At 58.0% G+C, this 68,632-nt stretch overlaps 3 protein-coding genes across 11 annotated transcripts in view; all 3 read right to left on the reverse strand.

Annotated features, from left to right (window-relative positions):
• Positions 1–327, reverse strand: part of SPEGNB (SPEG neighbor) — a 1,942-nt gene extending 1,615 nt beyond the window's left edge. The window contains exon 1 of the mRNA XM_027114525.1: positions 200–327. Within this exon, the coding sequence (XP_026970326.1) occupies positions 200–327 (128 nt within the window). The remainder of the gene's footprint in view (positions 1–199) is intronic.
• Positions 328–2,783: 2,456 nt separating this feature from the next.
• On the reverse strand, positions 2,784–52,067 carry SPEG (striated muscle enriched protein kinase). 9 transcript variants are annotated; one of them, XM_027120621.1, is made up of 43 exons: positions 52,023–52,067; positions 51,024–51,066; positions 50,070–50,099; positions 49,382–49,471; positions 48,963–49,299; positions 44,554–45,854; positions 42,587–42,730; positions 42,062–42,244; positions 32,950–33,125; positions 32,627–32,715; positions 31,529–31,704; positions 28,803–29,063; positions 27,525–27,683; positions 27,240–27,429; positions 26,910–27,133; positions 24,406–24,525; positions 24,054–24,158; positions 23,318–23,524; positions 22,811–22,934; positions 22,521–22,696; positions 19,878–19,990; positions 19,361–19,529; positions 19,018–19,114; positions 18,715–18,915; positions 17,619–17,676; positions 16,951–17,028; positions 16,665–16,843; positions 16,114–16,140; positions 15,327–15,479; positions 15,099–15,141; positions 13,774–13,842; positions 11,591–13,532; positions 11,156–11,287; positions 8,360–8,476; positions 8,076–8,243; positions 7,860–7,982; positions 7,523–7,690; positions 6,779–7,394; positions 6,048–6,287; positions 5,737–5,960; positions 4,824–4,899; positions 4,434–4,583; positions 2,784–3,847 (listed from the first exon to the last, which is right to left on the reverse strand). In XM_027120621.1, exons 1-43 carry the CDS (start codon positions 52,053–52,055, stop codon positions 3,655–3,657), a joined length of 9,504 nt encoding a protein of 3,167 aa, XP_026976422.1. In that variant the 5' UTR covers positions 52,056–52,067; the 3' UTR covers positions 2,784–3,654. The 9 variants fall into 9 exon arrangements, with proteins under 9 accessions (XP_026976422.1, XP_026976412.1, XP_026976437.1 ...); XM_027120611.1 differs by having other exon boundaries at positions 11,156–11,290; XM_027120636.1 differs by lacking the exon at positions 42,062–42,244 and having other exon boundaries at positions 11,156–11,290.
• Positions 52,068–67,413: 15,346 nt separating this feature from the next.
• The window catches only part of DES (desmin), a 7,566-nt gene continuing 6,347 nt past the window's right edge, over positions 67,414–68,632 (reverse strand). Inside the window, exons 8-9 of the mRNA XM_027114535.1 lie at positions 68,427–68,509; positions 67,414–68,213 (exon numbers count right to left, since the gene is read on the reverse strand). Of these exons, the coding sequence (XP_026970336.1) occupies positions 68,172–68,213; positions 68,427–68,509 (125 nt within the window). The 3' untranslated portion in view covers positions 67,414–68,171. The remainder of the gene's footprint in view (positions 68,214–68,426; positions 68,510–68,632) is intronic.

Genomic DNA, 68,632 nt, shown 5'->3' on the forward strand with positions numbered 1-68,632 from the left:
ACTGAATTGTTACCCTAATAAAATTGTCTACTCTGTGTCAGCCACCCTTCCGCACCTCAGTAACTGCTCTCCCCTAAGTCCAGTGACCCTAGTGGTCCATGACACTGTGCTCAGCCCCCATCCATCCCCCAAATGCAGTCATGAGCGTTCTGCAGCTCCAGCTCCCTTCCTCCAGAGGTTCTCCAGGGCTCCCCCTCACCTGTGGCCCCGGTAAGAGGCCTGGATGCGAATGGCCGCCCTCTGGACCTGGGGGTCCTTGATATCCAGGGTACATCCTGGAGGCGGGGCTGCAGCCACTCGTTTTTTGGCAGGAGCTGCTTTGGACATCTGGAGAACAGAAAACAAAGGGGTCTAGGCTGACAGAGACTCCAAACTTCAGCCCTTTCCCTGCAGATTCAGAACATCTCCTGACGTGGGAGTGTCTAGGGCTGACTTGAGGATCTGAACTCACCGTAAGGGGTTGACTTCGGGACTCGGGTCCACTGGCTGTGTAGCAGGAGGCTCGGAGCCCTTCCAGATGGCACAGCAAGGGCACGGGCAGGTGCTCAGCCCCAGGCCCAGGTTTTATACATCTCTCCTCTCCTTGCCTTGTTTGGCGTGGTTGCCCCAAGCCCCTGGGGACCCCAGCCCCCGCCCCCTGACCCAGACAGGCTCCTTATTTAGCCTGAGAATGCCTGGGATGCTAACTCAGCCACAGGGGCAGCCCCGGGGGGAAACCTGAGCGGCTCTGGGGTGCCTCACACGTCAGCGCCCTGACAGCTGGGCAGCTGGATGTGGCCCCATGCCCTCCCAGAGCAGGAGGTAGCCATCCCACTCCCAGGAGGAACAGACAAGGCCTCAGGTCGACAAGAGACTCAGCTCCTTGCTGGGGTAGTTTATACTCAGGTCAGTCCCTGGACAGTGGGACAACGTGTCCTTCCTGGACACAGTCAGTGAAGGGGTGCGAGTGTTTGTGGAGGTGCCCTTGACTGAAGCCAGAATAGCGATGGACTTCACTGTCCATCTAGCCAATTATGAGAGGGTCACGTGGCAGTCAGAACCAATCCGGAAGCGCCTTACTCCCCCCACCCCAGGAGTCTAGGGTTGTCGTTTCCACACTGTGCTTCCTGGTGGTAAACTGAGATAAACCTAGAGGGGACCTTAAAGACTTTGGGGAACAGCATCCTCTCCTGCCACCCCATTCCCACTCACTCCCCTCCATGTGACATGGTCGGTCAGGCTGGGCTACACTGTCCCTGGAGATTGGCACTAATACTGACTCTAAAACTCTAGGTCTGCCCAAGCCAAGCTCCCTCTCTGGGCATCAGCTGGTGCATAGGGGCATCAGAGCACCTGGGATGAAGGGGTTAATCCCTCTGAGACTTGCCTGGAGTCCAGTCTGCCCAGACCAGGACACCAGGTAAGCCTTGCTTCTATTCCTTGTAACTGCCTGCCCAGGTCTGGAGCGCTGTCACCTTTTGATCAGAGCAATTTTGACATGGCTCTGCTGACATAAATTACTTTTGCTCCTCCGGGTTTGGAACAAGCAGTTCACATGCCATTTCCAATGGAGATGAGAAGGAAGCTCAACATCAGAGAGGGGAGGAGAATTTTACCATTTATCAAGATATGAGTTCAGGCACCTGATTTTTATATGAAAACATTTGCAGTGTGTAGGGGATTAGAGCTTCTCACAGGCAAACTGCATATCTTCATCGCTAAAATGGCAGGTGGGAAAGGTGTCCCTCTGGCCTCTCCAGCTGGCTTTAATATCCTCTTATTTTATGATGGTGGGCCTTGCCTCTTCCCTGGGGTCCTGGGAAGCCAGAGAGACTGGGGTGGGCTGGGCAAAGGGTTGCTTGGGCTACATCCAAGAGGCCCTCAACCTCAATCAGCAACACACCAGCACCAGGTCCCTCTGCTCATGGTGAAAGCCTTTATTCCTTTTACATTGCCAAGAGCAGAGTTGCAATGGGAGGAGGGGCGTGGGGAAAAGTCCCTCTGGACACAAGAACTGGCTTCCCCTCCCCCCACCTCAGGGCAGGGCAGCTCAGTTATAGGGCCCAGTGACCCTTCCGTGGCACCGCAGGGGGCGCTTAGAGTCAAGGCCCCTTAGCCCCAGCGGAACCCTGGCTTGCCATGGGACTAAGAAGGTCCAGACTGAGTGTCCCTGGGCCCTAGGAAAATGCTCGTCTACAGCCCCATCACAGCAGACACGCCAACCAGAGCGCTCACAGCTGCCCTGTGCTGCTGGTACCCCATGTGTCCAGATCGGTGCTCCAACACTGAGAGCGTGGGCACGTGGGCCTGTCCTGGTTTCCTCTAGAGCTCTTTACACATCCTGCTCTGACCAATCATCATGATGAAACCCCCTCTGCCCCAGGGGTCAGGACCAGGGCTGCCCTGTCTCCTGGGCAGAGTGCAGAAGGCTGAGCCTGGATTGGGGTGTGGGGTGGTCTATTCCAGAGCCCAGCGTCCTCCCAGTTGTGATGATGGAACATGTGAGAAGAGGTGGGGGCCGCCAGTCTGGTTAGAGGGCGGTGGTGGGGATTCAGTGGTCCTGCCAGGATTCCAGAAACTTTAGATGGAGATACAGACCTACATCTTTCCTCCCTCTAGGAATAAGGGAGACGTGAGGGGCCAGGAGGGTCAAGGGGTGGGGTAGGAAGGTCCCAAGTGCTATAGCTAGTATACCTTGGCTCTCACTGGCCCGGAGAAGGCTGGAATGCCCCTGTCCCCGTACCCCCAGCATCGTGCACCCCCCGTACCCCTAGCCATCCCTCCCCATAGACCACACACATAGGTCCTGCTGCTTGCCATTTTTATTTTCCTTGTGACAGACAGACAGACAGACAGCTGCACAGACAGCTGAATGGCTTCGGGGATGGTCAGGACAACATAGGCGGTAGGGATTGGATGGCAGAGAGACTTCATAAAAGTCAATAAATAAATAAATATTAATGGGCAGAGGGGCGAAGGCCACGGAGAGGTGATGAGAACATCCTCGGGCCAGCACAGTGCCCAGAGCTGCATCCACTGGGACAGGAGGAGAGCGCTGGCTCAAGAGACCACCACTTCCAGCCTCCAGCCCTCCATGCTTCTCCTTCTGGGGGTGCTGGCAGCTGGCCACCCCAGCCCCACCTGAGTCGGCTCTCCTCTCCCTCCCCCACCTCACTGCCCTCTCTCACATACTGGCTCTGGCTTCCTGGCACCATCTACATGTTCTGTTCCTGCTTCACTGACACTCCCAGCCCATGGCCTGTAGACAGCCTGGTCTCCCGCTTTTCCTCCTCTTCAGCCACTCCCACCCTCCTGGGTTGGTTCTCCCGCAGATGCACTGTCTCCCTCCCCAAGAACCTTCCGAGAGTCTCCCATTCCCTATTCCTCATCTTCTTTTCCTCGTCACTTGCCCATTCCCTTCTTGCCCCTCTTCCTGTTCCTGACCCCACCAGGCCTGGACAACGGGTCTCCCACTCTGGCTCTGGCCGGGTGGCATTGGCCAAAGCCCGGGGTCTCTGTCCCCGCAGGTCCATGAGGTAATAGCCCGGCCGGATGTTGCTGCTGCTGGTGTCCAAAGCCCCGGGCCCACCCGGCTCAGCGTGGGCCCTGGAATGTCCAGGGGGCGTCAGCAGGAACCCCGAGTCGAAGCCCGAGGCCGGGCTGTGGTCCGAGCCACTAGGGGCTGCCTGGGTAGGAGCGGAGCAGCACCTTGTGACGGGTGGCAGCCTCGGCCCGGCGGCGTAGCTGCTCGCCCAGGAACTCCTTGAGCCGGCTGGTGGTGAAGGTGAGCGTCTGGCGGCGCAGCTTCATCAGGTAGGCGTCCTGCAGCCATGGGTGGGCTAGGCAGTCCTGCAGGGAGGGCCGGCTCCTGCCAGGGGAAGCCAGGGACAGTGAGCCTGCAGGCACGGCTCCCAGAGCAGGGAGGGGGCCCCACCCTCCCAGAGGGCTTTGCCCCTAGTGAGTGAGCTTAGACAACTCTGGGACTCAGCTTCCCAGTCTCTGAAATGGGGACAGTGATTCTGCCTACATCATAGGGCTGTTATGGGCTTTTTTTTTGTTTGTTTTTTTTGCAGTACGCGGGCCTCTCACTGTTGTGGCCTCTCCCATTGCGGAGCACAGGCTCTGGACACGCAGGCTTAGTGGCCATGGCTCACAGGCCCAGCCGCTCCGTGGCATGTGGGATCTTCCCAGACCGGGGCACGAACCCGTGTCCCCTGCATCGGCAGGCAGACTCTCAACCACTGAGCCACCAGGGAAGCCCCTGTTACGGGCTTTAAATGGTGGTAGTGCAGCCACTTAGGAGGAGTAGGAGTAGGAAAAGTAGTAGCAGCAGCAGCAGCAGTGTATTACTGGGGCGGGGGAGGAGGTGGGGACTTAGGCATGGGCTGGGCCAGGGCAGCCTGAGGCCAGAGGCACGTAATGCTGGGAGGTTGGCAGGTGTGGGACCCACTCACCAGGGATGTACTGAGAGGACCTTTCGCAAGAAAAGGGTGGCGCTCTGGGACGTGTTGGGGTACAGCTGGAAGGCATCAAAGCGGCCCCCCACAATGCGAGACTCCGTTTCCTGGGGGTCTGGCTCATAGAACGGGGAGCGTCCACTGAGCCTGTGGAGGAGACAGTTCAGTTGACAGATGCAGACTGAGGGTCAACTCACAGGTCCAGGGGGACGTTAGTGTGGAGGTTCTTAGGGGCACAGCGCTCGGACACAAGGCTACCCGCACCTGGGTACTCGTGTGTGTATGTGCGTGTGTGTGTGTGTGCGTGCACGAGTGTGCACATGCATGTGTGGCTGGGGAGGTGGGGGGGGAGGGTACAGGCAGAGGGTGGGTCCTGGGGGCACTCACATGATGTAAGTGAGCACACCCACTCCCCAGATGTCCGTGGCAGAGCCGATGGGGTCTCCCTTTACCATCTCAGGAGCTGACAGAAGACAAGAGGCCAAGTTGAACGAGCTTCCTGGTGGCAAGGGACCAGGGAGAGGCAGAGGAGGCCCCTGGGGGCTTGAGGAGCAGGACAGTGCCCAGGTCACCAGACCATGGGTACATTAGAGCAGCAGGCCCTGGATGCCAGTGGGCAGAGCGGCCCCCAGGGGAGATGTGGGGCACCTGAGGAATCAGCCCAGGCACTGAATGGTGGGCTGTCCCCAGAACTGCAGAGGAGCTAAGAACCAGGGTCACAAGTTCTCCTGGATCAGCTCCGAAGGTGGGCGCCCATTCACAAAGGGTGTGGCCCACACCAAGATTAAGCACCTTTGAAATCAGCCTGGCTGGCTCTAATCCCAGCCTGCCCCTTCTAGCGACAGGACCCTGGGCAATGTACGAAACCTGTCTGGCTCTCCATCTTCTCATCTGTAAAGTGTGGCTTGCAGAATTACTCGAATGGAGATGACAAACAGAAAGTATCTAGCAGGTAGCTAAATGGTAGCTGGTTTCCCTTTTTTACGTAAATTAATCATTGATTCTCCTGTTTTTCTAGCTTTATCGAGTCCTGGCACTACCATTTATAACTGTCTGATATTGAACAAATACCTCACGGCGCCTCTGTTTCCTCATCTGTAAAATAGGGGTAATATTATGCCAATCGCCAGGGCTGTTACAAAGAGAAACTGAAAAATGTCCATGGAAAGGACTTAATTCATTGTTTGCATACAGTAAGCACTCAATAAATGGCACACAGGTGAGTGAAGTGGGGTGAGCCCTGGCTGCTGCCCCTTTGGCAGTACCCCACCTCCCCCCCCGGCTGGCATGGTGCCCTCACCCATGAACTCCAGCGTGCCCGTGCGGTGGCCAAGGGGCCGCAGAGCCTGGGGGTTGTAGGGCTGGGCGCTGCCAAAGTCCACGATCTTAAGGGCGTTGTCAGGGGCCAGGAGCAGGTTGTCTGGTTTGATGTCCAGATGCAGCACGTGGCGGCCATGGAGATAGTCCAGGCCTTGTAGCAGCTGCACCACGTAGGTGGCCACGTCGTCCTCTGAATACCGGAACCTAGAGGGGTGGCGGGGGTGGGTCAGGTGATATCCCAGCTCAGCTCCCCCCATCCTCGATTCCTGCTCCCCCAGAATGCCCAGCTACCTGTCGCTGAGCCCACAGAGGAGTTCCCGGTTGCCACAGCTCTCAGCGATGAGCACGAGGTAACGTGGAGTGATGTAGGCCTCGTGCAGGGACATGAGCCGCTCGTGATGCAGCGTCCGCAGCACTTCGTACTCCTGCAGGACCCGCCGCTTGCCCTCGGCCACATAGGGCACGATCTTGGCCACGAACGTCCGCCCGGTGGCGTTCTCCCGGCAGGCGCGCACTACACCAAAGCGGCCCCTGTGTGTTGGGGGCACATCACAGGCTCAGAGGAGAGAGGGGAACGCTTGCATTCTGCGGGCAAAGCAGGGAGTAGCAGCGACTGCTGGGGGCAAGAATGCTGTGTTTCCCAGGATGGGCTCTGGAGTTCAATCCCAGGAACCTGGGTTTCAGCCCCAGCTCTGCCACTAACTGGCTCAGTACCTCAGGCAAATCCCATAACCTCTCCAACCTCAGTGTTCCCATCTGTGGAATGGAATAATGCAGTGTCTCCCTCTCAGTTGTAAATATTAAATGAGATCATATGGCCAAAGCGCTTAGCGCAGGGCCTGGCACAGAGAAAATCTGAACTCAATCATGCTAAGGACCCAGATCCCGTCCCCTGTCCCGGCTCCCTGCCCCCTCCCCAGGCCCCAGCAGGCTGGTCTCCTCTCCAAATCCCTGTGCTGCCAAAGTTCCACACGCTCCCCGCCTCTGTCCTCCTTCCCTTCCCCAGCCCTGGCCCTGCTTGCCTGGCCTTCTCCTCCAGGAAGGTGTAGGGTTTCTGAGGGGGGCCCTTTCGAAGAGTGGTGCTCTCTGGCCTGGGAGCACTGGAGGGACCACCCCCAGGGGAGCTGACCACGTCCTTGGCCAGGCTGAGGCTCTGCACAGTCACCTTGGTGGGCTCAGGAGGGGGCTCGGGGGCTGGGGGCTCGGGGGCTGGTGGTGCAGACACAAAGGAGGTCACCATATACAGGGGAGTTGAGGAAGATGCTGTTTTCACCCCTTGAGAGGTGGAAGCTGTGGTCGGGGTCCCAGTGTCGGGGACGGAAGACTTGGGCTCACTCGGGGAGACCTGGGCACTGGGTGGGGTAGCTTCTACTTGCTGGGCAGCCTGCAGGCCCCTGTGCTTTCGTGGGGGGGTTTGGGGTGGTGGACCCACAGCCTTGAGTGAGGACAAGGCCTGGCTGGGGGGTGCCGGGGAAGATGAGGGGCTGAGAAGGGCTGACTGGGGGCCTGGGGGAGCAGGAGCTGGGGAGGGGCTCAGTGAAGGGGCCAGTGAGGTAGGAGAGTCAGGAGGCGGGGCCCTGGCTGGCCCTGAGGTAACAGGGGCGTCTCTGTGAGCAGCAGATGGCAGAGCTGAGGCGTCTAAGTGGAGACAGAGAAAATCATCACCGTGGTGCCCCAAGGGCAAAACCGGGTGTTCCAAGGAGGGGGTGGACCCTGGACTCAGGGTCCCCTGCCCTCTCTGGACACCCCCACCCTGTCCCACTGACCTCGCATGCCCCTGACGAGGACCTTGTCAGAAGGGCCGCTGAAAGGCCCTTGCCCAGCGCGGTTGGCACAGGCCACACGGAACCTCACAGTAATGCCAACTGGTAGGTGGGTCACGTTGTAGTAACAGTCAGGGATGCCCGAGCTCACGGGATGCCAGGAAGACTCGCCTACAGCAGCATGGGGGAGGGGCTGAGGCCACAGAAGGGGTGGCCCAAGCTCCCAGTGCCATCTGTGAGGAGCCTGGGGACCCGTGCCCGGGGAAGGCACTCGTCTCCCCAGCTCTCTGCCTTCCACCCGCCCTCCCTCCCCGCCCCCACCAGCCTGCCGGTCCCTCACCATCTACCCGCTGCTCCAGCGTGTACGTGCAAGGTGCCCTGCTGTCTCCTGGCTTCCAGAGCACCAGCGCCGTGTCCTGGTAGGTCTGGGGCACCTCGGGAGGAGCTAGCTTCCCTGGGATGCCTGGCAAGAGAAAGGGAGCCACAGTGAGCCCCTGTGCCTTAGCTTAGGGCCCATCTCCCATCACAGCCCCCTTGGTCCCTGCCCCGGGCTCACGGGCCACAGCCACGGTGCAGGAGCTGGTGGTGCTGCCCAGGACATTGGTGGCTGAGCACTCGTAGAGGCCGGCGTGCCGCCTGCCTGCCCGGGGGATGCTCAGCAGCTGCCGGCCGTCTTTGCAGGACACGATGATCATCGAGGGCTCGGACCGCAGGGACTGCTTGTCTGGGGGCAAAGGAGGAGCAGGAAGAGGCTGCTGAGCGAAGCCCCCCTCTGGGCACCCCCAGCTGCCACTTCCCACTGAACATCCCCTGGCCTTGGGGGAGAAGTGATCGCCTCACCTTTCATCCAGGAGATGTGGGGTGCAGGGCAGGCTGCCGGCAGGCAGAGCAGGGTGGCTGCCTCTCCCTCCAGCAGCACCTGGTCCTTGAGTTTGATGTGGAAGACCGGGGGGAAGTCTGGAGGGAGAGCAAAGATAGCCCTGGGTCTGCGGGGCCCCTGGCTCACTCGCTGCTGACCGACGGGAGGATGGATGCATGTGAGAGCTGGCGCTGCCTTCGGGGAGCAGACTGAAAGGCCGTCTCTTCCCAGTCAGAGGGGGAAGTAGAAGGCCTTGCCTTTGAGAATCGCCTTTGGGGCAAGCATCAGTTTCCCAGGCACTCACTGTGTGCAGAATTATCTTCTACTGACTATTGAAGATGCTTGGTAGTTGCTACCTCATATGTTTGTAAGTCACTTTGAGCAGGGCCTGGCACTAAGTAAGTGCTCTGTAAGCACTTATTAGATAAAACAAAACCAAATATTGAAAAACTACAGTGGTTAAGCTCCTGCAATACCTATTACTTCTGGGGCACCGTAGGGCAAGAGACAGGAGCTGGTGACCTGAGCTGAGACTCCCAGGAGTGAACAAATGTTCAGTCAAAACGTGCCATCTCAAAAGACCTGAAGCCAAGGCAAACCCGGGGCAGACCCCGAACGTGTGTCCGTCTCCCCCATCCCTCACGCCCCCTGGGGTCTGGGGAGCCCGTCCCAGACCTTCTACGCACTCCCTCAGGTCAGCTAAGTGGTGAGAGCTTTTGAAGGGGAAAGAGACAATATCTGCATGGCCTTGGACCCTGTCTGTAAATTGAGGAAAATAATAACACCCAGCTCAGAGGGTTGTTATGAGAATTCAAAGAGGCACGTAAAGCGCTTAGCAGATGTCTAACATATAATAAATGCTCGAAGGTGTTAGCTCCTATTGTTGTTGTTGATTATTATCTTGTTAATATGCCCAGTAGAGAAGCCAGGCACAGACCCCCGTGGGAAGAGGCTGTTTCAGCAGAGCCGGCTTCACAGCTGGCTGGTGAATGGGCCCACGGCAGGGCTGCGATGGCCAATGTCTTTGCTGGCCTGTGGCTTCTTAGTGCCATGAGGATTTGCACTCCTGCTCCCTGGGAATGTCTTCTTAGAAAAATCCCATTCTGGTCCAGGGATGGCGGGGTGGGGTGGGGGTGGGGGTGGATTTCTTTCACGTGGGCAGAAAGAGCTGCGAGGTAGATACCCCTGGGAGCCCCAGCTGCTGCCTGTCTGCGGAATCAGGAGGGAGTAGGGTACGGCTGAACTGGGCCGAAGAGGATCTGCAGAAGTGGGTGATCAGGACAGCAGCGTGCCCGCTCTCCCACTGTACCCCAGTGTTCCCCAAGGAGGGGTCCCACACCGAGGCTCCAATAACATAAAGTGAATACAGTTTCGTCAGTGGGCTGCCTTCAGACCAAGTGAGGGTACTGGGTAGGGGGGAGAGAGAGGAAGCCGAGGAGGAGAGGTGAAAGGTGACCCTGGCCCAGCTCTGCCAGTCCCACCCCCATCTCCCCAGGGGCCAGCCCTAGTTGGTAAAGTGGACATGGGGCCTTCTTCCTGCGGGGAGGGGGGAGAGGATGAAGTAATGGGACACGGCCTCGCCTCGGCAAGAAATCAGCAGCACAAGCAAAACGGAGGTGGGAGGGAGGCCCCAGGTGGGAAGGGATCAGCTGTCCCCAGGCCGCAGTGCTGGCTTCCCTCTCTCTCCCCGCTCCTTCTCCACCACTGCCCCCACCAGCTGGCCTCCCTCCCTCCTGTTCCCTCACTAGAGCCCCACCGCCTACTGCCTCGAGTGAAATGTCCCGGCTCCCCTGACCAAGGTGAGACACGGTTACGTGTCCAGTAGCAAGCCTGGCTGAGGCACGTCTGGGACAGTTCTGAGGAGTTTTATCGGAAACTGGAGGAGGACAGATGGTGACTGATAAAGGTCCTGCTCGCAGCCCGTTTGGTGGGCCTGCTGCTTTCTGCAGGCTGGTCCGGAAACCCTGGCCTCCTGAACCTTTGCCTGTCGTCCTTGAGTAACACCCCCTTTTCAGGTAGAGGACTGAGGCGACCCAGGTGGAGAATACCTCCCTCCCTGCAGCCCCAGGACAAGTGGCAAGAGGAACGGACCAGGGCATATCTCAGGTGTCCCTCCCCCCAGCAAAGAGCCCTGGAGGCTGCTTATCTGTGCGGAAGTGCCTTCTGTAGGGGCAGAGGGGACAGGGAGGGGCGATCGGGTGTTTGGGGCTACAGAGAGATGGAAGCTTGGAGGCACAGTCCAGACTGTGGGCCTCTAGGCTGGGAGAGAAAGGGTGTCTTTGGGAGCATGTTCATGCATACACACATCTGCAGGGGGGCTGAGAGGCAGGGAGCCCCATCCCAAGCTCTGTCAGTACCACAGCCCAGTGACAGAGACCTTCTGGGGAGGAGGCTGGCCGAAGAAAGGCATTGGTACGATGTCGCGAAGCGACTTGTGGGCTCTGACTGCAGAGGGTCATACAGTCCAGCCCTACCAGCTCTGTGACTTGGACAAACTACTTAGCATGGCTAAGCCTCTGTTCCCTCACCTGTAAGACAGGGAGATGACAAGAATAGTTCCTAAGCAATGTGGGAGGGTTGAGTGAGGCAATGCTTGTAGAGTGCTTAATAGGACGTTTGGCATTGCTAATTAACAGTAGCTGCTGCTATTACTGTTGTTGTTGTCGTTTCCTGACTCCAGGCTCCCTCCACCGCTGCCAGGGCTCCCCCAACGTGGGCCATCTCCCCACCTTCCCGGCGGCTCAAAGGGGACTACTCACCGAGCAGGCCTCTATTACCTGACTCGCTGCGCACATACTGGTGACCCAAATTCTCCTGGACGCTGCCAGAGAGGTTTGGCTGTGACAACCCCTTGTCCCTCCGCAGCCGAGAGAGGCCCCAGCGCAGGCGTCTTCGGCTTTCTGCAGGAGCTGCTAAGAACCAGGCCCATGAGCACCTGCCCAGCCGGTACGAGAGAACAGAGAACTTCTGGCCCCGACCCTAGCCTGTTCCCACACCAGCCTCTGCCCCTCGGCCTTGCGTCAGCCCAGCCCTGCCAGTTCCGTCCTCAGGGCCTCCAGAAACGCCTGAGCCTCTTTGCGGTGGGTGTCCCCGGCCCTCTCCCTCTCCCAGAACGTCCCTCCAGCGCACCTGTCATCCCAGCCCCACACCCGCACTCCAAACACACTCGTTCACACATTCGCCCTCCACTCTCCCGCTGGGCCCCTCCTCACCTGAGGAGCCCGACGTGGCGCTGGCCTCGGAGCCCAGGGACTCCGCGGAAGGCGTGGTGGCGCCGGCCTGGGCGGCCAGCTGGTTGTGCGCGAGGCCCAGGCGCCGCAGACTCTCGCCCTCGGACGTGGCCCTGCGCAGCCGGCTGAACAGCGGCGTGCTACGGAGCGACGAGCCCCCGGAGTCCTCGCTGCTGCCGCTGCGCTGCAAGCGGCTCGACAGCCGCTCCAGCGTGGAGCTGAGCCTCCTGCGCACCGCCGGTACCGGGGAGCCCCGTGCCGAGCTGCCGCCCTCTGAGCTCTCCCCATCCCCACCGCGGGCCTCCCAGGCCGGGTGGCGCTGCGCGGGTGGGGTCCGCCGCAGGCGCTGGGACAGCGACAGCGAGAGGCGGCGGACGAGGCCCGGCTCCCCGACCGCCCTGAGGTCCTGCACGGAGCGGGAGCGCTCAGGCCGTCGCACCAGCTCCAGCGGCGTTCCCGCTGGGCTGGGCCGGTACATGCCGTCCTCCTCCTCCGCGCCGCGGAAGAGGCCGCGCTCCTCGGAGCGCGAGCGGCTCAGCAGCCGCAGCCCCCGCGACAGGGGCGACTCACGGCTGCGCTTGAACTTGGCTTCGAACACGGCCTCCGACTCCAGGTTCTCGATGCTGCTGCTGAGACTGCTCCCTGGCCTGCGGGGCACCGTAGGGACCCGGGCTTTCTCGGCTGGCCCTGGCGGAGACCCGACTGAAGGCAGGCGCTTCTCGGAGGCTCCCGGAGGTGGGGAGGCCACCCTGGCGAACACAGCCGGGTGGGGCTTGGGCTGCGACGGCGATGCGACAGGGCCCTGCGGGGGGCCTTGCGCGTGGCCTGACAGCTGGAGCGACTGCATGATCTGGGCATAGGGTGTGAGGGGGGGCGCTAGGGTTTGCGGAGCTAGGGGGGGCTGTGTAGGCTTGGGGGCTGGTTCTGGCGTGGACTCTGGGGCCTTCTCTCGGGCAGGCTGGGGTGCCGAGGGCTGTGCAGCATCACTGGGTGTGGCGACAGGAGGTTCTGAAGCCTTAGGGGCACTGGGCCGCACCGGGCTAGGTAGCTGGGCCTCGCTGAGGGCGGACAAGGAGGGAGACTCCTGCAGCCTGCGGGCCCCCAGCCGGGCCACAGGGATCTCGAGGGGCGCCCCAGCTCGGCGGTGCCGGCCCCCGGGCTCCGCCTCAGCCTGCGAGAAGCTGCTGCTCTTCTGCAGGCCCCGGGTCTCGGGCGGGTGCTGGTGGTGGGGTGCTGCCTCGCTGGAGGCCGCCCGAGCCAGCCGGGGGTCCCGGGCACGGCCCCCCAGGCTCTCCAGCAGGGGGCCCCTTAGGCCGCTGACCTTGCCATCCTCAGGGCCGCCCCGCAGCAGCCGCTGGCGCAGGGCCTGCAGCCTCTGGGCATACTCGCCCTCGCCCAGGCCTCCTCGGGTCAGGCGGGTGGCCCCCGGGCTGGGGCTTCGGCGCTGCGGCAGCTCTACAGACGCTGCCTTGTGCAGGCCCCGGCCCGGCTCCCTCGGCCCGGCCCGGGGTAGGGCGCTCTCAGCCGAGCTGCCCCTCCGGAGCTCTCCCCGCCGGGGGCTGGGCTCCTGGCCTGGGGAGGGGAGGACCTGAGGGCTGGGGGCCTCCTGGTCCTGAGAAGGGGCCTTTCCTTGCTCCTGCCAGTCCATGGGGGTGGCGGCCCCAGCCTCTGGGGCGCCCAGGGCCTCATCCTCAGTGGGAATGTCAGTGAGGGACACCCGGGAGCCCGAGAACTCAGGCTGCAGCGGCCGGGGCACTGAGGGCAGCTCCTCCAGCTCTTCCTCTTCAGAATCGGAGGAGGACGACAGCCCTCCACTAGGGGGTGGTCTTCTGGGTACGGCCACCCACACCCGCTCCGGGGGTGCCCGCAGCAGCTCAGGGATGGGGCGCAGCACCAGGTGGCACTTGTAGCTGATCTGGGAGCGCTGGAGACAGGGTACTAGAGTCAGACCTGAGGGACCCATGGGGCCAAACTGACCCACTCAGGCCCACCTCATCCCCGGGGGAGAAGGCCTACGGCAGGCAGAAGTGGGAGCTGAGAGAATTAAAAGGTGGATGAAGACAGATGAGCAGAAGTGAGGGCACCTGATAGAAAAAGCAGGGTTAGAGAGAGGAGGCTGTAGAGTGAGAAGATGAAGCCACAGAGCAGGGCCCAGGCAAACTCACCTGCCATCTCCGCCGGGAGAGGAATAGCTTTAAGTGATCCGTGCTCACCTCTGCGCCCCTTGCCTGTGCCTGTAAGCCAAGGAAGGGCCTGAGGGAAAGTCCTCTGTCAACCCTAAGCTTCCAGGTTTGGCAATGGAGAGACAACGTCCACAGGAGGGGACAGCAGACAGAGCAGCATCGAGTCTGGGCCCCTGGGGCTCCCGGGGCTCCCTTTCCCAGGGGATCTGTCACAATAACTCCCACACTCAAGGTTCCCACGTGTGGACAAATTGCCTGAACCTAAGCGGTGAGGCAGGAAATCGGTGGCTCCCAGGCTTCAGAGCTTACGCCAGGGCTCAAGGCCCTGTCCTGGTACACTGGCTGCCCTGGGAGGCCCGTGCTCAGGCCCCCAGCTTGAACCCTGCTCCCCAGCTCACCATCTGTCTCCATGTAGAGACAGTGCCCCAGACATCTATCTGGAGCCTTGCGGGGCCAGACCTCAGATGCTTCCCTCAGCCACCTTTTCAGAGCTCATTTCTGATCTGAGAGACCAGGCTTGTACTCCAAGGACAGATACCAGAATGACCTCAGCCTTCTGTTGACCCAGCACAATGCTCCCTGGACGGTTTGCTCAGTCGCTCTTTCTGGGTCATTTGCTGAACCCCTCCCTCTGCCTGGCGCTGTGCCCTGCAGTGCTGGAATTTGAAGATGAGTGAGAACTCTGCCATAGGGAGTTCAAAACCAAGAGGACGGGCTTCCCTGGTGGCGCAGTGGTTGAGAGTCCGCCTGCCGATGCGGGGGACACGGCTTCGTGCCCCGGTCTGGGAAGATCCCACATGCCGCGGAGCGGCTGGGCCCATGAGCCATGGCCGCTGAGCCTGCGCGTCCAGAGCCTGTGCTCCGCAACGGGAGAGGCCACAACAGTGAGAGGCCTGCGTACCACAAAAAAAAAAAAAAAAAGCCAAGAGGACAAGACAGCCAGGCCACCCACGAAACACAGTGTGTGGGACCAGGGCAGGATGGAGGCGAGCCACAGGAGTGAGGAGGACTGGGGCTGCTCTCGAGAGCCAGGGAGAACACTGATGTGCATCCTAGGATGAGGGGTGGGGGTCCAGACCTGTGCCTTGGAGTCCATGATACCCCAAGCTGAGCCTCAGTTTCCTTATCAGCAAAAGGGGAGTGATAATACCTTCCTTTGTAGAGCTATTGTCAGGCTAACAGATCATATGTAAATAAAATGTATATCATGGTTACTGTACACACTAAGGACTCAATAAAATGGAGCTGTTAATAATGTTCTCACTCCTTCCACCTCTTCTATTACCATTTTGCAAGACAAGACTCACTTTAAACCAAGGATGTTCTAGGGTCTCCTCTGCGGTAGGCCTCCTGCAAAGGAAAGAGAATTAAGAAGAGATTTATCATTCATTCATTCATTCATTCAATAAATGTTTGGGAAAGCGGGGCCCCTAAGGAGATGGGGGATTGACTGTCTATGGGCGGAGGCTTGGGCAGGAGTAGGGGCGGCGTGAGGGGACTCTGCATGGGGGAGGCTCCCCGGGCCTCGTACTCACAGCCGGTCCTGCACCAGCACTTTGATGAGGAAGCCCCGGGCCTCCCTGCTCAGGCTCAGGAACGTGGTCTCCTCGAAGGCCACGTTGTAGTTTCGGATGTTCATCAATGTTGTCCGATCGTTCTCTCCGACAAACGGAGAGATTCCCGTCAGGCTGCAGGGGTGGAGATGGCTGGAGTGAGAGGTGGGCCCCGGGGCTGAGATGAGACAAAGTGGGGTGCCAGTGGGAGCACAGGGCCGGGGACAGGCGGAGGCTGGGTGAATCTGGGCAGAATCTTGCAGAGTTTGGCCTGTCCTGCCCCTACTCGATCCCCTGAATGGGCAAGGAAGCAGTACTGCCTTGAGACCTGGGCCACCCGGTCCTTATCCCAGGCCCGTGCTCTAGAGGACCTGTTCCAGCCCTCCTCCAGCCGCGGCCTGTCCCTGAGGTGAGGAGCCTGTGCCAAGGGGATATGCCCCTGGAGCCTGGGCCTTCCCTTCGTAGCCCATGTTCTGGACTAGTTCCCTGCCTAAATAGCACTGAGCCGGCACTGGCCTCCCAAGCACGCCACGTGTGCCCACCCCTTATGGAGGGGTGTGGTGGTGGACAGAGCTTGGACACTCAGTCTGGGTATCCACATTCATGCATGGGAGGCCCCTCCCAGTGCAGGAAGGAACCAGGGTGCGGAAGAGAAGAGGCAGGCTGCAGGCCCCCAACTTCTCTCTTGCCCCAGGCTCTGCAAACGTTAGGGGTGGGCCTGCTACGAGACTGTTAGGAGACAGGGTCCTGAGTGCAGAGGGGTCCTTACCAGAGGAAGGCGACGACACCCACGGGCCTGAGGGGAAAGGAGAGTGAATGGGTAAGAGAACAGCCCAGCTCCCACCGGAAGTGAGCAGTCCTCTTGCTACCACTGATCTACTGAGGAAAGGTCCTCCCTGTGAACACTGCCGTGGACAAATGGGCACAGGGCTGCCTCCTTGGGGGAGGACCCTGAACCCAGAGATCCCGACATGCCTGGAGGACTTAAGGGTCATGGCAGGGCCGGCCTAGGAAGCCCAGAGGAGTCTGGGGACCAAGAGACCGTGCCTGCCTCACTGGGGGAGACAAGGTGGCTGTAGGTGTGGAGGCCCAGCACCCAGGACTGTGAGGGCTGAGGCCCTGAGTGACTGGGTCAGCCCTGATGGATGAGGGGGAGGTAGTGACGTGGGCAGGAGACCCCCATGAGCAATGCCACCAGCCAACTGTCACAGTAGGCATCCGGGCTTAGTAAAGCTCCTCTGTGCCACTGAGCGAGCCCTCAGCATGGCACTGAGGGAAGCTGCCCTGGCCCGTCCCAGCAGCCCAGTATGCCAACGTTACCAGATGTCAGTGACCCCAGAGACAGGGGTCTGGTTGACAACCTCGGGTGCCACGAACTCGGGTGTACCATACTGGCAGTACTGGGGCTCTCCCGGAGTCAGCTTCTGAGCGTTCCCAAAGTCACAGATCCTCACCTGCTCTTCAACCTCCACACCATCCCATACCAGCAGGTTCTCAGGCTGCAGGACACAAGGCAAGACATGGGAGCTGAGTGCAGCGGGGAGGACACCCCAGTGCCTGGCTCCCACAGGTGCTGCCTGCTCCCCACCCCACACCTGCATCTCACCTTGACATCCAGGTGCAGCACATGGTTCTTGTGCAAGTAGCATATTCCCTCTAGCACCTGCCGCATGTAGGCCCGGATCTGTGGAAACAGGAGGCCCAGAGTCCGAGGGGGGGTGTATTATGTTTGATCACCACCAGGCTTGTAGCAAGAAGCCAGGCCATGCTTGGGAAGTGGCCTTCAGGTGGCTGGTGGAGGGGGCTGAAACATAGGTTTGGGGTTACTGAGATTCAGGGCTTCCATATACAGCTGTAGAAGTTGGGCACAGCACCATTATAGGAGGATGCCATTTGCATGATAATAAAAAGAATTGTGCAGTGCATAACTTGTACTTCCCTACATGGCAGGACAGCATTGAGACTGAACAGAGTCTACATGGGGCTCCTTCTGGGGTAAGGCTTGAGGAGCCTTTATGTGAGGAATACTGGGAAACAACAGAGTTGGGGGCCAGGGTGGGTGCCGAAGTTTTCAGAAGACAATTTAAGTCCCAGCGTGGGGGTCTGCTCTGATGGGGGAAGGGGGCTTTGCTGCCTACCTAACAGTGCTCTCCACACCACCCCTGGCCTATTCGTGGGCACAGATGGCATGCCCAGGACGCACCCCTCGGGTCTCAGAGCTCAGGTGGGTGAACACTGGTGCCCAACCTGGCCCCTACCACCCACTGCCCTCACCTCAGACTCACACACGGTGGGTTTCCGGGCCATTCGCTCCAGCAGCTCCTCTGTGCAGCTATGTCCTGGATCAAGGAGAACAGTGACCAGTGCCAACTGCTGGGCCTGCCTTAGGCAGTGCCCTCCACCCCCAGAGCTCAAGTTGGGTCCCAGCTCAGCACAGGGTCCTCCTTCCCCGAAAAGCACATCTGCTACCAGTGAGCAACCGCACCTTCCCTCTTCCCCCTGTCTTCTGGGTGCTTAGATGGGACAACCCTGCTTGAACTCTCACTTGCTGTGGGATCTCAGGCAAGTCACGTAACCTTTCTGAGCCTAGGTTCCCTCCGGTGTCAAACAGGGATAAGACTCCTCTCACCCACCTTGTGAAGTATCTATAAGGATCAAGTTAGAGCAGCATTTTGTTGACTGTGGATGGAACTCCTTGACTCTATTTGAGATTGACCCAGAAGGCCCACGACACATAATAATTTGTCATTTTACTGAGGTTTGGGTTCGAACAGTACAGACTGGGATGCCAGCATGTAGGACACGGTCACCCTGCAGGTGGCAGTGACAAGCCAACCATCCAGCATCCTTACCTCAGTGTGACTTTGTTTAACCATAGCTCTTATGAAAGGATAAAATCCATTCTTTATGAGAAGAGCCTCTCAAATAAAGCCAAGTATTAATGGGGTCACTGCAAATGTTCAGATATACTGTACTGCATTTCATGATAAAAATCACTCGCCTTTTGCCACCTGTGTGACCTCGGGTGAGTTACTTAACTTCTCTATACCTTAGTTTCATCATCTATAAAATGAGGATAATAAAATTCCAAGAGATAAGCATACGCGATGATTAAATAGATTAATATCTGTAAAACTCCTAGAACACTGCCAGGCACACATCAAGCGCTATGTAAATTTAAGCTAAAAAACGTTGTTTTTCACACAAGTCTCCAGACTCCACTCTGTGAAGTATTTATAAGATGTCTTCAGAACTCCCAGCTGTCAATGGGACCATTTTGTAAAGTGTGAAACGTGTTGCTAATTGGCTGTTACAAGGACCAGTCATTCAGGCCATGTTTCCCCCACCCACCCAGCCTGTCCCAGGATACAGCTCGGTGACAATGACCAGTCCCCGGCGCCTCTCGAAGGCCTCATGGAAGTAGAGGATGCAGTCATGCTGGAGCCGGGCCAGCAGCCGGGCCTCTCGCCACGCTGATGCCTTTGGCTTGGCCTGACTGGGGATGAACTTGGCTGCAAACTCCAGGCCGGAGCTTCGCTCCACTACACGCCGCAGGTAGGAGAAGGCACCCCTGGGTGAGGACATAGGGAGAGGACAGGGCTCAGGCAGTTGCTGAGCCTCAGGCCCAACCTCCCTTGGGCCCCGGACACCACACCCCCTCCTAGCCCCACACCTGCCGATCTCCTGGTGGATGTCATAGAAGTCGCTGAGTCTCCTTCCTCGCCGCTCCTCGTCTTCCCTGACCCCCTCCACCTCCATAGCTGTCTGAGCTGAGGAGAGATGCCTGGTGTTAGGTGGAGAGGGCAAGAAGGAACGAGGGCAGAGACTGGGACAGGGAGGGCAGGTGGAAGACACGGAAGAGAAGCGAGAATGCTGGCGCCCGAGGCAGCGCTGCTGGGGCTGGAGCAGGTGGTGGTCTGGTGTGAAGGGCCGGGTGAGTGATTCCTGGTGGGAGGGCGCTCACATGGGATTCCTGGGTGAGCCCTTGCCCTTACTCCTCTTGAACTCCAGCCCACCTGAGTGCACAGCCAACTCTGCTTTGCAGGAGACTTCGCCAGCCAGGTTGCGGGCCGTGCAGGTGTAGACGCCTCCATCCTGGGACCCCGCGCTGAGCACCACCAGGGAGCACTCATTCTCCTCGTACACGAAGCTCACGTGGTTGCTCTCGGTCAGCAGCGCCTCGTCCTGCAGAGGTGGCCGTCACCTCCAGTCCAGGCCTGGCTTCCCCTCCACCTGGGACCCGGCTTTACCTCCACGCCAGAGACCCAGTCTCATCCCTACCTTAGGGCCCACCATTATCTCCGCCCTAGGGGCCTTGCTCAGACCCAGGATCAGCTCCACCCTTATTTCCCAGCTTCACCAGCACCTCTGGGTCCCACTTCCTCCTCCTTATCACACCTCTGGCAACTGCTCTGTTCTCTGTCCAGGCTCCCCTGACCCCTCCCACGCCCCCAGGAAATCACTCCTCCCTTCCCCCTAGGCTCCTGGCCAGCCCCAGCTCGGACTCCATGGACGCCTTCGTCAGCCTCTGACCTTGTACCACATGATGTCCGGCAGTGGTTTCCCCTCAACCACCACGGCGAAGCGAGCGGTTTCTCCAGCTCCCACTTCAACGTCCTCCATGATGGACTCAAACCGAGGGGCCTCTGAAACACACAGGGGTGAGGGTGGGGGAGGGAGGGGAGAGGATATGGGGGTCACGGGGCCTGCCTCTCTAAGCCCTCCCTCAGAAACTGGCTCAGGCGAAACACCAGACCCCCCCTGCCCCCCCCCAGAGCCCCAGCAGCCCACCCTGGGGCTCTCAAACTCCACCCCCAGCAACATGAGTTCCTGGCCTGGACCAAACGCTGTCCCTGCAAATCCAAACGTGATGTTCTCCAGATCCCAGAAAACCCAAGCCGGGGGCGCAGGCTTGCTTTGTTTGGCTCTCAGTATTCATTTGCCAGCTTTGAAATTAGGAGATTTTCACACACAAAAGAAATCTGGACTTCCTGCCTCTCTTGGAAAATCAGGACTGGCTGTCCTGAGCTGCTTCCCTCACTGCATTAATGGGCTGGCAAGGAGTGGCCGACACTGCCCCCTGTGGGTGGTGGCCCTTCAGCACAGTCCTACCGTGGGCTTCTCGAACTCTAACCGTCCTGGGCCCTGCAGGCGGCTGTCTATGACCCTGAATCAAGTTCATGGAGGGCATTGCCTCTATCTTGAAGTTTTCTCTCTGAATCTTATTTAAATATTTAAGGGGCCTTCAACCATCTGGGAGATGGCAAGATGAATCCACGGGTACCGATTCTCAGTTTAGTTCTCCCACATGTGACTGACTTTATTCTCTGCACATATCATGCGGTTGTGTTATTTCCTGGTAAAGCAGCTTCTAATTCTCACGATGGAATTAAATACATATTCCAATGTGCTTGTGCTTTTCGAAGAAGCCTATGACTTCCTGGTGCCCTCCCCCTCCTCTGAGAACGTTTGAGGATCTGGGCTTTAAAGGGAGTGGGGGAGAGAGGCCCTGAGGGAAAAGCAGGGGTGCTGGGCAAGGAGCACTACCCGGCCACAGGCACACAGCTCAGCCTTTATACAGATAAAGGGGGAGGTCATCCTGGGGAAGATGCATCAGCGGAGCAGGTGTCGGGGAAAGAGGCCATTCCACCCACCTGGGGGGTAGGGGGTGGGGCACAGCAGGAGGGGGTGTGGTTCCAAGCCCCAGGCCTGCTCTAGCCCTGGCCAGCTGGGACTCGGTCTCCCTCAGTCACTGTCCCAGCCAGGCTGGCTGCAGGGCTCTCAGTGTCCAGAGCCTCCCCAAACCCCAAGGCTCCTCCTATATCTGGGAAGAAAGATGAGTCCTGCAGATGGTACTGTCAAGGAGCAAAGCAGTTGGGAATTCCCTCGTGGTCCAGTGGTTAGCCCCGGGCTTCCACTGCATGGCGGGGCGGGGCGGGGCGCCCAGGTTCAATCCCTGGTTGGGGAACTAAGATCCCTCAAGCCACGTAGTGCGGCCGACAAAACCACACACACACACACAACCAAGGAGCAAAGTGGCGGTTGAGTAGGAAGTGCCGGGATGAGGTGGGGGGAAGCTGGGCAAAGGGGGAAGACACATAAAAGGGAAACCAGTACCCCATCTACCGCGGGGCCAGTAGCATCCCCGTATCTCCTCCTCACACATCCTACTGCCACCTCTCTCCTACTTTAAGGCTGCCTGCTCTGCCCTCTAGGAATCTGGTCCCTGGTCTGCTGGGAGTGGGGATGGGGGCGGTGACAGAGGTCAGTCTATGAAGGTCAAAGGATCAGAAGGCTTCAAGTGAACTTCAACAATTTTTTTTAAAGCACTAGGATGTGTACATTTACCCCATGATAAGATGGCCTGTGCTAACTAAAATGTCACTTTCTCTGCAGTTGCTTGGAATCTTATCTACTCAGCAGGTAACACTGTTTAGCTCACGCTGATCTGACGTTCGGAGTGGCAGTTACATATGTCTAGAGTTAATTAACAAACCGGAAAACAAGACAATTACTACTTCATGCATGTTACAGTCTGAGAGACTACATCTCGAAAGGAGAAATTATAAAAAGGGTCCTCACTGCAAAGGTTGGAAGGCCTTGTCAAACAGGCTTGTGTGAAAGGGCAGCAGCCAGGATCCCCAGAGCTGGGAGTCTGGGGATAAGATGCCTCACTTGGGCCTTTCTCTTTTTTAAATTGACTTGGTCCCCCACCTCCTCCCAGTTTGTTTCATTTGAAGTACTATTTCCTGTTGTGTTTAACACAGGATCTAAGAACACTGTCTGGCTTTGAAGTAGGGCATCCAGGCTTGAATCCCAGCTCCTGACTTATTAGGTTGTGTGACCTTGGGCCTCTTACTTAGCACACTCTCTGGGCCTGTTTCCCCATCTGTAAAATGGCGATAATAACTGACTCCATCTCACAGGGTTGATGTAAATATTAAATGAGGTGATACACGTAAGGTACTTAGCACTGAGCCTGGCACATACGAGGTGCTCAATAAGTATCTTATTAGTACTGCTGTTGTTACTAGTACTGCTATTATCATGGCCATTAGCTGGACAGGCCTGAGAGGGGAGACCTAGGATTGGCAGGTAGGTGTGTTCACCTGGGGGTGTGAGGAGAGGGCTGTGGGCCTCAGAGGAAGGGGAGGGAAGGAGGCGGCTGTCACCTACCTGCCAGCTCCAGTGTGACCGAGCAGGCCTGTGTGCCATGGCGGTTGTGAGCAGTGCAAGTGAGGGCCCCCACGTCCCGGCGGCCCACCCGGCAGATCCGAAGACAGTACTGGTCATCGTCTGGCTGGCTCAGCTCATACACACCCGCCCGGGCCTCTAGAAGGGCCCCTCGGCAGCTAAGGGACACAGCACAGGGAGGTCACCCAAGATCCAGCCCCAGGGAGGTCGGCCTGGCCGGCTGGAGCGGGACTGCCTCACGTGAGGAGTAGGGCATGCCAGGTGGGCCCCACCTCCTCCAGACGACCTGGGCCTCCACGTGGTTCAAGGTGACGGTGACACTGGCAGGCTGTCCCTCCACCACGCACACGATGTCTGGCTTGTCCAGCACGGCAGGCGCCTCCTCCAGGGGCGGGCCTGGGAGCAGAAGGGCTGGCTCTATGCTGGGCTCGACACCAGATTCTCAGCACCCACTGCTCCTTGAACCCTCCCAATTGCCACGCGAGCTCCATTTTTACAGACGAGGAAGCCGAGGTCCAGAGAGGTTTAGCGACTTGTCTAGGGAGCTCAGCCAGAGGCAAGCGGCAGCGCTGGGACTGGACACAGAGCCTCAGCCTTGCCCACTGCGTGCGCTCCTTTTAGGAGTAAGAAGGAAGCGCTCTGACAGGTAGGGGTCGCGCCCAGCCACGCCAGTCCCGCCCTAGTTATCACGTCCACACCGGCCCTGGAGCCTCCTCCACGGACGCCCAGTTCCCTGGCCCAGCAGCTCTCGCCCCCGCTCCACAGAACCCCAGGCTCACCGCGGTCCAGCAGCTGCACGGGCTCAGAGGGGGGCGAGGGCTTGCTGCTGCTCTTGATGGTGGTGCTGAGGACCCGGAAGACGTGCTGGACCCCCTTACGCAGCCCGGTGGCCGCCCACCCAGGCTGCCGCAGGCCCGTGACCAGCGCCGTCCAGTGGTCTGAGCCCAGCACCTGGTGCTGCACAGTGTAGGTCAGGGCGTCCGGGTCTGGTGGGGAGGCAGCTGCTAGAGGCAGGCCTTGCTGGGGTGCCCCCCGCCCCCGTTCAGCTGGCTCGGGACTCAGGGATTCATCATCAGTCTGCTCTGAGGACCTGCCTCAGTTTCTCCTGTTGCTTCTGCCCGTCCCCTATCTGCTCCTGCCCAGCCACAGGCCTGTCCAGGCTCAGAGCCCACGAGGTGTCGGGCATGGGATCCAGTTACAGGCATGGAGGGACCTTGACTTAGTTCCGATTCCTTGCTACTTCCTGAGGTAGGGAGACTGAGGCACAGAGCAGCAGGAGATCGTGCACAGGGAAGGAGAGGCGTTCCCCAGGACCACGACCCAAGCACCCAGTCCCTCTGAGAAGAGAAGGGCACGTGGCAGCCCCCCTTTCTCTCCTCTCCTGACCCAGAGCCAGGGCTCTGTCCACCGTGGGGAAGAGGCCCGCACCTGTAGGCCCCCCTGGGCCTTGCCCTCCTCTCCTGGTGCCCTCAGTGGCCCCGCCCCCACCCATAGCCCTGTGTGGCTGGGACCCACCGATGGCCATGTCGAGACTCCTGGGGGCGTTCCATGCGAGTGTGATCATCTTTCCGGTCACAGCCACTACCTGTGGGGCGCCATCTGGGGGGCCTGGAACCACATCTGAAAGCCACAGGTCCGCCGTCCGCTGGGTCCTTTTGGGCTCAATGGCCCCGCAGGATCACCAGGCCTCCAGGCAGTGGGCTGGGGGCCGGGGGCACAGCCACGGGGGGCAGAGGCAAGGCCAGCCGGCTTCCCCGGGGGACCGAGGGGGAGGGAGCTGGTGTGGAGGCCCTGCCCTCACCCAGGCCCCTGGGTGGGCCAGAGGCTAGGCTGTGCACACAGCTGACCGGGAGGGTACCTGCCTCACCTGTGACGTAGAGGTGGGCATAGCAGGCCGCTTTGCCCAGTTTGTTGGCAATGACGCTCTTGTAGACGCCAGCATGCTGAGGTCCCACAGTGGGGAACACCAAGCGATGGACATCCCGGTCTGTGGGTGGGGTGGGACAGTGATACCGCGTCTGAGCTAGGAGGATACTTTGGAGGGTGGGCCCATGCCTCCCAGGCCAGGCCCTTCACTCCCACCCGCTACAGGTGGAAGGGAAGGGTGGGGCAGACACAAGAAGGGTGTCCATCATGCAGCACACTCTAGGCCCAGGCTACCAAGTGCACACCTGCAGCCCCGCACCTCTTGCCTGTCCCTCCAGCACTACAGGCCCAGCCACTTCTCATCCTCCTCCCACGCCAGTTCACTCTCTGTGGGTTCCTGCCCTGGAGAGCCCCCTCTTCTCCATCCTCACAGCCACTGCCGGTCCCATCTCCAGCTCAGAGCCCATGAAAGCCTCCCCGCGTGCGGTCCACACCCCACCAGCAGCATCGCACGTGATCTCTCGATCTGAGGACCTTAATGGCATCTACTGCTAACCAGGTGGTCTCCAAAGCCTCTGCCTAAACTCCCATCCAGCCTCCTCCTGCTGTTCCTACACGTCCTGACCCTGACCCACCATCAGGTCCCTGAACAGCCACATGAGTTCTTTCTCCAGGCCTTTGCTCACAAAATTCCTCCCTTCTGGACAGCTCTCCTCTTACCTAAGGCCTCTTTCTCCTTCAAGATGCAGTTCAAGTGAGTGTCAGCCCTGGGAACTCCTCCCCACACCCCTGGTCCCCTCTGCACCTCCATCTCTGACTCCCTCCCCGGGACCTCCAGCGCCCAGCCCACGGTGCTTTGGGTGGTCCTTCCTCTTTTCTTGCACACATCACGCCTCCTGTAAGCTCCTTAATGACAGAGCTTGTATGTCCTGCCAGGCCCAGAACTGGATGTGTTGCATGCAGTAAGTGCAAATATATTAGATTATAAATTACGGTAAGAGTTGTTTGCATTGTACCCAGCCCACGCCAGATACTTGACATACATTTTTTCTCCATAATCCTTTCAGCAACCCTGCAAGAGTATCCTCGTTTTACCAGTGAGGTCAGAGACATTAACGAACTTGTCCCAAGGTCACACGGCTAATAAATGATGAAGCCATGGCTTGAACCTGGTTCCCTCTGATTCCAAAGCCCTCTCCCTACACCGTGCTTCCTGAATGATGGTCAGGAGGCCATCCTTGGCGGGAGGTGAAGGGGAAGAGATCTGCACTGTCCTCTTTCCTTGACGTCAGGGCCATCCCCAAACACCCCCTCCCTTCTCTTAGCGGTTATCTCTGCATGGAACACCCACCCATTCATTCATCTCTGCTGACACTATTTATAAAGGAAGAGAAGCCCAGGGCTGCCACTGACCCCAGATACAGACAGAAGCAGAGGCGCCGGCTCAGATCCTGAGAAAGACACCCACCAGGGGCCTCAGAGCAGATTGAGAGATAGGAAGCCTGTGGGCTGAGCAAAGACAGTGGCAGAGGGGGTCAAGGGGAGGGGCAGAGCCGCAGTGGTGACACTGGAGATGGGAGGGGAGAGTGGGGCACGGGTGACAGGGGACATCCTGGTTAGGAAGTCAGACAGTATTCGTCTGCCTTTGGGTAAACCCCTGTCCCTCTGTAAGCCTCACTTTCCCCATCTGTAAACAGGGGTCATAGTACCTGCCTTACAGGCCCGTGGTGAGGAAGGTGAGATCATCACGTCAGGCCTTTAGAGCTCAGGGCCTGGCACTCAGGAAGCGCTTAAGAGAGGGGAGTTTTGTCACGTGGCAGCCGTAAGAGGAGCCCACCACGGGTCATGGGGTGGCACTGTCTGATGAGGCACAGGTAGACTTTCTCACACGAGACTCAGACTCCTTCAAGGATGGAACTGAGATACACCGTGAGAAAGTATTTTTCCCTGCTCTGTCTTCTTTATTTACTACTGAACAACCCTGGACCAAGCATCCTTTTGATGCCAGACACGACCCACATCAGGCTTTTCACTGGAATTTCTCAAGGGGCATCACTTTATCAACACGGATCACGACGGTAGCAGCAGTAACAGCAGTAACACTAAGATTTAACACTCACTGGCCCCGCGCTATTTGCCAGGCCCTGCTCTAAGCGCTTCTGTGTATTAACTGCTTCAGTTCTCCCCACAAGCCTACCACAGATGAGGAAACCGAGGCCTGAAGGGGTTCTGTAACTTGCCCACGGTCAGCAGCAGGCTGGACTGCCAGTCCAGTAAGTGCTAACAGAACACCGAGGCCCAGAGTGGTGACCCAGCAGATGGGTGCCATGTGGGCTCAAGGAAGGAGGCAGTGACCCCATAGCCTCTCTGGGCTCCCCTCTCCCAGACGCCCCATCCCTGACCAGGTGAGGAAAGGAAGGCCCGAGGGTGGGGAGAGGGGGCGGGCACTGCAAGCAAAGACGGTGCTGGAGGGGACACCCGCAGGGTCCCTTCCCGGACACCTACACTGTGTCATGCGCCGGTCATCGCTGCTCTGGATGCGGTGGCCATTGTGGAACCAGCTGATGGTGGGGTAGGGCAGGCCGGTCACCTGGCACTCCAGCATGGCTTCCTTGGCCAGTCCCACGTCCAGGTCCTGCAGCGGCCGCAGAAAGTCGGGCATGGACAGCCGCTCCAGCTCGCCCTGCTCCGGCTCCTCAGGGATGGACGGCATCTTCTCCAGCTTCGAGCTGTAAGAACCACACAACTGCCCAGAGGCCCGGAGCTGCACCTCCCACCACAGGGCCAGGGCCCCACAGAGGCAGCCCTGGCAGCACTGGGGGCCCCGGGTGGTACCTAGGGCCAGTGGCAGCCGTCCGAGGCTCCTCCACGTAGAGCTGGGCTGAGCAGTGGGCCTGGCCGTGGGCGTTGGTGGCACTGACCTCGTAGAGCCCCTCGTCCTCACTGCCCACGTGGGCGATGTGCAGCGAGTGCAGACCTCCTTCCTGCCGAAGTCGCAAGTTCTCGCTTTCCTCCACGGGGCGGCCTGGGAGGGAGGGGCGGGCATGAGAGCAGTCTCAGCCAGGGGCCCTCCCCTCTGGCCCTGGGGGTCCCCCAATATCGCAGGGCGGAGGGCCATACCAAACTGAGTCCAGGTAACAGAGGGGGGCGGGCTGCCGCTGATCTTGCAGTCGAAGCGGGCTGCGCGTCCCTCCAGCACCTCTATGTCCTCCAGCAGCCACGTGAACAGGGGCGCCAGCGAGGGCCGCACTGTCAGCCGGGCGCTGCAGGTCAGCTCATCTGGTGAGGAGGGGTCAGCACTGGGGCAGGGAAGCCCACAGAGCCCCAGGCACCCCAACCCGTGGGTCCTGACCTCGTGCTGGGCAGGAAAAAGGAGCCGGGCCAGAACCTGGAGCCTGGGAAGAGCCCAGCGAGGTCCCAGGGCACCCGAGTGAGGCGATGGTTAAGATCTAAAGAGCGGACCATCTCAGGAGGCTGGCAGTCAGCAAGGGTGGGCGGCAGGCTGCCACGGTGGCTGGGGATACGGCAGGAGTCCAGGGCCTGGCCTGGCTCTTCCCCCCTCACCTCATCCTGCCCACCCAGGACGAATCTCAGCACAGCTCTAGGAGAAGGGTCTAGAAGCCGAGCCCACTCCCTCCCCCACACCCCTCTCCCCTACCCTTGGAACTCTCCTCTGTCCATGGGTCATGCCCACACTCCCTCACCCGCACCCCAGACCCAGAGCAAATGCCCCTGTGCCCCACTCAACCACCCCACACAGAATCTTCTGGGGGAAATAAGAGCCCCTTACGCTGACCTGATCCTTTCCTGCTTACAAAGCCTCTCTAGTGTCACCTTAGGTGCTCAACACCACAACCAGATGAGGCGTTATCTCAGCTCTTCAAATGAGAACGAGGACCAGGTCAGAGATGTCGTTAATAATGATAATGGCTGACATTTATTAGGTCCACACCTTGTCAGGTGCCGTGCTTTGTCCTTTACATACGTTATCTCATTAGTCCTATCGATCCCCCATGAGATAGGTATTATGATCCCTTTTTACAGGTGAACAGTCTAAAGCTCAGAGAGATGAAGTGACTTGTCCGAAGTTACGTGGCTGGTACGTGGCAGGGCAAGAACTGGAAGCCAAGCGCAGGTGTGGTCACCACACTTCAGCAGCTGGCTCCCTAACAGGAACCACAGCGAACGCGGACACAACGTGCTGTGTGCCCGGTGCGACAACAAGTGCTGATTTATGGAGGCAGGTGTACAGCACCATCTCCCACCCCACTGCTCTCCTCCCAGGAGATGGAGCTCCCTTTCCTGGGCGTCTTATTCTGCGCCGGTCCTTCACCTCCACTCCCCTCCCTCCAGCTCTCGGGTGCCGGCGGCAGCCCTCTGGCCCAAGCGGGCAGTTACCTTTGGCCGTGCTGAGCTTGCAGGTGTAGACGCCACTGTCGTCCTCGTGCACAGAGGTGAGCAGCAGCTTGCATTTCCGGCCATCGAAATGCATCTTGCATTTGAGCAGTGCGGGCTGCAGCAGGCGGCCTCGGCACAGCCAGTCTACCTCCACGTCGGCAGGACCTGCCACCAGGCACTCAAACAGCGCCATCTCCCCGGCCCCCACGTCCACGTCCTGCAGGGGGGCCAGCACGGCCAGGGACCGGCTTTCAGGGTGTGCTGGGGGAAGCAGCCACAAGGGGCACACGTGGAGCAGAGAGACACGGGGCAAGGGAGACACACACGCACACACAGAGAGACAGACAGACACAGAGAGAGAGATGCATTTTGTTCCTTTGGAGACAGGGCAAGCCCACCCACCCAGCAGGCCAAGACAGCAAGGAGCTCCCAGGCCTGGCTTCAGGATGGCGATCCCACGTGGGACAGAGAGGGTGAACTCAGGGGAAGTGGGAGGGAATCAAAGGCATGAAAACTGAGAGGGCCACAGAGGGGCAGAGACGGCGGCGGAAAAAGAAAACACAGCACACCAGCTGGGTACAAACTGGACTTTATTTGAGCTAAGAAACAGGTACTTCTGAACACGTCCACACCCACTACAGCAGGCCCCTACTCCTGCGCCGAGCCTGGTTAACTCCCTCACTCCTAGACAGAGCAGCCCTGGCCCTCGCCGTGAACAAGGGAGCCCCAAATGGGCCCTAAGCCTGCCCCGGGGCAGAACTCAGCCAGGCCTCTTCATCAGCACAAGGCCCAGGGGCCTCTGGCTTTTGGTCTCTTGTGAAATAAAAAGTATTGTGCCATCTGAAACCCATTTCGGGAATGGTCAGTGCCCATGTCCCCCTCTTATGGAATGGTCAGTGCCCCCTGATCCCCCTGTCCACAGCCCCCTGCCCCTCTGGCCCCCTCCATCCTATGGATGCCATGCCCTGTCCTCTCCCCCTCTGCCTCACCCCACACCAGCTCGGAGGCATCCTTCCCTGACTGTCACAGACACACAGACAGACAAACGGGAAGACAGACAGGGCCTGTAGCAGCGGCAGCACATGCACTCGTTGGGTGCTCCCCTTCGGGGACAGACTGGGGGGTGGTCTTGATACCCCTCAGGGCCGCCCTCCTCCTGGCACTCAGTCCGTGGGGGGGCTCCCAGCCTGCCCAGCCATATGTCCACTGGGGGAGGAAGGGTCCACAGGGGCTCATGGGCTATCCCAGAATGCTGCGTGGGTGGGGAGGGGAGGGGAGGCTGGGACAGGGTCCGGGCCGGCAGGGTCTGTGGGCAGGAGGCAGTGAAACACAGCGAGGTCCGAGAGGTGCCTGAGACAGGGGCGCGGCTCGGAGGGTAGCGGGGGGAGCGCAGGCGGCCCCTGAGCTCACTCGCCTGTGTACAGACAAAAACCTCAGTCAGCAAGCGGCAGGTTAGTGCAGCACACGCACACCCACGCAGCACAGGCACGCACGCGCACGCAGACCTGGCTAGGGCCCCCCTAAAATGGCCAGGGCGGCACTGCCACTTTCAGCTCCCCCAAGGTCAGCCCTGGGGTGAGGGCTGGCAGTCACCCAGGTCTCCGGGGTTCCTGGGCAGGCAGAAGCCCTGGGCAACCAAGGGAGAGGCATTCCTAGGCGTCAGGGGCACCCCAAAGCCTGGGGGATAGTGGGAAGAATTCCAAAGAGAGAGAAGCACCGAGATGTGGGTTAACACAGAGAAGCAAGGCAGAGCCAGACCCTGGAGGGGAAGGAGCAGGTCAGAGAGTGGGGCTGGGTTCGGGGGGCTGAGAGCTGAAGAGTTCAGAGACAGAGGAGGTGGCAACCACAGGAGCCGGAGGCACAGGGCAGGGGAACTGAGGCTGGGGGGCCCAGGGAGCTGAACATGACTCTCAGCGTCCAGGCTCCAACAGGGGGCTGGGGGTCTTCTCAGAGCTGGCCTCTGCCAGGAAGAGAGCGGTGGTGGCTGAGTGTGGAGCTACCGAGGAGTTCCTGGCCCTGAACTGCCCACAGGTAAGGGTGAGTAGAATGTGAGGCAGACGGCCTGCCCTCACGAGGAAAACCATTACCCCCGAGGGCAGCCTGGCCAGGGCCTGCCGTCCCTGACGCCCAGAAGGCCGCCCGCCTTTATGCCCCGAGTCCGGGGGCCCAGCCCTCTCCACAGTTCCCAGCCCTGTTCACCCTGACACCCCTCGGGGCCCTGCGATGCTCCATGCCCAAGTCACTCCAAGGGCCCCTCCGGACGGGTCCAACTATCAGACACTCCCCACTGCCACCCCCAACCACAGTATCTTCTGCATAGCCGTGGGATGGACAGAGGAGGCGAGAGATGAGTGGGGAGTGGGTGTGAGGAAGGGGCCTGGCAAGGGCAAGGTGACAAAGGCTTGGAAGAGTGTGGGAGGAGGACGGCCGGCAACAGGAAGCAGGGTCTCTCTGGCTGGCACCAGGGCAGGCGTGATTGAGTGTAGGGAAGGCAGTACTGTGTAGGAAGCTGAGCACTGAACAATTTGCTGTGTGGCCTTGGGCAAATCACCTACCCTCTCTGGGCCTCAGTTTACTCAAGTACAGCATAAGCAGCTGAACTTCCGGACCTCGAAGGCCCTCTCAGTTGTGGCATGCTATAACTAAGCTAGTGTCAAAGTTGACAACTGGGCAGGGACGAGGCGGGGTCCAGGGCAGGGGGTTCGTAGAGAGCGTGAGGTACTCACCTCTGACCTCCAGGCGTGCCTCGCATTGCCGAGCGCCATATTCGTTAACTGCCTTGCAGGTGTAGAAGCCGGCGTCGCCCCGCTCAGCGGCCAGGATCCGAAGCTGGCAAAGCCCACCCTCTGCCTCCTCGGCGAAGCGCCGCTGGTCTGGGCGCACGGGCTGACGGTTTCTCAGCCTGTCAGAGGGGCTAGAACTCAGTCCCTGGGCCCAAGGTCCTGACCTGCAGGTGTGGGGGAGTGGGGCTGCAGGCCTCCCCTCCCTCCACATCATCTGTCCACTCCTCAGACCTATCCCGCTGACTGTGGGCACCCCTCACCCCTGGGTTACGGGGCTAGCTTTTCACCCTGACTCTGCCATCCCACCCCTTCCAGGAACTTCCAGCCCCTCTGCCCACCTGGGTCTCTCCCCTCTTGGAACCTAACTGCACTCAGAGCAGCACCAAAGCTATTCAGATCTTAACAACTCTTAAATTTCATGTTTTGTTTTTATTTATTTTAATGGACAGATAGCTTTCCCACTTCCCAAAAGGACTATGAATGTTAAAAGATCACACTGGGGACTAGATAATCAATTAAAAATGAAAAAACAGAACCCAAACCAACAGAAAGCTAAGTGAACTGAGTAATCAAATGGCACCTGGGATGAAGCGCTGCAGCTGAGGCCCGAGTTTAACTCTGGACTCTGGCAGCTCAGACACAAATTGTCGTGTGTGGGCCTAGCACAGGGCTGGGCGCAGAACAGGCCTCAAAAATCACCCTATTGTCAAAGGATGGGTGTTGAGGTGGGAATGGCAGGGGACAGGCTTCTTCAGGAGTGAGATGACTCCTGGCTAGTCATGCCAAGCAGACAGACAGGAGACCACGTGTTACCCAAACCCCTCCCCAGAGGGGAAGCCCTGAATGAGCATGAACGCCAGGCAAGGGGCGGCAGCAGCATGTTGTGGGCAGCGGCACCACTGCACCTGGGATGAGGCCCCCTAGGGCAGATCACTGGGAAGTCCACAAAGGGTCCACTGCCCTCCACCCAAAGCCAGGCTTCACAGGGCCCAGCCTGGAGCGGGGGAAGCTGGCAGACGGTGCTCAGTGACTGCCACTCACCAGGAGACCACGGGCTTGGGCTCGCCCTGCACACGGATGCTCATGGTGACGTCTTGGCCTTCTCTCACTGACTGGTCCATAAGTGAGACCTGAAGGGGAACCCCAAAGCGTCAGGTGAGACAAGGCCCAGCTTTGGCTCCTAGGGGCAGGGGGATCTGGGACAGAGGCCTCTTCCACACCAGTCTAAGGCTGGCTCTGGATAAGAAGGGCTAACGGGACCAGGCTCCAGGCCTTGCTGGAGCGTGGCGTGGCCCCAAGACCAGGGGGCCACACAAAGGAATACAGGCACCCAGGGATCTGGGGGCTGGCCTCAGGGATCTGACCTTGAAGGTGGGGGGCGCCTTGGAGCCAGTGTCGGAGGAACGGCGGTTCTGGCCAGGACTAAGCTTCATGGTGGGGGCTCGGGGCCAGGTCTCTCCAGGCTCTGGGAACTCCTCTGGGGGGCTCAGGTACTCCTCGTCAGAGGTGATAGGGCTGCTGAAAGGGGACGTGGACCCGCCTGGAGGAGAGACACAGGAGAGGTAGTGGCGTAGAGATGCCAGGGGAGAAAGGGGGGCAGGGAGACAGAGAGAACTGGATGGGACAGCCTGGGGTCAAGGTCCTGATAAGGTCTGCAATATCCCAGAACCCAGGAGCTCAGGCAGCTCCCACAGGCCAGCCCTGCCCTGACTTCACTTCCCCGGGGTTCCTACTCACTCGCTGAGTAACCTTGCCCAGGAGTTTCCTGTCCCTGAGTCCCTGACTCGTGCTCTACCACAGACTCTCCGAACCCTGACCCTGATCCTCCTGAGTGATGGAACCATAGGGAACAGCCTGGGGCAAAGGATTCAGGCACCAGAGGGGCCGTGGGAGACTTGGAATTCCACTGGAGCAGGGAACCCACATTCCCTGCACAGAACTGCAGGCTCCCAATGCAAGCAGTTCATGTCTCTGGACCCCAGAGTGGCACAACCAGGACACCTGTTTCTCGGGTGAGCCGGGCCTGGTGCAGAGGAACACACACCTCAGACAAGCCCTATCCTGACCTCAGTGCCAGGGCCAATGAGGCGGCACTGTCCAGCCAGCCCTTCCCCCGCTCCCTTCTCAGCTTCCTGCCCCAGATACCCCAGGGACACCTGTTGGCCCCATCCCTACAGCAGAGCCCCCAGAACTCTCAGGCGCTGGGAAAGCAGAGTTTGACTCATCCACAGAGAAGGGCGGCTCAGCCTGGGGAAGAGGAGGGGGCACCAGCGTTGCTTTGGGGGAGGGGTGTCCCCAGAGCCCTGATGCCTTCCCCTGCAACTGGCCAGGGGCCCAGCCTCACTGAGCTGGCTCCTATCCGACTGCCAAATACAGACATGAATCTGCCGCAGCCCCCGGCCCTCCTCCTGACCCCCCCACCTCAAGCCCCTCTGGCTATGCCAGGGGCAGGGCTGCACCCCAACTCACCCCGAGACTCTGCACGCGGACCCCAGCCTGCGCTTGCCCCGAAGGCTCTGTCCTGGCACCAGGCCCTCCGGCTGCCTGCCCACTGCCCACCCCTCGCCGGCCGCTCCCCAGGGAGCAGAAGCCCAGCCCGCCTGGCCCCACTCACTCTGCTGAGGCTCTGCACGAGGTCCTGGGGGAGGGGAAGGAGCCTGAGGAGGGGAAGGAGGAGGTGAGGGCTGGCCAGGCCGGGACAGGCTGGGCGGCAGGCAGGCAGCTGGCTGGGGAGGTGGTGCCTGCGAGGCCACAGGCAGCCTGGGCCCCGGAGTGGAGGGGGGGGGAGGGGAGGGGAGGGGCAGCCAGCTGTATTTAGCCACCCTGCTCACTCCCAGGCAGCGGGATCTGCCTTTTCTCTCCTTACAGCTCCTGGACCCTGACAAAGCCCCCTCAGTGGCACCTCCACTCAAAGGACGGGGGCCTCAGTCCCCGGGGAAGATGGCGGTGGTACTTCACTGCAGCGGCCAACGTGCTCGCACTGACCCATTTGTTTTGATGTGTCCACCAGAGGAGGTACTGACGACAAATGGCCCCTGTGGTGCCCCTTTCCCTGACCAAACTGCCAAGATCCCTGATGCTGCAATCCACACCAACAAGCCTCAAATACTCTGGCGCCGGGCCATACCCGGTCTACTCTGGTGCTAAGAATCAGAGAGCTGTTCAGCCTCCTTCCCAGAGATGCTGGCCCCTCAACTTGAGGGGCCCGGAATCCCACCTCTGCCTCCCCGTTCCTGCCATGGCAGCTTTGGCCCATCAACCCTCCCCCCGCCCCTCCCCCCCGTTCCTGGGTCTGCACCCAACCCCCCTCCTACAGGCTCTACCAGGGACCTGTTGGCAACGCTCCCCCACCCCGTCAGCCCCACCAGAGCCAACAGTCAGGAGGATGGGGGCTGCTCCCCTCAGTGACCCCTCACAACTACCACCCATCTGGACTTGGTGGCGATGGGGCTTGGAGAAGAGCAGCAGAGCAGGGGAGCCGCTGAGGAGAGGTCACATGGCCTTCTCCCGCCTCCTATCACCCATGCCCCAGGGCCACATTCCCAAGCTGTGACCCGTGTTTCCCAACACTCCCAGTGAAGAAGGGCGGGGGCGGGGGCACCATTCAGGTCGTCTGTCCTGACATAGGGGTGGAAAGGGAAGTCAGGATGGCGCTTGATGGGCCTCTGCTCCGGGCTGGGCCACTAGCTGATGCTGAGATCACCGGCACGGTCCCTGGAGGAAGACACTCCCTCCCCCTCTGGGGTCACTTCCAGGTTGCACGGCACTGAAGCAGCTCAAGGGCCCAGGGAAGGACTGCGCAGATTAGAGCTGGATGGGCGGGGTTTGCAGGCAGCCAGAGACCCCCTGGTGGTGTCTGGGGGAATAGCACCCCTAGGGACATCAGGGGACCAAGTGATTCAAGAGTTCTCAAGCCCCTTAGAGAGGGGAATTGTTAGAGCAGCCCAGGCTGGACGCTCAGGCCCCAAAGGAGTCATAACTAGGCCTCTTCAAAACAAGGCAGTGGCCCCTCACCCCTCTGTACCCCCAGAACTGCAAGAACAAGGAGGCTGATCAAGGATTTGTCTCCAGCTCGCAGAGCCTCTGGGGCTCCAAACCAGGCCTTGGCGCCACCCGACTTTTCACTGGCCCCACTGCCAAAACCATCTCTGTCCCTATATCCCAGCCCCGCTCCACCCACAAGCCTGGCTCTCACTGTGGGAAACACAGTTACACCAGCCAAGGAGACGGCAGCAGGTGCCCCCCCAAATCTAAGATGCACATATGCCCGCCATGTGCTGCCCCTACACACTCTGTGCCCTTGTCTCGCCTTTCAACGCTGCTTCCAGGTCAGATTCATTTAATGAAAATAATGGCATTGGGGAGCCCACAAGTTGGGAAGCCCTTCATCTCCAGACCAGTGCATCTCAACATCCCCTAAGGTGTCCCCAGGATGGATATAGTCACAGCCACCTACATGAAAGGCGTCACACAGGGCCCTCTACATCAGGGTTTCTCAGAGTCGTCCCTGAACCACCCACATCAGGACTACCTGGGAGCCTGTTTAAACTATACATTTCTGGGCCTTACTCTGACCTGAAGAAACATGGGAAATTTGTTAAAAGGCACCCCCCAGGGTGATTCTTATGCACACAAAAGTTTAGGGACCCTCATGGGAGGAGGACAACCCAAAAAGGTAGTATCACTAAGTCTCACCTCACTCGGCTAACAAACTTCAAGGCCAGGCTCCGAACCTTGGAGGCCTGGCTCCACAGCCCACATGCTTCGCACTGACCACCTGGCCTCCCACCTGGTGTAAGGTCGCTGCCTCACGGCAGTGCTGCACAAACTTCACCTGGCACCAGAATCGCGTGGAGTGCTCCTTAAATCACAGCTCGCTGGGCCCCAGCCCCAGAGTTTCTGATCCAGTAGGTCCGGCTGGGGCTGATATCACGTATCTCTAACGCATTCCCAAGGTGCTGACAACGCTCCTGGTCTGGGGACCACACTTCGAGGACCACTACTCTGTGGTCTCCTCTGCCATCCCAACCTCCACTCTCAGGCAGATCCTCGTTACCCTTTGCAGATGCAAGTCCCGCCCAGCCTCTGCATGGGACCCAGGTTTTTCCAGTGCCTTGTGAAAGTCTCTACCCCCATTGCCACCTCACACACAGTCCCTGTGGTCCACTCAGCCCCTGACTGTCCAGGAGGGCCTCAGGTATGGCTGGAAGGGCTGCAGGGGTGAAGACACAGTGATGTCCTCAGGAACCTTCTGGCTGGTTGGGATGACAAACCAGATACACACACGACTATAACAGCAAGCACGAATAAGATGGCAAGAGAGGGGCAGATAAGGGCCAGACAAGTACAGAGAGCAGGACATTGCTTTTGGCTCAGGGAAGAAGGGAAAACTGATGGAAGGGTGGTATTAGAATTAAGAGTTTGGTTTAAGCAGGAAAAAGCAGGTTTCCTAGCAGAGGAAACCATTTGAGCAAATGCTCAAAGGCAGAAAGTGTGTGCAGAGAACTGTAGCTCAACCTTCTGGCTCAGAACCGGGTAAACAAGAAAGAAGTGGACATGGAGTATTGGAGCAGGTGCCTCCAGCCACCCTTGGGTCATCCTCAGGTCCAGGTGGTCAAGGCCAGGAGCGTGGCCTTCACTCTGAAGCCGAAGGGGAGCTCCGTGAGGTTTCTGAGGAAGGAGTAACGTGCTGGAGGTTCACAGCACGTACATAAATGGTCTGGCGGCTCACAGCCGGCTCTCCACACGCACCGTTTCAGGATTTCTATATATGTCTGCTGTGCAATCCCACCACGGAAGTGAGGGAAAAGAATGCGCAGGGCTGGCCTGCAGCTGGGAATTTCCGCAGGTGCTGCCGTGAGTATCTCCCCTTGGAAAAGGAGAAGGGCTGTGCTGAGAATGCTTCCGTTTTGGCTTAAAATGGACAACGAAGCGGAGAGCATTTCACCTGGGCAGCCTGACCCAGCCATGGAAGTGGTTAACTCCCTACGTGTGTTACTTGGGGTTGCTGCACGTTTAGATAAATTGGCACCCATGATAGATTAGGTCCCCATTCTTCTTTTTCTTCTTTTTTTTTGGCCTTACCACACAGCTTGCAGGATCTTAGTTCTCCGACCAGGGATGGAACCCAGGCCCTCGGCAGTGAAAGCGCTGAGTTCTAACCACTGGACTGCCAGGGAATTCCCCACCCTCATTCTTCTGACAGCTGTGCGTGAGGACCCCCATTCTGAGGTAACAGCCTTGGGGAAGGGCACCGATTGGGGCCGACCTGCTTCTGGTAGACAGGAGTGGGGAGGGAGGGCTGAGTCGGGTCAAGGGACCACACTGGTTTCTTAGATGCTGTCCAAACCCCCATCAAGGATGGACAAAAGGGCCGTGTGGCATTTCAAGATCCTCTCCATGGGCAGCCACTGCCTTCCCAAGGGAAAACCTGTAATTCTGCAGCAGCCGGCCAAGACCAGGGCCAGGAAAAGAGGGGGGCAGATGTTGGTGCCGTGATTTCTTCTTCCTTTCCTTTCATACTCATGACCTCCAATAAACCACCTCTTTTCTGTTATGGTGGTGTTGGTCCTATAGGTGGGACCAGAATGAGCTTTGTTAAGCCTCATCCTCTGGCCAAAATGTCCTTAGCTAAATCATTAGCCCCACAGAGCGTCACAAATCTTATCAAGGAAGTAGCCCAGGAGTTACAATGAGTTAGATGAGAACACGGTGGCCAGCTGAGGGGAAGCATAGAAGCCAAGGTCTCAGCTGGAAAATTCTAGAAACTTGGGCTCAAATATATGAGACCTGTGCCTGAGGGGAGGACTGAAGGCAGCAGGATGGAGGCCCGGGTGCACGAATCCTCTATATTCCCCCTACTCCTGACCAGAGCCTGCGGTGGGGGTGAGCCGAGGATGGGCACACCAGGCACTCAGGGAAACAAAGCAGGACCAGAGCCACGGGGAGGGTGGGGACTCAGAGAGGAAGGAGAGGAACCCTCCCCTCAGGCTGACCCACCCACAGAGGGCATCGATAGTCTCCGCCTCTCCACCCCTGCCCCAGGAGCTCAGGCTCACAATTCTACCTTAACCCTGAACCCTTTCAGAGTAGTGGGAAAAGGGATGGTACAGCACAGTAGTTAGGAGTACAGGTTTGGGAGACCCAGGACATTTCACGACCTGGCCTCCCAGTGGCCTTCGCTCCTAGAGCTGAGCACACCAACAGGGTAGCCACTAGCTTCCTTAGACTATTTCAGTGCACTTTAACTAAAGTAAAATGGAAAAGTCAGCTCTTCAGTCACACTAGCCGCACTTCATGTACTCAACGGCCGGCCGCATGTAGCCAGTGGCTACCCTTTTAGTGCACGTTAAGAACATTTCTATCATCGGTTCTATGATTAGTGATGCTCTGGAGTAACTTGCTAAAGCTTTCCAAGTCTCAGCTTCCTCATCTGTAACATGGGCGTGATAATAGAGGCTACCTCCCAGTGGGGGATTAAACGTGATAACCCAGCCAACACAGGGCCTGATATGCACGAAGCATGCAGTAAACGCTAAGGAGTCGTGTCATCTTCTTCTGCCATCCATACTAAGTTTATCTGCTTCCATCACCCTAAATCACCTGGTGCTTCTAACATTCTCAGGCAGATCATAGATGCTCAGTAAAGGCTGCTGGCCTTGTGCTAACTCTGTCACTTTATGCTTTCATCTTCCCATCTGTAAAATGGTAATATTACTACCTGAGATGTCCCTCTTCAAGGGGTATATATGGTGCGGTGCAGCTCAAGTAAGGGAAGAAATGTGAAAGGGTTTGGAAAAAAGTATCTGGCACTCTCCAAACACAAGAAACTACTTAGAGAGATGTAGCACTCAGCACCCAATTGGTGCTCACTAAAGGCCTGTGTGATGGGTGCGGGCAGCACTGAGAATGCTTAGCTTTGGTTAAGCACACCTCCCACACTCCCCAAGCCCCCGCCCCAATCCACACACCCGCTTTGGGAGCATGACCATGGTCTCCGCAGTTTACCAGCGGGGTAGAGCAGGCTGGGAGGGAGCCAGGGCTGGGGTGGGGCGGTCAGAGGCAGTGAAGACAGGCTCTGCCCCCCAGATCGCAGCACCCAGGGAACTACCTCTTCAGTTCTCCCTGTTTCCGAAGTTTCCAACCAGGAACTGAGATCTGTGGGATCTCAAAAGCTGGTCCTGTTGAGGGGGGAAACCCCAAGAGGTCACTGGGAAGCCAGCCCTGGTTAGCAGTGGGGGCTGTGAGGAGCAAGAAAGGGAGGTGGTTCCGTGAGGCCTCTTCCCACAAGACGCTATACACTCCCTCCCCCAACCCGCTCCACTCCCAGCCACGGCGCACACACCCTTCCCTTGCTCCGCCCCCTCACTCCCCACAGACAGACTCCAGGCGTGGGACCCCCTCCCTTGCCTAATGTCTGTGCCACCCACCGGTTCCGCCCATTTCTGCTGCTCTCTGGGTCCACTGGCCCCCGTCCAGCTGCTTTGGACCAAACAGTGCCTTGTAGGGTAAGAAAATCTGCTTTTTCCACGACAGCCAAATCTAGACTCACATGCCTGCCCCTCAAGCCCTGAGGCCCTCCAGCCAGCCTGACTTACAGAAGCTGTTCCCTGGCTGCAATGCCTGGTACAGCTGACTCCCGTGATGAAGCTTTCTGGCTCCCCGGGATGGAGGAGGCACAGAGATGCTGTGATGGGCTGAAGACCCAGGGACTGGGAAATATGGAGGGACTGCAGGCCTGGCAAGAGCAGGGGAGGAGTCCCCAAGGCACAGACAGTCTGAAGAAAGGGCAGAAGAGGAAGAAGCAGTTTCCCAGCAGCCTCGTGGAAACCCATGCTCCTGTGCACACCACCCCTTAATGACGCTAACAACTAACATTTATCTACAGTTTTACAGTTCATAAAGCTCGTTCACACATTTGCTTTCATTCGTAAGGACGGTATAATTATCTCTGGTTTACAAATGAGGAAACTGAAGTGCAGGGAGCTTCTGCGTGGCGAACGCAGAACTCCCAGTCAAGTGCTGACAGCTGCCTTGCCCAAGCCTCCTTCCCAACCTTAAAAGGCTCCCAAATGGCCCCAAGCCAGTATTGGGGCAACCCGCTCACAACCCCGTGCCAAATCTCAGCCCAAGCCAGGTATTGACCGGAGTCCTGGAGCCAGGTCCGAGCCACCTAAGGGGAGCTGGGAGCTGAGTCAGAAGGCAGATCCCAGAGGTGATGGAAGGACGGAAGCATGCAGTGGAGGGATGGGTATGATTCAGCGTGGCGGGAGGGGTGAGGAGAAGGAGAAAGCCTAACACGCGGGCTCCTGGGAGGTGTACATAAGCTAAGGAAGAGGGAGACCTGCAGTCCTGCAGAGCCAGACATGTGCGGCCCAAAGGATCTAATGCAGGACTGGGACTCAGGTCAGATGCCACCGAGAACTCCCCAATCGTGAAGGTGCTGAGGCCCCAGGACCACAGCAGATCGGGCTCTGTAATCTTGCCTCCTGCAGCACTGAGTGAAAGCGGACAGAACAGTACGTGCTGTTCCCTCTCCAGGCATGCCCGGCCCCACCCGCTGCCCATCTAATTCCCAGGCCCCTTCAGGGCTCTGATGTCTCTCAGTCCAGCATCCCACAACACTGACCGACCACTTGGCTGTCCTAGGCACTGAGTTCATCTGCCCTGCACTGTCCACCAACCCAGGTCCTCTGATCTAAGTTCACTACCCAGTGATAATATCCTTAAGGGTTGAGTCTGCGACTTTTCCTCCTGGAACACCCCCAACCCAGCCTCACCTATCCGCCCCCCCCACTCCCCGCCCAGGGCTAGCACCTTGTCAGGCCCAGCAACCTGAATGACTTGAACTGGCCATGCACACTGACACCACTCCTCAACCTGAAATAAAGTGGGCTTAAATCCAAAGGAAGTAGTCTGACACCCAGAAAGGACTTTCATAAAAATAGAAAACGAGGTAGCCTCAGCCACTGCCACCTCCCAAAAGGCGCTCTCAGCTGCACCTTCTTTAGGGCTCTGGGTTCCACAGAAGGAGCAAGGGAGTGGGGGAGGGCTGTGGCACTTAAAAGCATCTCTTTTTACTGCGGGGGTGGGGGTGGGGAGGTGACCGTTGTAGACGGGAAATGGCCTCAGAAGACTCCTGATGGCTTTTAAGCCTTTTGAGCTGGGAGACTCTTTTTCTCTGAGATTCAAGAATAATTTGCCTTCTCCACAGGACCCTGATCAGGAAAATGCCACGGGAGGATGGCATTTAGATGACGCTAAAGACAAATTTCAATGCCTTCATGAGTTGGCCCATCTGGTGTGTGCCCGGGAATTCGGCCCCTGCCCTGAGGCCAGGGCCATTTAAAATGCTTCCACCAGAATAGCCAACACGCGAGAAGAGACTGCACACTGGTTGAGAGCCCAAGCTCCAGGCTAGGAATGGGAAGGGTCACTGCTCGCCCCACCCGGACCCAGGGCCCGCAGGCTCCCTACCAGGTCTCACGGCCAACACAGCAGCACAGCTGGCCTGGCCCAGCTCGTTGGTGGCAGTAGCTGTATAGCCCCCTGAGTCGGCTGCCCGGGCCTCGCGCAGCAGCAGGGTGTGCCGCTCGCCTTCGGCCCGAATGAGAAGGCGGCCATCACTGCGCAGCGAGGACCCATCCTTCTGCCAGGACACTGTGCGGAAGCAGCGGGATAACTAGGTTGCCGTTGCCCAAACGGGCCCACTAGGCCTTGCCCCACCCCACACAGAGCCCACGGCACTCCTCTCCCACCCTAGGGAAACCCGAGGAATGCCCCTGAGTCACAGAAGCCCAGGCCTGCCCTCCCCTCTCTCAAGGGATTCTGGAGAAGCTCCCCTAACACACACACAGAGGAGTCCAGCCAGCCCCATGGAGCAGATGATCTCCCCTCTTCACCCACCCTACCCCGCCCTCTGAGGACTGGGGTGGGGGGTAGGGAGGGGGGGATCTCCCCTCCCTCTCTCAATCTTAGCCTGGCTCCAGGCCTAGAGCTCACCTTGGGGTGGGGGGTTGGCGGTGACAATACATTTGAGCAGCACATCCGCCCCCGGGGCCACCACCGCGTTCTGCAGGGGGATCTCAAAGGCTGGAGCCTCCAGGGGCTCCTCTCCAGCAGACACGTAGGAGTCATCCGAAGACTCTGCCGGAGACATGGGTGACAGGGTAAGGGGACATGGTCCCTGTGGGGATGACTCGGGGAGAGAGGGCAAACGCAGAGAGAAGGGCTTCTAGAAGGCAAGGGTTAGGGAGCAAAGGGTCTCTCTCCTGAATGTCCTGAGACAGGAAAGAAAGGAAGACAGAAGGGAGTTCTTAAACGGGACAGGGCGGCCTGGACTCTACAGTGGTTTGGCTGCTCAATTTCAGCCACAGTTAGAGTGCTGGTTTCTGGAGGACGACAGGGACTGTGCTGTGTATGTCTTTACACAAATCAGTCATCAGGGATGGCAGATCAGGCCCTGTGTAAGGTGCTCTCAGGGGCACAAGACTTCACAAGCTTCCAAACAGACAGAAGACAAACCAACAGCAAACCAAGACTTGAGCAATGATAGTGTCACAGGGCCACACGTGATGAACTATCAAACTAGTGATGCCACTGGATTCAAAAGAGGGAGTGGCAGGTGCTTCCGGTAGCCATCTGAGAGGACTCACGAAGATCAGCTTAGATTGTGTTCATTCATCAAACAGTAACACTGCACTTACTGCTTACTCTGTACAGGTACCAGGGACACGACAGGAAATAAGACACAGTCCCTGCTTACGGGAAGCTTGTACACACAGAGATCATAAAACTCCACTGTTGTGGATTTCTTTGGGTATTTTCTACTTCTGACATTCTATAAGCTAGATTAAAGCACAGCGTATGTAGCCAGAAGAACAGAGAGGATCCCAATTATGCTGCTTTCTGGCTACATAACCTTGGGCAAATTAGATAAGCTCTGTGCCTCAGTTTCATCTATAAGATAGAGCTGATAAATAACACCCAACATCTTGCAGAGCTAACATACAGATTAAAATAAAGTAACACCCCTCAGTGCCCAGTTAACACAATGCCTGGGACGTGGCTGTGGATATGCAACTAGGTGGCTAGCAGGACCATGAACAGATCCCTAATCATCTCTAAAGATTTTGAGACAGTAATACTAAAATGAAAAATAACGTGATTAAAAAAAAAACCAACCAGGGGTGGTATAGGCACTGAAAGAGACACTGACAGGGCGTCCTAGGAGCAGGGGGTGGAGGTATCTGGCCTGAGAAAGCAGCTGAGGTGGGAGCGAGCGAAGGACGGCTTCCTCTGTCTCGCTCCAGGAATGGCCCCAAGTTGATGTTCAGTTACGCAGAGTTAGGGGCGGCAGGGGCATTCTGGCTACTGGCCACCACCCACGGGAAGACTGAGAGACAACACACAGTCAGCTCAGCCACGCAGGGACTCAAAGATGGGAGAGAGGAGGCGGCTAGAAGGCAGGCTGGGTCAGATCTCAACAGCTATGATGGGTCAGGAGATGGTGCCGGGATGGGAAGGTAAATATTGAGAACTGGTTGGCCCAAAGCTCACCTGTAATAGGGACATGACCAATTATTTATTGAGACGGGCTTCTGTCTCTTCCCCCACAGAGGGGTGGGGGGTGGAGGGGCTCCTTAGGTTCCCACAGTACCTCCCCCCACCATTAGGTCCACCGTTAGGGCCAGCAGGCCACTGGACTCAGGGGGCCTATAGCAAACACTGGGCACCAGGTCTCTACTCACACCTCGGCTCCGCCCAGCCTCCAACAAAACACTCTCACACTGCCTCACCAGCGGGCAGGTTATACACAAGGGGCCTTCACAATCCTTCATTCAAACTCGAACCTGGGTCCATGCCTACCCTGGGACACCGCACCCTTGCAGCTGCCTAGCAGCCTCGCTCTTCCCAGACACGCTTCCACCCAGGTCTCAGCACCTCTTCTACCCTCCCCGAGGCCTTACCGAGCTCAGGCGAGGTGGGCCGGGCCCGGCGACCTCTGCCCTGACTGCGGGCCCCTCGGCGGTCCCAGGCCCCCCAAGGGCCGTCCTCCTCCGGCCCTCTGCGCAGCCTCTTCTCGGCCTCAGGCCCCGCCCTGTTCTTCTCCAAGGTCTGGGGCACAGCAGCGCCCTCCTGGCCCGGCGTGGCCCAGGGCAGGAAGCGCACGGCCTGTGGCGGGGGCTCCCGCTTCCGACCCGGGGGCGCTTTCGTCCTGGTCTCGGGGAGATCGGCGGCCGGGGACGGCACGGGGCTCCGGCACTCCTGGATGGCTCTGCCCCGGGTCAGCGGGAACTGGTCCCGGCGCTTAACCTCCTGCTGCGGGCCTTCCCCCGGCTCCGTCCTGCCCGCTGGCCCGCGGCTCCGGGGCCTCCCTGGCTCATCCCCGGGCTTCCCCGCGACACTGGGAGAGGGCGGCTGGGCGGCGGCGGGGCTCAAGGCCCGCGGGGTCTTGGGGATGGAGGGCTGGGAGAAGAGTGGCGGCTCGCCGGGCTCTCGAGGGGACGGAGCGCGCTGCAACGTGGCGCGCAGGGACTTGTGCGAGCGCACCAGCTCCTCCCGCGACGCGGAGCGGCGGATGCGGCCCAGCTCCTGGGCGAGGCGCAGCTCGACGTCAGAGGCCTGGCTGCGCTGCCGCGTGCGCTCGTCCAGGGAGGCTGCCTTCTGCCGGAACAGGCGTCGCTGCTCGGCCACGCTGCCCGCCGGCGCTCGCAGCTCCTCCTGCGAGGCCCCGGGCGTGCCCCACGGCCCGCCGCCCTCGGACTTGGGCTGCTCTAGCGAGCGGGCCTTGCGTAGGGGCACCCAGGGCCGCAGGGGCGCCGGCGGTGAGTCGCTGCGCTCCAGGCTGCGCCGGCGCTCCTCGAAGAACTGCAGCTTGTCCAGGATGCGGGAGCCGGCGCGCACCAGCCTCGGCGAGCGGCCCAGCGCCGACTGGCGGCCCGAGGCCTCGCTCAGGGGCGTCTGGGGCCGGGACTCCGCTGTGCCCGCTAGCGAGGGCCCCGAAGACTTGGACTTTTTCCCTCGCTTCTCTTCGGCGGTGGCGTCCTCGGGCGGCACCGGCTCCCGGGTGCGCCGGTGGGGTGGTTGCGGGGGGGCTGGGGGCTGGGCTCCGGGTCCCGGTGGGGGCCGCTTACCCACCCGAGGGGACGGTGGGCGCAGCAGCGCGGATTTGGAGGGAGGCGGGAGGGCCGGGCGACTGGGGGCTTCGCTGGCCGGCTGAGGCTGAAGGTCAGGCTCCTCCCTGTGCAATCCGCTCTGAGGGAGACTGCTGCAGGACCAAGACGAAGAGGGGCAGAAGATTCAGGGGCCTCCCCTCCTAGACCTTCAGGTCGTGACAGGAATCGGGTGGTGGGCATGCTGGGAAGGCTTGGGGGTGACATGGGCCAGCCCCTCCTCCTCCCCCCCCAAGAGGAAGGCACAGCCAGAGCAGGTGCTGGGGAGAGGCTGGCAGCTCTGGCACCGGAAGATTGGGCTGGTGGCTGGGTCCAGGTACAGACTCAGTCCCAGGGGCTCTGGCCAGCCCCCTCCCCCCAGCCCCAGAAGCTGGGAAACAGCAGAAACAGAACTGAGTGGTGGGAGAGAAAAGAATGAGGCTTAGGACCCGAAGGATGAAGTGGGTGAGGGAAGGCAGGAGGGCTGGATGGGGAGGGGCCCCCTCAGGAATGCAGCCTCCCACTCATTCCTGCCCCCAGCTGGCCCCCACAGCCCTGCCCATCCTCAGCAGGACATACCCCCTTCACCGTGCCCCTGGAAGAACAGGCATAAGCTTTCCAGGAGCGATGCCCTTATCCCTGAGATTGCCTAGCACCTCCTCAGACCTGAGCCCCTCAGCAGTGCTAACAGCAGGTGGCAGGCAGTTGGGGTCCCTAGAGTGGGAAACCCAGGTTCCTGTTCCCTTTGATAAATCTGCCCCCAGTACAGGGCTTTGACTCTGTCCTGTCCCTGGGAAAGTTACCTTGAGCCCTTGGAAACCCCCCTAAGAAACACAGAAAGTCGCCGGAGGGGTATGCTCCGGAATAACTCAGCTCCCGAATAACTATTGCATGGCCCTGAACAGTGGGTGTGGGAGAAGAGGAGGAGGGAAGGAGCTGGTCAGCCCAGAGTGCCCCTCTCACCTGCAGAGCTTTGATGCCCAAGAGCTGGGCTTCAGTTTCCCCCATCTGGACTCTTAGGGGCACATCAAGCATAGAAATTAGCAAGAAAAGGAATCTGAGATATTAGCGTCATACCTAACACATAAGAGACAGCTTAAGGAAAACTTATGGGGACTTCCCTGGTGGCGCAGTGGTTAAGAATCCACCTGCCAATGCAGGGGGCACGGGTTCGAGCCCTGGTCCAGGAAGATCCCACATGCCACAGAGCAACTAAGCCTGTGCGCCACAACTACTGAGCCTGTGCTGTAGAGCCTGCGAGTCGCAACTACTGAAGCCCGCGCACCTAGAGCCCGTGCTCCGCAACAAGAGAAGCCACCACAGTGAGAAGCCCGCGCACCGCAAGGAAGACTAGCCCCCACTCGCTGCCAACTAGAGAAAGCCCGTGTGCAGCAACGAAGACCCAACGCAGCCAAAAATAAATAAATAAATTTACAAAACAAACAAACAAAAAAACTTATGAAGTGGCTCCCTGAGTACTTGTCATGTGTCAGGCATGTACTGAATGCTTAAAATGCACTGAGTCATTGAATCCTCACAACAGTCCTTTGCGACAGGACTGTTATTATCTCCATTTACAGATGAAGAAACAGGCTTAAAGAGGTGAGGTGCCTTACTTAGGTGACACAGCTAGTAAATGGTTGGTGCTAGGTTGAAACCCAGGTAGTCTGGCTTCTGAGCCCTTGTTCCCTGCAAAATGGGATTTTGGCAGCACAGAAGGGAGGAGAAATAGTACGGTACTGGCCAAGAGCAGAAGTTCTAGGGATGGCCGAGTGTTTTAAACTACCCGGGTCAGCCACCTACACTGCAGACCTCACCTCTGATGGGGGGCGGGGATGCAATCCAGAGTGCCCTCGGGAGCAGAACCTCAGCCAGCCACCTACAGGGAGGCAGAGTCTACTCTGGGGGAGGGACAACAAAGTCCCTGAGGAATGGCCTCTGGGAACTGGGTGAGGCATGGAGAGAAATTGGGGACAGCAGAGGAGGCCTGTTGCCGGCAGTTTCGAGCTCTAGGCCAGCCTCTGTACCACAGATATCACTAAGGAAATGGGTTCCTCCGAAGTTGCCATAGCAACTCCAGGCTCAGGCTGGGGCCTGGCAAAGAAAGGCAGGGAAGGAAAAGGCAAGTCCAGGGCACGGGAGTGCCTGGCTAACGCCAACCAGATAAAGCAAGGGTGCCTCCCCTGCGCCTGCCCGAGACCTCTCCCCTGCCTACCACTAGCAAGCTCAGCCACTCTCACAGACGCCTCCCCCCACCAGGCCCCTTCTTTCTCCTCCGTGATGGTACCTCCCCCCCACACCCATACCCATCACGAATCAGGCCCCCCATCGGCTCCCCAAATGCCCCCTAATACCTCTCTCATCAGCCACTCCCCTCTTCTACCATAGCACTCCCTCCTGTATCTGCCGGCCTCAAATCTCCAAAAATGGCTGCAATGCCTTCAACACCTCTGCTCCTCACCGCCCGCCTACCAGGACAACCTTCACCCCACCCTTGGGCGTCTCCCGCAAGATCCTCACATGCCGCCACCTCCATCACTCCAGCCCTCTGCCTCCACCCTAGGCCCCCGCCATCGCCGCCATTCCTCCCTGCCCCAGCCCCCTGCCTTCCACGCACCTCACATCCCCCTGCTTTCCCAGGCCCCTGGCCCCAACTACCCCCTGACCGCCTCGCTCGCTTCTGTCTCCTGGTTGTGTTCTTTTGCTCCCTCCTGCTCTCCCGGGAGCTGCCGTGCGGAAAGGTTCAGTTCCTCCCAGAAAAAGGCCCACATGGGAACAGGAATGTGCAGAGAGACGAAAAGGCAGCAGCTGCTGAGACAGCAGGCACGGAGGGGGCCCCTGGTGGGGGGGGGATCCTGGGGACAACTGGAGCCTGAATGGGCGAGGCAGGAGAGGGCCCCCGGGAGAGTGGAGATTTTGGAGGAGACGAGGAAGGCAGAGAGGGGTCCACGAGACCATGGAGATGGCACAGTGAGCCAGGACAGGTGGCAGCAGGAGGGTGTGGGTGGTGACGGCACAGGAGGAGGATGGAACCGTGTGGGAAGACAAGAGTGGGTGGCTGGGGCCAGGAGTGGAAGCAGTCGGGGTGGGCGGGGGGTGGAGAAGTGCACAGAGGGATGGATGGTGCAGGGGATGGGGGGGTGGAGGCTGACGAGCAGTGAGGGGCAGTGCAGGATGGCATGGTAAGGTGGGACAGTGCGGGCCCAGGTGAGGCCATTACTTACACGTGGATCGAGAGCGCCCGTCCTCTGTACAGGCTGAATGCGCTGCCGTACAGGTCACTGGCCACCGAAAGGCTATCCTCTGACCCCCAGCTTGCGCCCACCAGATTAGCTCGAGACGCCCGTACCAGCGGCTCCACCCCCAGGTGCCGTGGCCCGGCCCCGGTTGCCTGTGCTTGCCTTGGGCTGCCCAGGTGGCGGCGGGTGCCACCCCTGCTGCCCGCTTCCTGTTCCAGGACCGTCTGCCCGCTGCCCCACCAGCTCACTTGCTCCTCTGAGGTGCCTGTCACGGAGGTCGGGGGTGTGTCCAGGGAGGTGCCCACCAGGGTGTCGGAGCCGCCTAGAGAAAGGAGCACAGTGAAGCGAGGCACCTCTTGTGGGAAGGCCGCCTGCCGGCTCTGTGAGCGCCCCAGAGAGCTCACCCGTTGGGGTGCTGAAGTCCCCGTCATCCCGAAGCTCCAGGCGCTGGGTCCCCTGCACGTCGCTGATGTCATCCTCGCCCGTCTCCGAGTCTGGAGCAGAAGGGGTCTGTGTGGGCAGGGCTCCCTCCCTCCGACTCCAACTCTTCCCTCTGTCACCTCCTGCCTCCCCCACAGGAGGCTCCGTATCGCCACCAGCAGGGCTTCCAGCATCTATCTCCTCCCCCCCTTTTCTCCCCACATCCCGCTGCCCATCCTGAGAGGCGCAGGGTGACCCCTCCCATGCCAGTCCCCTGGCTCCATCTCTGGGGCCCTGGCTCCTCACCCTTGCCTCCCTGGTGGTGCCCTCAAAGCTACCTACAGTCCCCCCTCCCGGCCACTTAGGGGACTGCGGGCTGCAGCCCCTCTCCCTCCTCCCCTGCCAGTGATAACTTAAGTTCCTGTGCAGCCCCCCAAATAATAAGGTCCTAGGTTCCAAGGCTCTAAATTCTGGGTCCTGGCACCCCAGGAACAAAGGGGAGTCACCTCAGAGTCGTACTGTCAGGGCACTCGACCAACCGCAGGGCGAGCCTGTCCTCCACCCCAAACCAGCCGGAACACATCAGGGTGCAGCTGAGGCAGGGTGAGGAGAGGCCGGGGTCGCGCAGGGAAGTGGGGAAGTGGAGGGCTAGGGCAGGAGCCAGTTTCCTACCGTAACTTTGCTTTCTGCAGGAGCGGAAAACTTCGCTTCCATAGGAGCAGCAGGAGAGAGACATGGACAGACTGTTATCAGAGGGTTTGTGGGGCAGGGCACGGTGGGCAGGCAGGACAGAGGGGCCATGAGGCTACCCAGTGCCCAGAGCTGCCCTGTTGGGATGGAAGTGGGGGGAGGGAGACACCTGGGATGGGCAAAGCATCTCTCATCCACTGACTGCCTGCAGGCTCCACGGGGCCCCGCACTGGGGAGCCCATGTGCTTCGGCGGATTCTTCGACTAACTACCCAAGCGACCTGGCATCCTTGGCACTTTCACTGGTGCTCCCACTGGCCACACACACACACGGACACACATACACACACCTACTTGTGCTCGGCCCAGCCACAGACCCAGGCCCCCCATTAAGGGTCAGGCCCACCCTCTATTACAATATCTGCATTGTGAATCTGCATGTGACCTCTCCTTTCAAACCAACCTCCCCATCTGTTCTGCATCATGATGTGACAGACACCCTCTTCCCGATCTCTCTCTTCTACTGCTGAATGGTCCTCAGAAATGTAGTCAGGCTAGGAGCAAAGTTTCCTGGGCACATTTTTTAACTTCCCCAAATTCTATCAGGTTCTGTGCCTCAGTTTCTCCCCGGGTGCCACGACAAGCAGGAGCCGTGTACTGGTTATAGGAGCATGGCACTGAACTCATCCCCACAGGGCCCACAGATGGAGAACAGTAAGCCCAGGCCCATGATGGGGTGTGCCAGCTAACCCCTCACCCCCATTGCTAGGCCCTCTCTCAGCTGCAAGGGGCCTTCTTGGGTGAGTGGGTGAGTGTGGGCATGTGGGGGGTCCCGCATCTCATGGGCCATCTTCAAGGCCTGGGTGCCTCATGAAGGGACATGAACCGAGAGGAGGAGTGCTCATGGGTTACAGCAGGCAGCTCATGGTCCACGCACCATGGGTGAGTCGGCCAAAGGCCCGGCGGGAGTGGCCGGTTTTCTGAAAGAGAAAAGCCAGAATGAGTTGTTGAGGGGAAGGCTTGCTCCTGACCTCCCTATACGTCTTGTCCAAACCTCTATATCAAACAGAAAGTCATTCCAGGGGCCAATGTGGGTGGGGGAAGTGGAAGAGACTCCGGGCAGCTAGCTTCCCCCGTATGGAATGTCTCCACTCTTCCTTGCCTGTCAGCCCTCCCGGCTGGAGCTCCAGCATGCCTCTGGGGAGGAGCGGGGAGGAAGGAGAGAGGACTAAGGGCCAAAGGCTGGACAGAGGACTGGGGACCTGAGCGACACCCCCCAGAGACAGAGGCTGACTGATGTGAAGGAAGAGACTGAGGTGGGTGGGGGGAACATGCTTGGATGACTGAGAGATGGAGGGACCAGGACACAGATTCCTGCTGGGTCAAGGACAGACATCTGGGATAGGTGTCAAGAGGGCAAGGGAGGGTGATGAAGGGGCAGAGGGCAAGATCTCCCAAAGGGCCGGAGCCTCACGAAAGCAGAAAGGAGGCCCGGGTCCGCGGAGGACGGGGCAGGGTTTGGGGAATGCATTCAGCTCAGCGCAGATCCCTGCGCGGTGCTTTCAGGAGCACCGGAAGATGGAAGGCTCCGGAGTTGGGGGCTGGGGAGAGCCAGGCGGGGGCCAGGGGTTGGACAGAGACGAGAGGCGGCACAGAAGCCCGTGGGCGCTCCACGCCGAGGGCTGCTGCGGGGGCCTCCCCGGTGGTCGCGGGGGTCGCGGGCGCTGAAGGAGTCTGCGCTTGGGCGATGGGAGGGGCCTGACGCAGGCTGGGGAGCCCCCCGGAGCGCGCCCGGCCCGCGGCCCTGGGGACCGGGGTTGGGCAGGCGCGGCTCCGGCGCCCCCTCCCCGGGCCCGGCCGCGGCGACCCGCCCTCCCTCCGGGGCGCCCAGCCCTTCCTGCCCCCTCCCTGCGCCGCCCGCCCCCAGAGCCCTCACCTGGAAACGCTTCTTCACCCACAGCTTCTTCATGGCGGGGGAGGGGGCCGGGCCGGCGGCCGGGCGAGGAGGGGACGGGCGGGGGCGGGGCGGAGTCGGAGGCGGGGCCGGGGGCGAGGCGGGGAGCAGGCAGGGAGCGGGCGGGGGCCGGCGCCGGTGGCGGAAGGAGCCTCGGGGCCGCGGGAGCCCAGACGGGGGGAAGGCGGCAGCGGCGGCGGCGGCGGCGGCCGGAGCCGGCCCTTCCCCCGCCAGCCCGCACCCCCCCCCCCACCGGACGCCCCTTCCCTCGCCTGCTCCCCTGCGTCCCCTGGGGCGACGATCACCTGACTCGCGGCCCCCCCGCCCCGCATCGGCACTTGGGGAAACTGAGGCACAGAAAGGGGTGCAGTGGCCCCTAGGAGAGTTCGGGCCACTCTCTCATTGGCCGTCCAACGCGGCGTCCACACCACCCCCACCCGCCTCCTGCGGGGCTGCTCCGGAAGGTCAGCCGCATCTCCACTGGCTCACTCCACAAACATGCGCACGCGTCCGCCTTTCTAGGCAGTACCCAACACGCCGCAGGGCAGTGGCGCCGGGCGGGGGCGCTCAGATCATACACAGGGCAAGGATCCTCGTAGTGACATGTACCCAGAATGCGAACCCCCCCAGGCTGCTTAGGAAAGCCAGAGAGGGCCCTCGAGTTCCGTGATGATAGGTACTTTGTGTATCTTGGCGCGCGCACGCGCGCGCGCGCACACACACACACACACACACACACACACACACACGAGCTAAGGTGCCCAGAGATGCTCCTATTATTCACACATATAACCCACCTTCTCATTCACAGGTGAGCACACTCACCAAATTTTCTTTGTCCTCCTCTTATTTGGTACCATGCATATGTTGCCTACACAAAACTACCCGGCCCAACAATCATTATAACTAAGTTTCTTAAGCATTTATTAAATGCCAGGCACTTTATAAACGTTACCTTATTGACAACAAGACGGTGAGCTTGAAACCCTTATGAACATGTAACTGACTCCATTTAACTGGTAAGTGACTAAGGCTCAGAGAAGTCCTATCACTTAGCCAAAGCCACACAGGTTCTGTGCCTCCATGGGTCCCCAGATCCAAATTCCCACCCCAGCCTGCACAAGTAATGCCAATCTGGTTTCTGAGATGTGACTACTAAGTCATCATCATTAATGCTGACAGCATGCTTAGTATGTACTGAGCAATGTCCTAGGCACTTGATATAAATAAACTCATTTAATCTGTGCACGGAGGCACAGAGAAGTTACTTGCCCAAGGTCACAGAGCTGGTAACTGGGAGACCAGGATTCTAACCCAGGCACTGTGACTGAGTTACTGACCACTGTCCCATAAAGCCTCATGTGCTGATTGGTCAGTGGGACGCCTAACTTTTTTTCTTTAAAGCATGGGTCCAAAATAAATACAGAGCCAACTGATGAGTTTTGTTCAGCCTGCCCAATATTTTGCACGGCAAACACACTCAAATTCAGCTGCTGACAACTGCAGCTCACTCCTTTTCAGTTTCTACTTGGCTCCTGAAGTTATTTGAGTTTGTGGCCCTTTAAAGTTTTAGGTCATGTCTTGTACAGTCTCAGTGCCTACAGGTGGTCCTGTTTCCCAGACCCCCAGAAGCAGAGGTTGCGCCTACAGACACACGCACAGGACGTGCAATGAGAGGGTACATGTGCATGTCCACATCAGTTGCAACCAGAGGACCCTGGACTCACACAGGCGCTTTCCCTGCCCACCCCCAAACACACCCACTCACAGATGGGGGAGCTGAGTGAGGAGAGGGAGTAACTTGAGCCCCTGTTGCCCAGGAGAATCCGAGGGGCTGGCACATTCCATAGCAAAAATAACCAATGGGCAGCAGGCGTGAGTGACGGGACAGCTGGGCCGAGGAGAGGCCCATGAGATTCTGGGTTCTTGCTCTGGGCCTGCACTGCTCACCGACATAGGCCAGCCTGGGGCATGCTCTCGGGGCCCCAGCTGGCCCCAGAATGTCCCATTTCCCTCCAAGGCTGGGCAGCTGGGCTCCCCCGCCATTTCCCCAAACCAGACTTCCAACTTCTGCCCCGCCAGCATTTCTCCTTAACCAGAGAAAACCCGTCGTCATGCCGTGCCTCATCTCTCACACAGACCCTCCTCTGAGCCAGACCCCCACTCCCCTCTCTCTCCTGCCTTGCTTCGGTCTTCTCCCTTCCTTCCTCCTGCTTACCCAGCTCTGTATTTCTGACATACTATATCATTTTCACATATTTATTGTTTATTGCATATAAGCTGTGTCCCCTCCCTAGAATGTCATCTCTAGGAGGACAAGAATTTTGGTCTTCCCCCTCCCGCCCCCCCCACTTATAAATCTCAGGCACCTAGCACAGTGACTGGCACACGGTGGGCACTCAATACACATGGGAAGGGACGACAGAGCTGCCGGTGGACAGGATGGGGATGGGGGCATGGGGACTGTAAATCTTCCCGGAGCAGCTCATTCTCCAGCCTTCCTCCTCTGTTCTGACGCAGACCCTTTTCCAGAAACTGGAGAAGTGACGATCTTGCTTTCCACTCGGCATCTTCCTGGGAGGGCCTGCCTTAGCTTCAGGAAAGTTCTCCTGCACGGGCTTTGGCTAACTTCATGCGCTCTCTGTTCTTCCCTTTCTTCCCTCCCAGGACTCCTCACGGCTCTCTGTCTGGCCCCTCCTCTCTCCCTAATTAGGGCTTGGCATGAATGAAGGGGGCCACTGTAAATACCCGTTCCCAACTCCATACTAGTTTCCTCCTGGCTTTTCATCCGGACATTCCACACTGTAGGTGAAAAAGATGACACTGCACAGTCTACCCGCATGCAGTTCCTGGTGTATTCACCACCTTTCCTTTGCTAATTGGCCTTCTCTCCTCCTCTCTAATCTCTCCTCTCCATGCCTTCAAGTCCCCTGCGTGGTTCACTACCATCTGTTGACCTCTGGCCCTTCTGATTGGCACCAGGGTCTCCCAGGCCCTGGCTATGAGACTTCCAACTGCCAAACACGGTGAGCATCGTCAGCTTGGGCCCTCCCTTAGCTGTGCTCTCTCCTCCTCACCCCCCATCCTTCAGTGCAGGCCTCCTGCTCCGGTCACACATGCCCCAAGCTTTAATGGCGGCTCTTGCTCTGGTTACTTGATTGGCACATGGCTCCTTAGCCCATGCAAGTGGGAGCCTGATGTTTTGAGAGAGAAGCATGCCTGCCTATCTTGGAGACTGAGGCAGAAGATGGCTTTGGGGATATTGACAGAAGGATGGTCAGGATGACAGATCCCTGCCTCAGTCTTCCCACACTTCTCTTTCTGAGGACAGGCACTGTGGAACTAGACCCAGAGACCCAGCTTTCAGATCTGGTCCTGCCAGCTCACTAGCCATGTGACCTGGGGTAAATTCCCTCTTTGAACCCCAGTTTTCTTCTACATATAATGGTCATAACAGTAACCTGAAGCTTAGAAGTTTAAATACCAAAATGAGATAGGGTGCTTTACACATGTGACATATTCTGCAAGTATCCTGCATCTCTGCCGTCTTCACTATTTCTGGTCTTTCCTCATTTCTGCACCCCAAATCCCACCCTCCTGTTTCCCATCCTCCAGACTCTCCTGCCTGCAGCCCTCTTGTCTCCTCAAGGCCCCAGCCTCCCCCAGCCGTGCCAACATCCCTCTATCCCTGAGCTAACATCTCAGGCTTCAGGAGCGCCAGGAACCTTAACTTCACCCTGTCTTGCCGAGCCAGACAGCAATCCCAGCCAGGATACAGCCTTCTTCCCTCTGTAGCCAGGTCTTGGCTGGACTTCCTCGAGAACCCTGAAGTCCTCCTGCTGTTGATCCCAACCAAGAAAGTTTTCCATGAGTAAGTCTGAGCAATGCTGAGCTGCCTGCCCAACTGACCTTGACCAGGACCTGTCACTAGGCAGGGACTGGTGGAGGGCGGGCAATAGGAAGAAGAGGAAGACAGACTCACCCAGTCAGTCCCCCAACATCACCAAAGCAAAGCCCCTCCCTTGCCAATCATGTTGGAGGGGCATAGTAGTTAAGCATGTGGTTCTTTGCAGTGGGACAGACCCAGGCTTCCATCCCTGCCTTGCCACCTCCTATCAGTACAACCAAGATGCTTCATTTAATCCCTCTGGGCCTCAGTTTCCCTAGGGTTGCTGTGGGACTTAAATGATATATCAAAGGATACAATAGCATATTGCCTACCACACAGCGGCATAGTAGCTATTCGTATTATTACGAATTATCAATACTACTAAGAATTATTACCAATTAATCATAATTATAAACCTGCTCTTGGGGCAAAGATTTTACCAGCATGAAAAAGTTCTCAAATGTGACTTGCTGCAGCCCAACTCTCTTCTTGTTTTAACATGACTGGCAAAAGGCCCCCAATCCAGTCCCCCAGCACCCAGGGTCTTTTCCTCACCCCAGCCTTTCAAACATGCTGTTCTGCCACAGCAGCCTGGAGACCGTCGTCCTGGCCTCTGGCTAGGTATGCCCAGCCAGGGCTCAGCTCTGCCGACCACGCCACCCGGATTACAGAGGGTTTGGGGAGATCTAGCATGATGTCACTCTCCCCACTTTGGGGGACAAGAACAGGCTAGGAGCCTCTCATCTTCAGAAAGGCCAGGGCTGGGCTACCCTCCATACAATGGACAGCTCCCCTTCCCTTTTCTCTCTCCTCCCTCCAGAACTTAAGAGGTAACATGCCCCCAGAGCCCAAGCCAAAAGGACTGGGTTCTGAGTTCTGGGATGGACATAACTAGCTGTTCGTCTTTCAGCTAGTTAGCTAGTGATGGCCTCTCCCTCTGCTCTGGACCACAGTGTCCTCACCTGTAAAAGGCAGCCTTTGCACCTGCGGTTCTCTGTGGTCCTTTCTGACTCTAAACAAACATTATGACACCAAGCTCCTTCTCAGCGCTTCCTCTCTCTGCCCAATATCTCTTTCCTCCAAGTTGTATTCTCATCAATCTATCTATTGTGCCTTTATTTATGTTTTATTTTCAGTCCCCTTTGCCGCCGAGGGCATCAGAGCAAAGACCCCCAAGGAGTCCAATCCTTCCCCAGCTCAGAGCTCTGCCAGGATGGGCCCCAGCCCCTGACCCCAGAAGGGTGCAAGGAAAGCCTTTACCTGGCCAGGTGCGAAGGCAGCCAAGAGGAACCAGCCTTGGCCCTCTGTGTCATTGAAGAGGAAGGTGGGCAGGGCGGGGCCAGAGAGACAGTGGAGATGCTGACAGAGGGAGGCTGAACCCCTGCTCCAGCTCCTGACACAGCTGCACCCTGCGGCCTTCTTTTCCCTCCAGCTTCTGAGTTCCTTCAGGATGCTAGAGCCCCCAAGTCCCACTGTAACCCGGGTGGCATGGTATGCCTCCCCCTAAGCCCCCAAGGATGTACCCTATATGACACTACCCAGCTGGAATGAGAATTCCCTCTTGAAAATATCCAGGACAGACTCAGTGACCCCAAGCTCTTTGCCATCTCCTCCAGCTGCAGCCTACTTCCTCAGAATTCTGTTTCTTTCTTTCTTTCTTTTTTTTTTTTTTTTTTTTGCGGCACATGGGCCTCTCACTGTTGTGGCCTCTCCCGTTGTGGAGCACAGGCTCTGGACGCGCAGGCTCAGTGGCCATGGCTCACGGGCCCAGCCGCTTTGCGGTACGTGGGATCTTCCCGGACCGGGGCACGAACCCGTGTCCCCTGCATCGGCAGGCGGACTCTCAACAACTGCGCCACCAGGGAAGCCCAGCATTCTATTTCTTAAGACTCAGTCTGCTGAGGCTATGTCTTCAGCCTAGAGAAGAACTGGCTTGGGGCTGAGGAAGTCAAAAAGGAAGCCCAAACACTGACCCAAGGAGATTCCGCCCTGGCCTGCACCCACATCTGTCCCAGCAGGACCCTGAGCACCAGGCCAAGTCTTGTACCCCTCCCCTTCTGGCCCGGAATGCGGGCATAATCCACCCCTTCACACACACAGGCTGGGGCCCCAACACTGGCCTAAGCATCCCCCTTCCATGCCCTCTGAACTTCAGACACACATGGCCCATGCACTTTCTATACCAACTCCACAAACCTCTCAACTGCTGGTACCACCAGACCCCCGCACAGCCCGTACGTGCACACGCACATGCACACGGGCGTGCTTGCATGTGGATTTTCAAGCACTCACCTCCATACATGCCTAGGAGCCTCCAGCCCTAGCTCTACTCCCTGATGCTCTGCACCCTGTTCGTACTTGTCCACCCACTGGCCTCCTCCAACCGGCCTGGTGCTGACCACCCCAGCCTGCCCTAGCAGTGGACTGTGAGGGGTTCTAACCCATCCCCTCAACATCGCAGCACACCAGGGGAGCTGGCCTCATCCTTCAGACATGCGCGCACCTGTAAGAGGCTGATTAGGAGTCTCCAGTCTAAATTATCAGAGCCGATGAAAACCATTTTCCCAGGAAGCCTCCCTCTACAGGGAAACTAGGAGGGTTCCCACTATGGAATTCCCAGAAACGCCTGGGTAGGGCTCAGGCTTTGCTTACCAAATGCTGACCCTTAACCTCTGACCTTCTGTGGGGAGCTTCTCTACCTTGACACCCCTTTCCCTGCACGTTTCTCTTGATGGGCACTCCTGGGTCAGCACAGCTGAGAAGCCAGAAATGTGAGAAGAAGGCTGGATGAACAGGTACCTCCCCGGTGTGTCCCAGGTACCCCTTCTCTACCTGTGGGCGGCCCTCCCTGCCAGGCTTGGCCCCCACCTCCCCATTACCTCCGACCTGCAGCACTGTGAGAACAGCCTCGCAGGAGGCCTGGCCCCGCTGGTTCTGCGCCCTGCAGCTGTACACTCCGGCATCCCGCGCCCCGCAGCTCCGCAGCCACAGGCAGCTGGGCTCAGGGGCCGGCGCGGGCAGGAGCTGCCCATCCCGGAACCAGCTGAGGCTGGGCTGGGGCGTCCCGCTCACCACCACCTGGAGCTGCACGTCGCTGCCCGCAGACACCGCCGCGTCCTTCAGGGGCCGCAGGAAGACTGGCGCCCCGGCCCCCGCCCCTCCGCCGGCCCCCACTTTGGCCCTCTTCGGGGGCACCCCAGGGCTGGGGGGTGCCCTCGTGCCCGCGTCCTCGCCTCGCGTGCCCCGGGTTTTCTGCATGGTCTCTGCGAGTTGGGCTGGGGGGACGCTGGAACCAGACGGCCACTGGGCCACCCGGGGGATGTTGCCCTGGGAGATGAGTACTGGGGAACCGGCGCCCTGCCTTCCTGCTGCCCGCCCGCCTTCGGCCTGTGCTACCCAGAAGGTCACCAGGGCGGCCGCGGTTGCGCCTCGGGGGCTATTTTTAGGCCCCCCGGCTCGGGTTGCCGAGGGAGCTGTGGAAGGAGGGGGCAGCAGAGGAGGGGATTTGGACTCCACTCTGCTCCTTCTCCCCCTCTAGGAGCCCCCATCGCCCGCCTTGGCTTAACGGGGTGCCCGAGGACGTGTTCCAAGCCCCCTCCCGTGGTGTGCCCCACCCCCTCCAGCCACCCACTCATGGAGTCGGGTTATCCTTGGCTCATTCCCATTTCCCTTCCTCCCTCCTCTCAGGACCCTGATTCCCAGCCCCACGCGGCTGGGGTAGAGGGAGAGGAGGTCCTGGGTGAGACTTCTGAGAGGCAGATGGGCAGGCAGGCCCAAGTGGAGGTGAGCAGACCCTGGGGAAGAGGGACCAGTGGCCTCCCCCAGCCTCCAGGACAGCCGTGGTGAACAGTAAGACCTGGAGCAGGGAGTCAGGTGGACTGGCTCCCTGCCCTTACTTACTGGGTGACATCAAACCTCTCTCAAGCTCCAAGTCCTCATTTGTAAAAAATGGGTAGTTGTATAGAGTTGCAGCAGGCAGAGAAGAGTGGGGAGGATGTTCCAGGCAGAGGGAACCGCGTGACCAAAATCAGAGCATGATGAAAGTAGATGACGTGTGCCAAGGATCAGAGGACTTTGGGGACTTCCCTGGCGGTCCAGTGGTTAGGACTCGGCGGTTTCATTTCCGAGGGCGCGGAGTTCGAACCCTAGTTGGGGGACTAAGATCCCGCAAGCCCCACGGCGAAGCCAAAAAAAGAATCAGAGGAGTTTGGAGGGATTGAACCGCAGTGGGGTGAGGTGAGTGGAGGTGAGAGGTGGGGCCTGATAAGAGGACTTTTGCTTGCTAAGGTCTCTATCCTGATGGCTGATGGGGGCCACGGCAGGGCGTTAAACAGTAGGCTAATGTGGTCAGAGCTGTGTTTTACAAGGATCCCTCTAGCAGCCACAGTTGTGGAGGGTGGATTCGAGATGGGAGATGTGGAAGGCAGTTAGACCCATGGTTCTCAAAATATGGCCTCTGTTAAAAATACAGATTTCCAGGCTCCACTCCCAGAGGTGCAGGTTCAACATGGGGTGCTGGGAGGGCTCAGGAATTGGTACATCAGTAGCCCAGTGACTCTGATGCATCTAAGAGTTGTACCTTGAGAAACATCAAGATAGGACATTACAAAAAAAAAAGGGCTTCCCTGGTGGCGCAGTAGTTGAGAGTCTGCCTGCCAATGCAGGGGACACGGGTTCATGCCCCGGTCTGGGAAGATCCCACATGCCGCGGAGCGGCTGGGCCCATGAGCCATGGCCACTGAGCCTGCGCGTCCGGAGCCTGTGCTCCACAACGGGAGAGGCCACAACAGTGAGAGGCCCGCGTACCATGAAAAAAAAAAAAAAAAAGATAGGACATTACTGCTTTTAAAAGTCTAAGTGAGACTTTTGTGATGAGACAGTCTGTATCTTGACTGGTGGTAGTCATATGAATCTACACATGCAGTAAAATTGCACAGGACTAAATGCACGTGTTCACACACACACACACACACACACACACACACACACACACACACACACTGAGTGCGCAAACTGGTAAAACCTGAAGAAGGTGGGCTATATCAATGGCAATTTCCTGGTTGTGATATTGTACTATAGATGTTACCATTGGGGGAAAACAGGTGAAAGATATACAGGATCTCTCTGTATTGGGGTTTTAAAAAAATATTTATTTATTTTTTTATTTGGCTGCGCCAGGCCTTAGTTGCAGCATGTGGGATCTTTTAGTTGCAGCATGTGGGATCTTTTAGTTGTAGCATACGATCTCTTTGTTGCGTCATGTGGGATCTAGTTCCCTGACCAGCGATCGAACCTGGGCCCCCTGCATTGGGAGCACGGAGCCTTAATCACTGGGCCACCAGGGAAGTCCCTTTGTATTGTTTCTAGTTCACATAACTGCATGTGAATATACAATTATCACAAAATAAAAAGTTTAAAAATGTTTAGGTGAGAGACCCAGGCCTGACCTTGAGCCCTGAGGGATGAAGCCTGGGAAAGGTAGGGGGGAGTCAAAGGAGGAGCCGGGAGTCATTAGATGGAAAAAGGTACTTATTCACCCCCCACGCCCCCCACCCCGTCATTCTGGGAGGCCCAAGTCAAAGTGTGCTTGTGTCTGTGTGTGCACGGAGAGGGCAGAGAAGAAACAATTTAAATACTGAATTATGCCTACAGGGACCAAGAGCCTGGAGGAATAAAATCTTTGGTTTTAGTTTACATACATTAAAGCTTTTACTCTTTGTGATGTGCAGGTCTCCTGGTTCTGACATATGTAGACAACTGTGCATCTGCTACCCCAGGACCGTACAGGACAGTCTCATCACCCTAAAGATTGGCTGGAGCATCCCCTTTGTAATGAACCTCGCCCCCTCCGCCAACCCAGGCAACCACTGATGCTGAATTGAATTCTTAAATGTAAATTGAATTCTAAAAAGTAAAAATGTGGGGGAAGACATTGTAAGCAGATGGAACACCAAGACCAAAGGATTCAAGACTGTTTTTAAAAACCAATAATCCAAAACTTCCTGCCACAGTGCCTCAAAAATTTGCATGGAGAACAGTAGGTGGTCTGCAAATAAATGTTGGCTGGTTGGCTGGTTGGTTGAATAAATGAACTGTATGGTCTTGATCAAGTCACCTGATATCTCTAAGCCTCAGCTTCCTCATCTATAAATTGGGGGTAGCCCAACTCAGGGTTTACTCATTCATTCAACAAACATTTTTGAGTTCCTACTGTGTGCCTGGCACTGTGCTAGCCACTAGGGAAATAGCAGCAAACAAAACAGACGAGGGTTCCTGCCCCCATGTTGCTTATATTCGAGGAAGGAGACAACTATAAAGAAATAAAGAAATGATAGAGATCATTAGAAGAATATGAGTATTGTGGGAAAATGGAGCAGGATAAGGGAGATGGGAGTGTAGTGGGGGACTTGCACTTTCAAACAGGGTGATGATGGGAATTGGCCTGGCTAGGAGCAGTTGAGCCAATCTTGAAGGGGTAGGGAGGCAAACGGGGTAGAAGTCTGGGCAAGACTGCTTCAGACAGAGGTGGGATAGGCCCTGTGGGCTCTGGAAGAGCCAGGAGGCCAGCGGGGCTGGAGGGAGTGAGCGGGGAGACTGGAGGGACAAGAGGTCGGACAAGCAGCAGAGGTCAGATAACCTAGAATCTTGTAGGCCATGGCTTTTTCTTTTTTTAAAAAAATTTATTTATTTATTTATTTATGTCTGCATTGGGTCTTCGTTGCTGCACGCGGGCTTTCTTTTTAGTTGCAACGAGCAGGGGCTACTCTTCCTTACGGTGCGCAGGCCTCTCATTAAGGTGGCTTCTCTTGGCATGCGGGCTTCAGTAGTTGTGGCTTGCGGGCTCTAGAGCACAGGCTCAGTAGTTGTGGCTCATGGGCTTAGTTGCTCCGTGGCATGTGGGATCTTCCCGGACCAGGGCTCGAACCCGTGTCCCCTGCATTGGCAGGTGGAGTCTTAACCACTGTGCCACCAGGGAAGCCTGGCCATGGCTTTTTTATTCCTAGTGAAAACAGAAGTCATCTCAGAGGATTTTGTGAGCCAAGGAATTACATGATCTGACGTAGGTTGTTGTGATGGCTTTAAATTAGTATATTAAATATTAAAATGAATATTAACTATTTAAAAGGGCCTGGCACAGAGCCTGGAACATGGCTTGTGCATCTTCTGTTTGAATGTCCATAATGGCGGCATTCACTGAGGTGTGGGCAGGAGTGTGTGGGTAGGGAGGGTACAGGCCCTTGCAAGTCGCGGACGCCCTCTCCTGGAGGAGCCTGCACTAGCTGTGACACTGGAAGCCCTCAGGCCCTAACCAGGGCTCTCACCCAGAGCAGCTGGCTGCAAGGCGCTCATATGTCCCTCAGAATGGCCCCACAGTGCCCTGTGGCCTGGCACCGAGCTGGTGTGTACTGCCAGTCTGCCCTGCCTTGCAATCACAAGCCTGTGGTGTCATGGAAAGAAATCCGCGCTCTGGAGGCCAAGGAGCAGGGGCCCCAGTACTCCTCTGCCAATGATACGCTGTGTGACCTTGACAGCTCACCCCACCTCTCTGGGCCATGGGGAGTTTCCTCCAAGTCACAATGATGCACCATGTGCTTGGCACATGGTAAAAGCACACTGTTTGTTGAATCAGTGAATGAAGTGGGGACCATCAGCCTTTCTGATAAATACTTAATTTAGAGAAAAGTAAATAAAAGGGCCCAGTGGGTAGTCACTCAACAAGTATTTAAATATTTGATGGGCACCTTCTATGGACCAAGCCCTTTTCCAGGCACCAGGAATGTAGAAGTGAATAAAATGAATGAAAATCTTGCCCTTGGGTAGCTGACATTTTAGGTGTCGAATTAAAGGTCTATGATATATTTGCATGTGTGCCCTGGTCAGGCTTGTGGTCAGAGGAGGAATGAGGGAGGCGGTGAATGGGTGGAATGATTTGTCTCCAGGGAGAGGGGTGGCAGGGTAGCCAGAGTGGACAGACAGGGTAGGAAAGTACCCACTGACACCTCAGTTCTTGCCTTAGGGACCTATTTGCCTCCACAATCCTTCCCACTCCACCTCCTCAAGTGGGGCCTGAGCTGGTCTGGAACTGGTCCCACCGGTCCAGTGCGAAGCTGGTTAGCGCTCCCTGAGCCCTCTCATTTCTCAGTATTCGGTCTTTTTTTTTTTTTTTTTAATCTCTGAGTAGAGTGATTTTGGTTTTCTTTTAATAAATTTTGTATTTCCTAGATTTTCTAAGAAGAGTTTGCAATATTCTGATTACAGATTTAAAAATAATCATGCTGGTATTGCATTTTTATTTGCTTTTCTCATGGAGTTTCACATTTTTTTAACAACACGTGTAACAACCGGGTTCTGTTCCATAAGAACTGTATTACCTATTTCACTCTGAGCTGCTAGAGGGCAGGGTGTATTTTATTTAGCTTAACTTTCCTCCACAGTACTTTAGAAAACAGTCTATATGCTCAAAAAATACTGAATCAAACACATATTAAGACCTCATCTGTTACTCTCTATACGGTTGTACTCTACAATTAAACAAACATCATGCCGCATTAAACCTTTTGTTGCTTGTATTCAAAAGTAAAAATAGGGCTTCCCTGTTGGCGCAGTGGTTGAGAGTCCACCTGCCGATGCAGGGGACACAGGTTCGTGCCCCGGTCCGGGAAAATCCCGCATGCTGCGGAGCAGCTAGGCCCATGAGCCATGGCCGCTGAGCCTGTGCGTCCGGAGCCTGTGCTCCGCGACGGGAGAGGCCACAACAGTGAGAACCCTGCATACCTCAAAAAAAAAAAAAAAAAAGTGAAAATAAAATACTTCCAGCTGCATGATTTCTGGTTAATCACACACCCCACTGTCTTCTGGTTAGGCTCAGGAGGGCAGAAGGTCCAGAGGTGCTGTGGGTAGGGTACAGAGGAGCAGAAGACAGGACCGAGGGCTCAACCCCACCTCATATGCTCCCACTGGAGCACCACTACTTTGATCTTCTAACTCCCTTCCCCTTCCCCCACAACTCATGGCTGAAGGAGGTAAAACCCAGCAATGCCAAGGGTGAATGAACACCTGGTGGTTGCAGAGTCTTGAAGGAGGAGATGCCAGTGTCCCAAGGAGCAGGGAGAGGTTTTGTCACGGCCGTGATGGGGTGCATGTGTGGGCACGGGGTGAAGGCACACTGAAGGTCTGGGTGTATGCGTATGACCACATGAGACCCAGATCCTTTTTGGTTTATTTTTGTCCATTCTCTGGGAGCCCCACATCAGTCTCCTCTGCCCTAGATTCCTGGGTCACTGCTCAGCTCCTAAGGAGAAAGACAAAGCAGAGGGCTTAGAATCTCCAGACTCTCCAGTCCCAGGAAGGCTCTGCTCAGAGAATGCTTTCGCCTGAGCCTCCCCTCTTCTCTGAGGACAGGTGGATAGCCGTCACAGGGGCAGCTGTGTGCCGAGAAGGAAGGACTTTCTGACCTTCAGAGCTGTCCCAGCTAGAAGGGGCTACCGAGGAGGCACTGTGTTCTCGGACCCAGAGACATTCAAGCAGAGCCTGAGGACTGCTCATCAAGGTGTGGGACAAGGCTGGGCAGGGGATTTCCACATTGTAGAGGTCATTGCTTGGGGGACTCTGAGGTCTGGATCTGAGAGTCTAAAAGTCCTACACTCTCTCCTTCTTAGTGACCAGTCTGCACATAAGCTTTTTTTTTTTTTTTTTTTTTTTTTTAAGATTTAATTTTATTTATGTTTGGCTGCGTTGGGTCTTTGTTGCTGCACGCGGGCTTTCTCTAGATGTGGCGAGCCGGGGCTACTCTTCTTTGTGGTGCACAGGCTTCTCCTTGCGGTGGCTTCTCTTGTTGCAGAGCACAGGCTCTAGGCACACGGGCTTCAGTAGTTGTGGCTCACGGGTTTAGTTGTCCCCTGCATTGGCAGGCGGATTCTTATCCACTGCGCCACCAGCGAAGTCCCTGCACCTAAGCCTTTTATGGGAAGGCAGGGATGACTCTAAGACCTTCTCTGACCTCTGTGTCCCTTTATCCTTTGTGGGGTAGGTGAGCGCATGGAACTCATTCAGGGGAAAGAAGAAAGAAGTGAGAGGCTCCGGAGATTACTCACAGATACACACACACCACCACTTATCCACTCGGGCCCACCTCACCCAGGTGTTTCTCTCACAGAGAGACTAGCTCTGATTCCAGCACCCCCAACAAGCTCGAGGTTAAGAAGCTCCTCACCCGTCCCTCCTCCTTGATCCCACTGTGCAGACACAGAAAATGCTACTTCTAATTTCATTTGGGGTTCCACCACCAGTTGATTGGGGGCATTCTGGGGCCTGCAGGGCTCACTCCGTTGGAGAATTGGGGGGGAAAGAAAGGGACCTTAATCACCAGTGACAGAGGGTGTGGACATGGGGTATAGCCCCAGATGCTCCCAGGGCAAGGTGAAGGATAGCATACGTCAAAGAAGGGGTCCTTCCTGGAGGGAGGGACCACACAAGCTAGAGGGGGAGCCTGGCAACTTGTGAGCCAAGGCCACATCCAAGGAGGGGGAGAAAGTCCCACCAGAAAGGCTTTGGAAGCTTCTGGAAAAAGCCAGTTAGGAATGGCACACCAGGGACTTTAAGAGGAAAACCCCATTAGAGTTATTTCACCTACAGACTGTCCGAATTTATCACGTTTGTGATCTCTACCCTCTTCCCACCTCTAAAGTGTAACCCCTTAAATCTGAGGAGTGGCTGGAAGGCTGAGACCTACGTGGATCCATCAAGCTTCCTAAACCTCTGTCCACCTGGAAGTTATTTTTTGGAAGCAGTGAAAAGACAGACAGCTTTCACTCCTGCTCTCGCCCAGGGCTACCCAAATGCCCCCACGCCCTATATTGAATAATTAAGGTTTCCCCACAGAAACCTTTAACGTACCTGTGTTAACGTTTCACTCCATGATTTCCTTTTTTTTTAATATGTCCTACCTTCCCCTCCCATCTTCCCAAATTCTCCCCATATTTCCCTTTGGTATTTTAATTGAGATTGTATTGCATTGAAATTATAAATTAACATAGGATGACTTGACATCACATCTTTAGAGTATCGAGTCTTCTTCTCCAAGAACAAGATAGAGCTTTCTATTTTTCTTAACATTGTTATTTTTCCTGAATCTGGCTTTGAGCTTAAAAGATGCAGGTTTAGTGGGAAGAAAGTGTAAGTTTCTTTAGGAAAGGGACCGGGGGAGCCCTACTTCAGAGCCAGTCTGTGGGGTCAGTCCTGGAACTGGGGCCTAAGGAGAGGTATCTGTGATTCCCCAACCAAAGCCCCCTGCCCAGCCCCCTCCCCCATACGCTACACACATACAGCAAGGCTGGAAGGCTCTGGGGACAGAAGGGGTGACAGGCCCCGGGGGACAGTCTAGCTGGGCAGGAAGGCAGCACACAATCCATCTCATGAGGTGGTGCGACGGGGCCCTGGGGTTCCCCAGAGGAGACCTGGCAGCCAAGACAGCAGAGGCCATGCTAGGCTTGTGCTTTTCTTTTTATTGTTTCTGTCCAGAGCCTCTGCAGCAGGGGAGGGGGAGGCACAGGGAAGTGGGCACCCCGGCCACCTGCCTGAGACCGCTCTCTGCCTCTCTCCTCTCTTCTCTCTAGCATCTCGCCCACCCTCTCTCCTTCTGAATCTCCTGCTCCCACATCTGGCACCTTCGGGGATTCCCTCTTGCAGCCCCTGCTTTCTAAGTCCACCCTGGGAAAGTAATGGACCACGGGGTCAGTCTCAAGCCCCACAGCCTCCGCAGAGGGCTGTGTCCCTAGTCACCTGCCCGGCTTGCTGAGGATGCGGCCCTTTCTGACTCAGGCTGGGGAGGGGGCGTGGGGGAGGTCCATGGGGCTTGAGCCTGACCCTGCGGGGTCCCTACACCCTGCGCTGGAGTCCTCTCCAAAGCCAGGGGCTAGAGCCTGAGGTCACAGGTGTGGGAGGGGCAGGGTCACTGCTGTGCCTTGTCTCCATCCCGGCTCTGCCCAGCACACTACGAGGGCAGCTGAGGGCCAGGCTCACTCACTTCCAACATCCACACCTCATACAGCGGGGGGCTCCCTGTGCCTGGGAGGGTTCGGCCACGTCCCCTGTGGGGGAGGGCTGGTCGGTGAGCAGGGGTCAGAGGCTGTGAGGGGAGCACTGTGTCTGGGTGTGGTGCCCTGGGATAGAAGGAGGTTGGCTTTAGGAGGCAGTGAGGACAGGGGTGAGGACGGTCTCTGATGGCAGAGGGGTCTCTGGCTTTAGAGCACCTCGTGTTGCTGCTGTGTGGCCTCACTGACGACCTGGAGAGGAAGAGAAACCCAGTCTAACCCAGTGCTGGCCAGAGAACGGAGCCATGGCCCCGGGCCACCTCCACCCCAGCACAGCAGGATCCCCTCTGCCCCCAGGCAGGAGCCTGAACCAGCACAGCTGGTGGAAAGCACCTGGCTGACAGCCCCCCGGACACACCCCAGAGGCCCCCCTCCAAGGGTAAGGGGACCAGGCAGACCACTTACCTCCCCGTCCCGGGTCTCAATGGTCTTGATCATCACTGTCTTCTTGGTATGGACCTCAGAACCCCTTTGCTCGGGGCTTGTTTCTATAACAGATCCATCCACATACTCAGCCTGACCAAGGCCACACCTGGGCTCTTCCTGTGGCTGGGAGTCCTTCCCTGGTCCCACCGGGCAGAGCCCGGAAGACACCCAACCCCTCAAGATGG

This window comes from Aethalodelphis obliquidens, unplaced genomic scaffold (genome assembly GCF_003676395.1).
Source record: "Aethalodelphis obliquidens isolate GAN/ISIS:26980383/991018 unplaced genomic scaffold, ASM367639v1 scaffold2, whole genome shotgun sequence".
In the NCBI taxonomy this organism is placed as follows: domain Eukaryota; kingdom Metazoa; phylum Chordata; class Mammalia; order Artiodactyla; family Delphinidae; genus Aethalodelphis; species Aethalodelphis obliquidens.

What these genes read in the sequence shown, in the direction of transcription:
- SPEG (XM_027120611.1), bottom strand. Translation starts at nt 52,055, where the DNA reads ATGAAGAAGCTGTGGGTGAAGAAGCGTTTCCAG. An exon ending in GCCCAGGTCGTCTGGAGGAG is followed by an intron (nt 22,697 to 22,810) that starts GTGGGGCCCACC and finishes TGTGTCCCTTAG; the next exon opens with CTGCCGAGGGGCCCTTCTAG. An exon ending in GGTGTGCTCACTTACATCAT is followed by an intron (nt 4,584 to 4,823) that starts GTGAGTGCCCCC and finishes TCTCCTCCACAG; the next exon opens with GCTCAGTGGACGCTCCCCGT.